The sequence below is a fragment of the Camponotus vicinus genome, unplaced genomic scaffold (assembly GCF_025532165.1).
Source record: "Camponotus vicinus isolate PSW18456_S1 unplaced genomic scaffold, iyCamVici1.0 SCAF_3, whole genome shotgun sequence".
NCBI lineage: Eukaryota > Metazoa > Arthropoda > Insecta > Hymenoptera > Formicidae > Camponotus > Camponotus vicinus.
The window spans coordinates 8,295,479-8,367,567 of NW_028141967.1; the positions used below are offsets into that span (position 1 = coordinate 8,295,479).

General features: G+C 40.6%; 2 protein-coding genes and 2 pseudogenes across 3 annotated transcripts; 2 read left to right on the top strand and 2 right to left on the bottom strand.

Moving 5' to 3' along the window:
* Positions 1 to 11,023: 11,023 nt before the first annotated feature.
* Positions 11,024 to 12,956, top strand: LOC145968433 (uncharacterized; annotated as a pseudogene).
* Positions 12,957 to 14,313: 1,357 nt separating this feature from the next.
* LOC145968597 (uncharacterized) lies at positions 14,314 to 16,510 on the bottom strand (annotated as a pseudogene). The gene is made up of 3 exons (XR_014437793.1): positions 16,440 to 16,510; positions 16,238 to 16,321; positions 14,314 to 15,395 (listed from the first exon to the last, which is right to left on the bottom strand). The product of XR_014437793.1 is annotated as an uncharacterized LOC145968597 (transcript).
* Positions 16,511 to 27,639: 11,129 nt separating this feature from the next.
* Positions 27,640 to 39,792, bottom strand: LOC145968436 (uncharacterized). Its single transcript, XM_083093880.1, has 13 exons — positions 39,728 to 39,792; positions 36,470 to 36,753; positions 35,908 to 36,086; positions 32,888 to 33,061; positions 32,647 to 32,819; positions 30,526 to 30,651; positions 30,175 to 30,445; positions 29,883 to 30,006; positions 29,403 to 29,705; positions 28,900 to 29,295; positions 28,359 to 28,753; positions 27,913 to 28,105; positions 27,640 to 27,797 (listed from the first exon to the last, which is right to left on the bottom strand). Exons 1-13 carry the CDS (start codon positions 39,790 to 39,792, stop codon positions 27,640 to 27,642), a joined length of 2,841 nt encoding a protein of 946 aa, XP_082950006.1.
* Positions 39,793 to 56,459: 16,667 nt separating this feature from the next.
* LOC145968448 (uncharacterized) lies at positions 56,460 to 57,203 on the top strand. The gene has a single exon (XM_083093903.1). The coding sequence runs from the start codon at positions 56,460 to 56,462 to the stop codon at positions 57,201 to 57,203; it is 744 nt and encodes a 247-aa protein (XP_082950029.1).
* The last annotated feature ends 14,886 nt before the right edge of the window (positions 57,204 to 72,089 follow it).

A 72,089-nucleotide genomic window follows, 5' to 3' on the forward strand; every position in this document is an offset into this window, starting at 1 on the left:
TGCTAGAAAATACCTTTTAACTTACCGAAAGGATTCCGGAGTAGCCAGTATCCACAAAATTGCTAGGATCTGTTTGCGCACTGGTGTTCTCGGTCTACCACACTCTTTCCGGGACAAAGCAGGTACCAGTCTCTCTTCAAGGCGGCTGAACGTGCCTCGTGTCACCCGAAAATGCTCACGAAATTGCTTGTTAGAATACCTTGGAACTGTTACTTCAAGGAAGTTCATGTTGCGTATGATAAGATCAGGAGATCCTTTTAGTCTGTTGCGAAATTGCTCAAATATTATAGTTTGATAAATTTCCTCCTCACTTTCACAACTTGAATCATCTGCATCCAGAATGTTCAAAAGTGACTGACAGGCTATAGCACAGGCAATTGCTAAATCTTTACGAGCTATCATTCTGAAAGACCCGTACAAAGCTTATCTGCGACATACAAGATGACACTAATCAACTCCGACGAAAATCTTCACACAAGAATGAGTAAACAAACAATTAACATAACCTTATACACTTTACCTTCCAAATACGTCCGCTCCGCTCATCCGCTCTGTCCCCTTACACTGTTCGGAAACGATCCTCCCCCAAGCTTCACCTTACCCCCACCACTACTCCACCCCAAGCCCCTCGCGGGTGGCGTTTCCGAACGTATCCCCTGATGCGCTCAGCGAGCGCATCAGTCTTTTGGTGGTGTTCGGGTCCTCCTATCTCAAAGATTTGCGCCCCAGTAGCGGCTCGTCTCGCCGTCATACCTTCAATGCCCAAGCTGGCCGGGTCGATATGTTCCATGGCCAGCTTGAGCGTGTCCCTGTACTAGCCAGCTGGACAGGTGATCAACACCGCGGCCGTACGTGGGACTCTCCTCCTTTTCCTTCTGTTTTCTCCCTTCTTCGGGGAGGAGGCGGGAGGTTGGGCCTGCGACGGGGTCTGGGAAGGGCCGGACCGTTTCTCAGCCTCCCTGGGTTTTGCCGGGACAAACGCGCTCGTGAGGCGCACCTCCCCGGCTTGGCCCTTGTTGCGGGCTTTTCTCGCAACCACCGTCGATCAAGTTACTTGGCCTCCGTTATCAGGGGCTGTGGAGCGGGCTTGGTGGTGGCTGGGTCTCCTTTTTTTGAGGGGACTCTTCTTGTCCCCCGGCTGGGTCCGGGTTGACCCTTAGAGGGTTGAAGGAGTTGAGGCTCCCTCTTATCCTTCTGGGTCCTCTGCGAACCGGTTTGGGAGGCGGGAGTCCTCTCTTCACTCCTTTTTTTCCCTTCTTCTTCCCCTTGCCCCCCCTCCTCGCCCATGCGCTCGCGGCAGAGGGCAGAGGAGGATAGGCTTCTCTCTAGAGCTGCACGCCCCCCCTCTGAGAGTTGGAGGCTCTTGCTTGCTTCTCGATGACTGAGGGGGAGACGTACCGCGCGAGGGCCAATGGAGCGGTGGTCGGGGGAAGAAGGGGCACAAATGCCTCCTCACCCCTCAGGGAGCTCAGTTGACTCTTAATGACGTTCAACTGCTCCCACATTGCCCTAAACTCTGGGCTTCCTTCCTTGTCCTTATGGGTTCTCATCCGTTCGAGGATGGGAGTCATTTCCTTCAACAGGACCTCGTGTTCCGCCATATCCTCTTTTCTCAGGCCAGGCGGACACGCCAACTCACATAAACCTGGCCGAAATCGGCATTGGTAAAATGAAGATGAGTAGGGCGATTAACGGAGGATACAAACTAGAAGTATCCGGAGAAGGCAAAGTCGAGAAGGCAGACAAACTAGCAACTAAGCTTAGGTAGTTGCTAGAAAAAGAGGAGGCTGTGAAAGTAACCCGACCGTTCAAGATAGCTGAACTAAGGGTGAAGGATCTCGATGACATGATTATACCAGGAGAGATCAGGGAGATTATGGCCAATGTAGCGCCGATGATATCAAAATAGGTGCTATAAAGCGAATACCTAATGGTTTGGGCATAGTTTGGGCCAAGTGCCCATTAAATTCGGCAAACAAGATTGCAGCGGTAGAAAGAATCCGAATAGAATGGAGCAAATCCAGAATGGAATTACTCAAAGAAGGTCCCCTCCAGGATTACAAATGCCTGGAGAGGAGGCGCGTGGCCGAGAGATGCCCAAATAACGACTTTAGAGGTCGATGTTACGAGAAGCCTTTATTTGCGCACAGTACAATTGGATACGTTGCAATTGCATACCGTGCTATTAGACACATAAGATTGCGCACCGTTTGATTGGACACGTTACATTTGCACACCGTTCATGTAGACATATCTTTTGCGCACCGTTCAATTGGACACTGTTGCTTTTGGACACCATACACAATTTTGCATAATTTGAAATATACACACATGTATGTAGAAGACATTTTTTATCAATATATTAACTTTTTATTTAAAAAAAAATGATTTTATAAACGATTTTATAAACGAATGACAAATACAGTGAATTTGCGCACAGTTCTTTTGCCCACAGTTCTTTTGCGCATAGTTCTTTTACCTACAGTTGTTTTGCGCACAGTTCTTTTGCGTACTGCACATGGCTTTGCAACTTTCCACGCGAAGCGAGGTTCAACTCGAACTTATGTGTCTAGTTTTCGATAATTGCAGTGAAAATCGCGTCTACAGATACGATTTTTGCTTGTGTGCTTACATCCCCCCCACTACGTTGCCGGTTGCAAGCGTAAGCGTTCTGGCTAGTTGTGTCCCCCGCAGTGGAGTGGAACCCAACGTGTCCACGCATATACTTTTTCATGCAAAACGAGGTTCCACATGGGTTTGCAACTTTCCACGCGAAGCGAGGTTCAACTCGAACCTATGTGTCTAGTTTTTGATAGTGGAGCCCCCCGCAGGGGGGCCGAACCCATCGTGTCCACGCATACACTTTTGAAAGTGCGCAATTGAACTGTGCGCAAAAGAAATGTGCGCAATCGAGCTGTGCGCAAATTTTTTGTATTTGTCATTCGTTTACAAAATAAAAAGTTAATAAATTGATAAAAATGTCAAGCCTTCTACATATATGTGTGTATATTTCAAATTATGCAAAAATGTGTATGGTGTCCAAAAGCAACAGTATCCAATTGAACGGTACGCAAAAGATATATATCCAATCGAACGATGCGCAATCTTATGTGTCTAATAGTACGGTGTTCAATTGCAACGTGTCCAATTGTATTGTGCGCAAATGAAGGCTTCTCTCCACAAGAGGGGGACGCATCTGCGCACCCGCATCGCCTGGTTGAATGCCTCCGGAATTATAAGGGGAAGGCATCACCTCTCACAAAACTCATTGTCTGAAATTTATTTATCATTGGCTGAAAATTACCTATCCGCGTTCGTATTGGACTCAATATCGTCCAACGCGATCCTCTCTCTTTTTAAGGGGAGAATAGAGAAAGAGACCCTCGATGCAACGGACGTCCCGCCGTCCCGCCGGTGTCAGGCCGACATACAGCCGAGGGTCCGTGCAACTGTGCAACCACCGTTAGGCGGAAGCGCCTGAGCCTTCGGGTTCGAGAATAGAGAAATATCCGTCATGATCTTCTCCCCTCTCAGTCAGGTCATCCTGAGGCACCTGCGGGACTCCTCGATACTCGCCCAGACATGCCACAGTTTTAGGACATTCCTACCCTAGCCCCAACTCGTGCAGGCGTTCACCTGACTTTAAAGACGTGACCACAACGTCCGTAACTTATGCCGATTTGTCCCTTCAGCAGAATCTAACAACACCTATTGCGGTGTTTCACAAAACGTCCAAATACTCGATTGCCCGGTCGCTACCAAAGATTTTCTCTTACACAGGAAAGGATGTGCTCTTGGTTACTCCCTCCGCCCAATGAGTAACCTTAGCATGTCCGAAGACTACCAGCAAACACACGTTGGGCTTAGGGAGCGTAAGCCCCTTCGCCCCGTCAAGGCGGCACACCACGAAGAGGAGGGAACCGTACCCCTAGCTCTACAAATCTACATGTGCTGCTTCCATCTGTAGTCTCAATCGAATGCGATATTTTCCGAGTCGTCAACATAGAAGATAGTGTGACCGTACACTGTAATGTAACAGCTAACCTGCCATCGTCAGTGATCGAGTGGTAGCGGTACGGCCAGCTAAAAAAATAAAAACAATCAAATTCCAATCTTCAATTGACTGGGGTCAACCTGGAGCATGCCGGCATTTTCATATGTCATGCAGAAAACGTGATCTATTGGACTAATAATACAAACAGCAATCATTCGGCAGATGCTAGAATTACTATTCAGGTGCGATACAAGCCTGGTGGGCTGTCAAGAGCATCTCGGTCCCGGTAGCCACAATTGAGAATACACCAATAACGTTAAGATGTATAATCAATTCATCTAGGTACCCAGAACTGTACTACAAGTGATGGAAAGAAAACAAATACAGAACAACTGTGATGTCGATATTATCCGATTCTAAATACGAGATTAATTCTGTGCATCTCGACGACAATGGGCTTTATAAATGTCTCCCAATTAATAAAATTGGTTCTGGAACAGAACAGAAACATCAATAAATTTAACTGTTTATCAACCTCCAATATTTCTTATTAAACTACAACCGTACGTAACGAAAAAGTAAGTAGCAGAGAAGTTTCTATCTATAAATAGTAATTATACATTGTATTAATAATAAATAGTAATTACTCTATAAGTATAATTATACATAGCAGTAATAATACATTGCGCGCGAATGTAAAAAGATCATGTTATATTAAACTTGTATAAACTTTTCTTGATTTTCTTCTTGAAGAAGAGTTGAATTTTCATTTATAATAAAGGACGTAGCTATTTCTAAATCATCTCTTATTTTTATCGGAAAATTGTTTTATTAATATTTTTGAAGACATAATCATAACACATTTTATACGCTATAGATAATAATATTATGGATAATAGCAATTACGTATCTGCAAATATATAATTGACTTTTGTGTAAAGATGCATTATATTTTTCAATTGTTTGAGTCTTTAATTCTCCAGTTGTTTTAAAATACATTATCGTAATTATAGAAGTCTAGCGTAATTATAGAATTCTATCTTTGTTTTCTTCTGTACTTTTCTTTCAGTATGTATCATTTGGAGAATGAAATAATCTTTTGTAGATAGAATAAGATATATGTTCCGTCTAATAATGTAACCTCTTCTTATTTATCCCAGAGTCGGCGATTCGTTGTTTAAAGTATCCTGTGTAGGAAAAGGTACGTCACGTCCTAACGTGCGTTGGCTAAAGGACAAGAATTAACGGTCGACGAAAGATACAAAATAATTACAACAGAATCGAAGAACAATGGCAGTGTAATCGTAAATTTCACATTGAGCTTTTTAAGGCATGGACGCTCGCAAAATGAAATCACGAAAATTATACTAGCGTTTTTACCAACAAAATAAAAAGTTGAATCTGCAATGATCTTACAAGTAAAATATAAGCCAATAATGCTGAATATACAGGGTGTCCCATTTTAATGTCCCACCCCAAATAACTTTCTTATTTTTAATTTTAGAAAAAGATGTTTCAGACAAAAGTTGAATGGTTTCAAGGGGGACATAAGGTGGTGTCATTAGTTTGACCTTGAATAGTTACTTGAAGGTCACGTAAAGGTCACCTTCAATTTTTTAAACAGAACTGCCTACTTTTTATTGCATATTCTTGCAGCTCATCTCGAGAGCTTTCCAAAACACTATAATTAAGTTAGTTTTCATTAAGTACTTTCCGAGTTATGAGACTTGAAGTAATTTCTCAATTTTACATAAATCATAAAATATCTAGTAAAATATTCATTTTTCGATTATCTTATCTTAATACTTTTATTTACAAAATAATGAGAGTAATCAATTGGTGTTTCTTCGAAATAATTATGTGTTTTCTTTACACCAATTGATTACTCTCATTATTTTGTAAATAAAAGTATTAAGATAAGATAATCGAAAAATGAATATTTTACTAGATATTTTATGATTTATGTAAAATTGAGAAATTACTTCAAGTCTCATAACTCGGAAAGTACTTAATGAAAACTAACTTAATTATAGTGTTTTGGAAAGCTCTCGAGATGAGCTGCAAGAATATGCAATAAAAAGTAGGCAGTTCTGTTTAAAAAATTGAAGGTGACCTTTACGTGACCTTCAAGTAACTATTCAAGGTCAAACTAATGACACTACCTTATGTCCCCCTTGAAACCATACAACTTTTGTCTGAAACATCTTTTTCTAAAATTAAAAATAAGAAAGTTATTTGGGATGGGACATTAAAATGGGACACCCTGTATATATATATATATATATATATATCAATATGGAAAAGTAGCCTATAATGTTCAAGAAACTGCTTAAATGATTTGCAAAGTGCAAAACTGGCCAAAGCCACAATTTCAATGAAGTTTAGTTCCAACGTAACGATTCTTCATTCCCTGAACGATAGTCATTACGAGATCGCCACCACAAGCTGTTGTTACTCTGACACATATATCCATTTTAAAAATAATTATTTGGGAATCTGATTGTAGGAATTATATTTGTCAACTTGTCAATTCTCATAGCAATGCTATATTTGTTATCAAGATAGATACTAAAAGGGGTTCCAGAAAAACCAACTAACATCACTGCCATAGAAAGTGGCCTTACATCTTATTTTTATGGCAAATGGGTTTTGATGACGACCTACTAATCACGAGATATTTTGTTTCGTACGGAAAAGTGGGCATTGTTAACTGCACACTCAAAACTCTGCCATTCAATACTCGTAAATCTGTTAATTAATGACTCTATTTTAATTGTACATCTAATCCATGTAATGTGGCTAATTTGGAACGCATTCAGATTTATACCTTCAAGATGAAAGTCTATAATATCAAATATTATTCGGATTACTCCGACGAGATAATTGTCTCCACTCTAATAAAAATATCCACTTTAGAGCGAATTAATTTTAAGCCAAAGGACAAAACATTATTATTAGTTATCTCTGATACATGTCGCACATTAATGACATATGTTGAAAAATCCGATGGAAATCAACAATTCGAGTGTCGTGAAGATTCTCAAAGTTTTCTTTATGAACGGAAATATATTCGTCCAAGTGGGATGGTTCCGGCGATGAGGGCAGATCCCACCAGGAAGTGCCCCGGTATAAAAGCGGCCAGGTCTTCCGGATCGTCACTTAGGGCCTGAAGAGGTCGCGAATTAAGGCAGGCTTCGACCTATGCAAGAAGCGTTGCTATCTCCTCGTACGTGAGAGTCGCGTCGCCCAGTGCTCGTCGCATGCTTAAGCGATTTTACCGCTGCCTCCCAGATTCCTCCGAAATATAGGGCTGATGACAGGTTGAATCGCCAGCGAATGTGCTCGGCGAGTCCTTCGGCGATACGCTGTCGATCCGTGCTACTGGCCGCAAAGAGGTTACGGAGCTGGGAGTCGGCCCCCACAAGATTGTCCCACAGTCGCTCCACAGGGTGCTGCAAAGTTCGCGGCGTGAGGCAAATCTCCTCAATGCAGCGAGGAATGCCTCGGTGCTATAATCGGAGATGACCTCGAGATGGACGGCCCGTGCTCAGGCACACGAAGACAGCCACGCCTTGTAGGCCTTGTGTTCTCTCCCTCGAGTAGTCCGCAATTGCACGGGACCGGCGTAATCGACTCCGGTGTTGAAGAAGGCCCTTGCTGATGTCACTCGCTCATGGGGAAGGTCACCTATAAGCTGTTGGAGTGCTACCGCCCGCCATCGCACACATGTTACACAGCGATAGATAATTCGTTTGACCAAGGAGCGATTGTGGAATCTAATACCGTTGACGCACCAGGCCCAAGGTCGCTCTCCAGGGATCCCCGATGGCACGTCTTGATGACCAACCGCGAGAAATGGGAATCTCCTGGCAGGATAGCCGGATGCCGCTCCTCGTAGTCCAGAAGACTATATTTGAGGCGGCCGCCCACCCACAGGATACCTTGGGAATCTATAAAGGGACTTAGGCGAGTAAGTACATTGGAGTTGCTCAGGGAGTAGCTCTATCTTATAACCTGCTGTATAAAGCTGTAATTTGAACCCTTCGGATCCACAATAGGCGCGCCTCGTCCAACTCCGCAGCAGTCAAGAAGTCACCCGAGGTGTACGGATCCGGAGACAGTCTCTTGGCATGGCAGAGATTCCCAGCCACCTTCATCACCATGAAGTTACTCGCAACAAACGATGTAAGGACGAGAATTCCAGCAGTTCGTTCCTCGCAAGAAGGAGAGTCGAGTCCGGCGGCGTGGGTCACGGACAGTTCTTCCGGCAAGTTCTCGGCCTCCAGGAAAAGGGACGGAGCCGGCCATAGAGATGGCTCCGTTACGAGCCAACGGAGACCCCGCCATCAAAGGTCATGCCGGACGAGCTCTTTGGGCGAAAGTCCACGAAAGGCACAGTCCAGGTTCTCTGTCTTCATAACGTGGTGTTACACTCCCTCCGGAGCCGCTGTCTAGATTTCTGCGACACGATTGGCCACATAGGTCTTCCAGCGTGGGATGACTTTGAATCCACGCCAGAAGTGGAGTTCGACTAACAATGGAGAGAAACCTCAAGAATATTGAGCGTCGTCCGAAGATGCAAGGCGAGCCGAATCAAGAGATTAGCCGCACAGAGCTCCAGGCGAGGTAAAGTCATCGGCTTGATAGGAGCGACCTTCATCTTGACCGCTAAGAGAGTGGTCTGTCATTAGTTTCCGCGCTTTGCTCGCAGGTACACGACGGCAGCGAAGGCGGATTCAGAAGCATCCGCGAAGTCATGGAGTTCCTCGTCGGTACGCTGTGTGGAACCGATTCAGCGCAGAATTCGAATGTTCTCCAGCAGTGGAAGCTCCTCCCGGAAGATCCGCCAAAATCAAACTGCTGCGTCATTCAAGAGGGTATCTCAGTCAAGGCCCTGTGTTCAAGAAACTGAAAAGTCATTTCGCATTTCACAATCACTCAACCCCATCAAAAACTCACATTGATTGAAAATTAATATTAATACTGATATTCTCTAAAATTCGAGAATTTAAAAATAACAAGTCTGGAACTTTCTTGACTTTTCAGTTTGCCAGAAAAACTCAATCTTGCTCACGCTAACTTTCTCTTTTGCCAAAACAAATCTTCGATGGAATGAACGCAACGCACGGGCATGTGCGACCGCGCTACGCAATCAGCTGATCGTCAATCAGCTGATTACAAATCATATCGCGCATGGCAACTACGAGAATTCGACACGTCTGACCTCATTGGCAGCCTATCAGGCGCGGCGTACTAAGGTCACCGCCAAATTCAAAATTCATTGGTCCACGTGGAAAATAACTCCGACATCACGCTCAATAAAAGGGGGTGAAAATCCACGTAGACCGTCAGTCGAATTTCAGTTTTGCACTTGATCATAATTACACCGCGTGCATCTCGCACAACCGCTTGAGAATTTCGTCTCACCGAGTGCATCTCGCACAACCGTTTTGTGAAACCGCTTGTTAAACCGCATTAATTTTCGCTTAATTTTCTATTCTAATTTTTACATTTCATTTCTGTGACTCTTTTAATAAACTTATTTTACATTACGTTGCGTGACTTAAACTTTGCTCGCGTACACGTCTCTCTTAAATCTACACTGTCGCGACACACCGCTCTCGCGAACACTGCAACCACATCCCTTAGAACGTAATCTTAACGTTCACGGTAGGAGCCAACCAGCCCAGGGAGTCGAACGGGATCATCCCAATTGCGCACATTCCCAATCGGACACAACGACATTTCCCGATCGGATACAGATCCGATCGGACACGGTCTCGATCGAACACAGACCCGATCGGACACAGTTCCGATCGGACACAAACCCAATCGTGTCCGATCGGGAATGTGCGCAATCGGGACTCATTCGGTCGAACAATTTGGAGGTGAGGAACAGCACTGATCTCTTGGTGAAGGTGGCCACTGAGAGAGATCCCGTGAAAAAGACATCTGACCAAGAATGCCACCAGAGACTCAAAGCCGGGTGAGTCTCCTGAGGATGCCAGGCGCGAAACTCGCGCAGCATCCGATGGTCAGACGCCTGCGAGAATAGGATTGCATTCGCTGCCCACTTGCGGAGGGGGAACCCGCGCGCCAAACGGAGACCTATCCGCTGCCTCTAAAGCCTCCATTGCTGCGGCTCTCGTGAGGACGTCATCCATGTAGACGTCCCGCTGTAGGACTGACGCACCCGGGGAAAATGTTCTCGCTCATCATCCGCCAGCTGACGAAGTGTGCGCAGCGCCAGGAATAGTGCGTAGGCCTTACCATAAGTATTAAGTTGATACCCGAAGGCCTCGTGCTTGCCGTAACGCCAAATTATTCGTTGCAAATTTCTGTCTTCTGGGTGCACTAGGACCTGATGATACATCTTTTCTACGTCTACCGCGAGGACGTAGCGATGTCGCTGCATCGCACGAGGATAGAGACCCTTTAATAAGAGTCTGGCCATCATCACGTATTTCGATATTTCGATTTCAAGCATTATGATTGGTCCGCCATTTTTTCTCTAATGACGTGGTAATATCACGTGATATCATCTAACCTCAGTCTGCATCGTCCGTCCGCATCAACGATTGAATCAGTGTCATCAGTAATTGAAAAAAAAATTGAAAAAATAAGAACACATTCTCGAGAATCATATATACATTATCTATTAGAGGATTTTTATATTCAGATTATTAGGTAAGTATTTTTAATTTTACACTATTGTAAAATATCTGTATAAAATAATATAACCTTACTTTTAAGATATAAATTAAACTTACTGTCATCAGTAATCAAAACTTCAAAATTAATTTTAAATTCATCCAGTATGTATTACATGTAATAGTTTAATAATAAATGTTATTTTTTCTGATTTATCTATAAATCATTTATATAGTTATTGAATATTTCAGCAACATGACTGGTTGTGTAGCTCCTGACTGCACAAATTCTGACGAAAAGGGTTTCGTAATGAAAATTTTTCCCCGAGATCCAGTTCGGTGTGCTCAATGGGCAGCAAATGTTAATAGAAAAGAGTGGATACCTACTGAAAGATCATTTCTGTGTGAAGTATTATTTATACAATTGTGTATAAGAATCTATTTTTTGCTGATATATAAATGACATACCTAGACATTATTAAGAAACTATAGCAGATTATTTATAATAATCAATTATTTGTCTTTAACTCATGATTTCTATATCTTAAGTTTATCATTTTCTAATTTGTTTTGCACGTGACATGTTTTTAAGTTCACTGTTCTTTTTATTTTATACACTTTCTAATCGCGGTTGTCGCAATTGTTAGACACTTTGAACTGACAGGTCATGTTCCTAAACACAATCTACCTCATGAAGCATGTTCGATGTTTTCATCGTGACTTGTCTAAAATGAAATATTTAAGATTTTACTATTTATTATTTCAGGTACATTTCTCACACGATATGTGGGAAAATAACCGAGTTGACGGAAAAAGAAAGCTTAAGATAAATGCTGTGCCAACGATATTCGGAAGTGAAGCCAAAAAGATCGTAAGTTCTAAAAATCAAAAGCATATAAGAGGCAGATGCAAATTTATGGAAAAGCATTATATGTTTATTTAAAAATTGTAAATTAGTAATGATAAATCTTAAATATTTGATTTCAGAAAAGTTACCGTGAAAACATGAGACATGCTTCACTGAAGGATGAGGTAGGTTGTGTTTACGAACTAATGTATAATGTATCAGTACAAAGTATTCAAAATAAAGAAGAAAATAACGATTGCGAGAATGAAGTGCAACTAGAAAGTGCCAAAAGTAAAAAAGAAAATAGTGAACTTAAAAACATGTCGCGTACAATAAAAAAACAGAAACAAATTATATGTGAACAATCACGTATAATTAAACATCAGAATGTCAGACTAAGAAAATTAAAAAAATGCATGCTTACTGCACGACATGACTTAAAATTGAAAAAGAAACAAAAAAATCAATCTAATTATGCAGCTCTGTTAAGTAAACTACAAGAAATCTTCACTGACGATCAAATTGCAGTTTTAAGGAACAATAAAAGAGTACAGAAATGGAACAACAAATCGATTATGAAAGCACTTCAATTAAGGTTTTCTTGTGGCATCACCGGTTACGAAGAACTTCGTCGTCAGAAATTTCCTTTGCTAGGACTTCGAACGTTACGAAGAAAAATAGAAAATTTTAAATTTGAAAGCGGAATTTCGGACGATATTTTCAATTTTTTAAAATTGAAGGTGTCGAATTGGAACGAAATTGATAAAGAATGTTCTTTAGTATATGATGAAATCAGCATTTCATCAGGGAAATTTTTTAATAATTCTTCTCAAAGTTACATTGGTGATGTAACTTTACCAGAACATACAGGTATAGCGTCACACGCTATGGTATTTATGTTATGCGGTATTGCATGTCGTTAGAAACAAATTATTGGTTATTATTTTACAAGTGATGGGTTTAATGGCGCTATATTGAAACCAATAATAGTTGATATACTTCACAGAGCCAAATCAATAGGTCTTACCGTAAATTCCATTACTTCTGACATGGGATCCTGCAATCAGGGTTTATGGAAAGCGTTTGGGATTACGGCTGGAAAGTATAACAAATGTATTAATTATGTCACACATCCATTTGACTCTAATCGTAATTTGTATGTTATCGCGGATGTGCCCCACTTATTAAAAAATTTAAAAGCGTGTATTTTAAATAAGTTCCTCTTACTACCTAAAAATATTGTACGTAAATATAATTTGCCAACAGATATGGTACAAGCAAAACACTTCGAAGAAATAATTTTAGCACAAAAAGAACTTCAATTTTTATTAACGCCAAAAATAAGTATAAACGATGTCAATACGAAGAATAATTTCGATAAAATGCGCGTCAATAAAGCGAAAAATTTATTGGGTGCATTCAGAAGCACAACTGCTCACTGAGCGCTCAGTGAGCGCTCACAGGTAGCCGCTCAGCGCCGCTCAGTGAGCGCTTTTTGATTTACTGGACGGCTCCAAGAGTGAGCGCTTTTTGATTTACTGACGTGTATAAATAGATAGTATAGACGTTAAAAGAGAATATTTTTATAATTGTTTTCAATATTATAATTTATAATAATGGAAAGATATATAAGTATGATGATATTAGAAAATGAAAGTGAAGATGATAATATTATGCAAATTATTATGCATTGTGAAAACGATTTGTATGAAGATGATGATATCTTATTAAATCACAGAACTTTACATATTCGAAATGAAAATTATTTTGAAGTAACCGTTCCGCTATATTCCTTATGTGATTTCCACGCACATTTTCAAATGAGACGAATGACAATGGAGGTAAGTATAATAATATAGCACAAATAGATATTTTCATTAAAATATAACAACAAAAAATAATTGGCTTTCTTAAATATTTAAATTTTTTTTAAGTAGTTATATTAGTAATTATAAATTTTCTTTTCTTTTAATTATAAGTTTTATTTTTTTAATTTAAATTTAAAATTATAAATTTATATGATTATGCATGATAATTATTGTTATAATTATAAATACGTATAATACATGTATTATGCATCAATGCTTACAATATACAAGTCATATAAATAAATTTTATTTTAAAATATTGATTAAATTATAACTTGTACAGATTATTGGACAACATATGGAAAGAAGAGAATACTATGTAATTTCTTTAGAAAAGCAAGTAGTATTGACTGTATGGATTTTAGCCAAAGCAGAATCATTTCTAGCAGTTGGAGATAGATTCGGCATGGCTGCTAGTTCAGCACACTATTGTTTTAAAACAATAATAATAATATTAGTTTCATTAACAAGCACTTTTATCAAATGGCCAAATGCAGAAAATATAAAAAATTATTGCAAATGTAAGTAATAGTTATATATATTATATTACTTTGAAGAATTATTGAAATAAGTGTAGAAAAGAATAGTAAAATTATTATTTTTATTTCAACTTAAAATATATTTTCCAATCAAACATTTATAAAGTAAATACATGAAAGACATATTTAAAAACTGAAAACATAAGTGCACCATAATTTGATTTCACTTGCTACTACTCACTTAATTGGAGATAGTGCTTACCTATAAAGTACATTTTAAGTGCCATACAAAGACAATTATGGCCATTTTAACTAGGTCCAGTTCCACAATTTACTTTAACCGGAATTTAACGCGGTTTAAACATTGCTTTTCGAGGGTTTAAATTACATTAAACCATGTTTAACGAATTAAATTCTGATTAAAGTAAATAGTGGAACTGGGCCTTAACGATAGAACAAATATGATATAATCAAAGCTTTTTAAGTTTTATTCGATCTATAATAGAAAGAAGATTTGTAAATATTTTCATAAACAGACATTTTCATAAACAGACAATTCAGACATTTTAGAAACATAAAAACGTTTTTAGAAACACGAACTTCAATCCTACTAAATCTCACAAAACATCCAAATTACCAATCCTAATATCACATTCCTATTATGCAACCACATAATAATGCAGTATAATACTGAATATTAATGTCATAAAAGACATGGTACATATGTTTTAAATTACATGTGTAGGAATTTCCTTCAAAAATTAAAAAAAAACATTAAAGAATAAAACGAATAAAATTGAAAAGAAAATTATATGATAAAATCCACAAGTATTATATTGAAATTTTGACACAAAAAAATCTTATTTAATTTTATTGCGACTCTTTTAAATATTGTGATATATTTGCTAATATTTTATTGCGTTCTTTTTGTATGTTAACCATTTCTTCTAAAGATTCGCGTAATTTTTTTGATTCTTGTAGTCTTTCTTTTCCTACTTCCAACACATCTTTACGAAATCCGTAATTTCGTTTAATAGCTTTAGGCTTCTTGGTTTCATGAACTGTATTTTCAGATTCATTACTTGATGTAATTGGACTATTATCCATAGCCATTGATGTGTCAAAAGTTTCTGGACTTGAAAGTTGAGTAGATAAATCAAGAGATGGTAAATTTAATACTTGTGGATTTAGAGTGTTATCATTTTCTGTCATTACCGACATACTACTTAATGTATTTTCCATACAAATAGCTTTGTCGGTATCAAATATCTTAGAAAAATTCTCGTAATATTCCCATGTAACAGTACCTCTTCCAGTACTTGTCTTCTTATTATTATCATGTATTTTTAAATACGTTTTTTTTAGATTTCTAAATTTTTTATCTAATGCTTCAGTAGTTATTTTGTAATTATATTTCGTAAATTCACTTTGTATTTCAGCCCATAGTAACTTTTTTTTTATTATTTTTTATTATTGGACTTCTAAATTTTTCTTTTCTTTTTTCGTATTCGTTTAAAAGTAAACGAATTGTCTTCTGCGTCCATACGAATGTTTCATCTGAAACAAAAAATTAAATGTTACATTAATAAATTTTTATTTTTACAGGACTTTGAAAATCGTTCTCGTGGAATATCAGGGGTAATTGGTGCTATTGACGGGTGTCACATTCCTATAATGCAACCACATAAGAATGCAATAGATTATTACAATAGAAAAGGCTTTCACAGTGTCATTTTACAAGGTGTGTGCGATAATAAGAAAAAGTTCATAGACGTACACATAGGCGTGCCAGGAAGAGTTCATGATGCACGCGTTTTTCGAAACAGTCCTCTCTTTCAAAATATTATGCACCATAATTTGATTGCACCTAATACGCACTTAATTGGAAATTGTGCTTATCCATTAAGTACATTTTTAATAGTGCCATTCAAAGATAATGGCCATTTAACAATAGAACAAATACGATTTAATCAAAGATTAAGTTCTATTCGATCTATAATAGAAAGAGCATTCGGCTTATTAAAAGAAAAATTTAGAAAATTAAAATATCTTGAAATGTATAATTTATCTATGATTAATTATGCTATTGCATCTGCATGCATTTTGTATAATTTCATTTTAATGAAAGAAGGTGATGATTACGATGAATACTTCAGTGACGATGAAATACAAGATGAAGAAAATGACACTACTGAGCCTGAAGTAGATGGTAGTAATGGAAGCAATAATGGTCATAATAAAAGAAATGCTATTGTACAAGCATTATGATAGATAAACATCAAGTAAGCGTACACATTTATAGAATTTACATAAGTAAATAAATATATATATATATATATATGATCTATTTAACTCACATTATAATTATCTATTATCATAACATATATATGTCTATTTACCGTTTTCCTTTTCTGTTGCAGTTTGTACTTGAAATTCTAGTTGCAAAGAATTATTGCGCACATAGTTTAATGCAAAATCTGGATCTGTAAAAAAAACTTTTTTATATATGTATACTTTTTGGATCTTAAATTACATTATAATTATTTTTTATAAAGTGAAATTAAATTTATTTAACTAAATATTTAATTATATTAAACTTACCATTTGCTATTATGGACATCTTCTGGTTCAATGATGGTATATAATACACCATCAATTAAGTATTGTTTTTCTGATGACATAATTATTCTGTATTGCAAAGATTAAAGCTGCAATAAAAAATTAGATGTTAATATTTTTTAGGTTAGACGTTATGTTTAAAAAATTTATTTACAAAAAATATATATATTAACTTTTTAATACATTAATTTTGTAATTATTTAATAAATAATAATTTAACTTTCCAATTAAGAAATAAAAATTAATATAATTGCATAAGAATTATATTACTAACCTTTACGGACATTGAGATCGTAGGCAAAAGTAAACAGAGTTAGCGGAGTAAGCATGAAGTGAGCGATAGAAAACTACGCTCACGAAAATGGCGGCCGCTCACTGTGAGCAGATCAGGGAGCATTTGCATCCAGTACACACATCTAGGGAATTCACTGAGCGCTCAATAAGCGTTCACTGAGCGGTTGTGCTTCTGAATGCACCCATTGAGTCATGAAGTGAGCACTGCTTTGGAGTTTTTAGCCGATGAAAATTCAAAACCAGAATACATTACTACAGCATTTTTTGTTAAAATAATAGTAAAATGGTATACGATTATGACCTCAAGGCACTGCTGCATTTCTTTGGGTACAAAAGACTTGGAGAAATATAAAGATACTGTTTCATTTTTAAATGAAATTATAGAGATATTTAATAATCTTCATATTGGTAACAAAGGAGATTTTAAACCTGTTCAGAAGGGAGTGATTATTTCAACTAAATCTATTTTAGAATTGGCAGATTATCTGTTTCGTGAGAGGAAATTTCAATTCTTACTGACAGGTAGACTTACGCAAGACTGCGTAGAGAATCTTTTTTCTGTTCTTCGAAGTAAAAATGTTACATTAAATGCTTTACAATTGAAAAATAATCTTAAATTAATTGCTACTTCTTTATATATGCGTTCAATTTCTCGAGCTAATTACGAAGATGATGCGCGATATGTAACAGGTTTCGTAGATGTAATTGCTGAACACAAATGTGAGTTTCATAATGAATCAAATGCCAATCTATCGTACGAACCAACAGCTCAGGAAGTAGAAGAATTGAATACTGTAGAATGTAATATTTTATATAGTATCGCTGGATACATTGTAACAAGCATTAAAAAAATACAAAACTTTGTAAGCATTGTATTCGAAATTTAGGTTCCACTCATCGAAATTTGTCACAATATGCGAGATTAGTGCGATTGCGAAGTTATAAAAACAACACATTGTTTTATGTTAACAATAAAACATTTCAGTTATTTGTAACGATGCATCCCGGTGCATCGTTCCGATTCCCGGCAGAACACCAGCCGGAAGCTGCCGCCCGGCAGAACACCCGCCGGGCAGAGGCAGGGGCGCGGTGCGCCCACCTTTTTAATCCGTTAATCGTTTAATTACGGCCCAGAGCCGTTAAGGTCTCAAATCGGCCGAATACCGCCGATCATAGCCGACGTGGCCCGAACCGCCGACCGGCGAAAACCCGCGTTCGGCGCACAACCCGAACCCCTCCGAACGGGCCCGACCGCACCGTTTCCGAAAAACCGTTCGGAAGGGGTTATACCGCCGCGCGCCGACGCGGGCAATTAGCCGGTATAAAAAGGGCTCATTTCGGCATCTAATAACCATTCTCCTGATCCGCTCTTAGCAGTAAGCTACAGAGAACGATCCGAAAATCCTACCGAGCACCAACTACCACGGACGAAAGGTGGAGAGAACTCCGTCTTGGCCGAGTGATCTTGATTCCACGGTACAGGTGCATCCGCCTAATCCTGCAGCTAGGCTCTCACGGAAGGTGGAGCTCAGAGCCGCCCCGAATCGAGTGCTCTCGACCCAGCTGCAACGCGAATCCCATCCTTCGCGACGCGATCCTGTTCCGCGCATCAGAGTTACCGCAACGCAAAGCGCATTTCGTTGTCACGGCCTCCGCCGCCGTCGTTAGAGCGCATTCATTTATCGCGGCCTCCGCCGCCGCCGCCAAGCGCATTCGTTTGTCGCAGCCTCCGCCGCTGCCGTTAACGCATATTCAGTTATCGCGGCCTCCGCCGCCGTTGTTAAAGCGCACCGCCTGAAATAAAATCGAACGCCGGCTTTAAGCTAAGCCTCTGGGAATAAATATTCCCACGAAAGCGACCGTCGATCCCGAGAAACCGAGGATTCTTGGAAACGCGAGGATTCCCCGCGGAAAAAGCGTGGCAAAAACCCACGCTGTCTCGCGCGTCGTAAACACGACCAGGTGTTCGAAACCGAGACCGGATCTCGAACGGAATTGCATTCACGACGTTTGCCCATTACCGCGTTAATTATAATTCAGCGAGATTAACACACACACACCCACACACACACACACACCACACATACACCCACTCTGTACATTTATACATTACATTTATACATCGTTACAAATACATACATTCAGTCACACACATCGCGTATTTTCTTATTAAGAACCTTACACCGGCGATCTATCCGCAGCACGAAAACGACCGAAAATACGACCGTTACATATTTAAAAAATTGGAGTATATATTTAGGCAGTATCAAAAATCGTGTAATAACAATCGTGGTTATAAAAACTTTTTAGTTGCTACATTTTTAGATATTTTAACTAACAGTCATATTTTGTTGTGTTATAATTTACATTTAAAGATAGCAAATAGATATGCAATTTACAGAATGAGGATAGCGAATAACAAAACAATTGTTAAACGTAAATACTATGACAGTAAGTCAATGGCGATGCACAGTTCAATAAAATAAAACAAATTGTTACATTTTATTCTTTTAATTTTTTCCTTGATCATCGAATGGTAAAATTTTCACTTTGCACCTATCTTTCGTTAATATTTATACGTTATACATCATATATTACATGTTAAACAATTATTTTATTAATGAAAATATTAAACAATTTAGTTGCAGTTTAAAAAAAAACTAAAATCTGCACGAATAATATTCGAATATTCTTCGATGTTTCATCAGTATTTTTGAGGTTAGTGATAATATAGCGTACTCGATTTGCTGACTCGGAGTCGGGTCTAGTCAGTAAATTGAATATGTTTATAATTATACGCTTGCGCTGAAGTTACTCCCACTTAGATTAGAGAAAAAATGGCGGACCAATCAAAACACTCTAAAATCAGATTTCTGATGGCCAAACTCTTATTAAAGGGTCTCTACACGAGGACGTCGGCCAGAGAATGGAGCAGGTTGGGTCCAACCATTAGCGAAGAGTTCAGCGAGTGGTCCGACGGGGTAGTAACCGATCCATTGAAGACGACCAGGAGCTTGGTCGTCGTACTGACCTTTCGCAAGGTGCCGTGCTGGGAGAGATAGCTAATTCTCTTCCTCTCTTGAGAACCGTCCACCGGAATCATGTGGCCGAGGTCCTAATACTGCTGCATGAATTCCAGGTAGAGGTCTCGGAGACGGGTGTCTTGAGCGAACCTCCTCTCCATGTTGAGGACACGCAGTGAGGAAAGGCGCATAGGAGAGAAGTCCGGCAACGGCTTCTAATTCGGGAGTCTTACAACATACCGGCTGTCAGCGGTACGCGTATGAGTTCAGAAGAAGAAATCCTCGCATTCCTGGTCCTGGGGAATGAGCGGAGGGGCAGCGACGGGAGGCTCCTCCTGCTGCCAAAACTGGCGGACGAAATATGCGCACAGGGAGTTGCCATCTGTAAATCGACAGTGCCCGACAGAATCCAACCTAAAGTGGTTTTCTGGGTTATGGGTTTCTGAGGTCCGCCCCGCTTCAATAATGGCAGCGTATACGTCCGCTCCTAGCAGAAGATCCATCGGATCGGCAGCCAAGAAATCCGGGTTGGCTAGCTCCAGTCCGTTGAGATGTTTCCACGGTTCTGGATCCGCCTCGATAGAGCCTCCGTAGAAGGTGAGTCGGGGAAATATTAACGCTGAGACGGGTATCGGAGCTCCTTCCATCCGAGGCGAGAGCTGAAGATGGTCCAGACCCATGCGCGCGGCCCATTTGAACTCCTCCGACTCCCAATACCATAACCGAGGTGGGTGCACGCGGCAGCCGCAGGCGTTGAACCAGGCACTCGGACATCAGCAAGGACTCAGAATCCTGGTCAAGGAGCGCGCGTGCATCGTGAAAGGTGCCGAACCGGTCGGCCACGCGGACGCGAGCGGTGGCGAGGAGCATTGCGATCGGAATCTGAACCGAAGGCTGGCGTGCGAAGTGAGAGGACGTCGTGGACGCGTCGAGTGAATAGGCGTTATGTAACGTACTGTGATGACACGAAGACACGTTCGCGAGGACGCTGCCTCAATTTGTACAGGCCGAGGTAATTGAAGCACAAGTTGCTGGTTTCCATGTGCCGCTTCCTCTCCTCGGCGGCCTTGGATTTGTACGCGTCGCACAGCATTGGGTAATGATCCTTGTGACAGAGAGAGCAGCGGCCGCGCCTACTATCTTGTTTGCGTGCAGGGTGAGCTAAGGCAGCGCTCACCTTGGAGGAGCTGACCTCCACTTTCACCGGCTGCAGGGACTCAAGAGCATGCAACCGGTGTTCCAAAAACTGCTGCAGCTTCTCATATGCCGGCGGTTCAGTCATGTCGCTAATATGATTCTTCCATTTGCGGCACGATCGCGAATCTAGGAGCTCAGTGACCAGGTGGACGAACAAATCTTCACCCTTGCTAATCAGGCGCCCGATACTCTCTAGGGAGCTAACTGTGCTCCGAACGTAATGATATAAACTACATAAGTCTTGTACGGACTCACCTTTTAGGCGAGGTAGTGCCATGAACTGACCGATGTACGACCGCATAAGGAGCCGCTTGTTCTCGAAATAGTCGGTTAAGATGATCGGTTAACAGTCGGGTAGATTCCTCACGCTCGTTCGAAGTTCTCGTGCGTTGTCGATGCGTACTAATAGCTCCGCTTCACCCTTCAGGCCTTAAGATAGTGGAGCTTGTCAACCGGCTTAATGGAGACGTCTCACCCGATGATGGATTGAAAAAGATCTCGGAAGGAGGGCCACTCGTCATACTTGCCGGAGAACTACGGAAGGACTGAATCCGCGGCAGAGTTGTGCGCGTCGTCTCTCTTTGGCTTGGCGTGACGTCCGTGGGCGTGACTTTGGTGAGACGAGCAGCGTAGTCCAGCAGGACTCCTTTGTTTACCAGATAGGATTCCTTCGTGAGCCCGGCGTAATCTTTCTTCACGCATTCGTGCGCTTTCAGAGCTTCCCAGTGCTCCGAGCGAAGAAGTGCATGTTGCTCTTCAAAGCATTTCTCCAGATTGGCTAAGTGAGACCGAATGGCTCCGGCAGTTATGTTGGCCCGACCGAGCTTCTTGAGGTTTTCCATTGCGCGGGCAATTTGCCCGTGCAACTCACACTGTCTTTGTATCAACTCTTCCATTTTCATCTCTTCTTCCAGGTATTCACTCAAGAGAATCACCTGCACCGGGCACTGCGCTCACTGATGAAAAATCACAGGATATTGAACACGACGATAATCCGGCTCGGAGGACCAGCAAATGTTCGATAGCAAGTTAAGCGCGAGTGCGAGGGAGAGCTAATTACTTATAGCTACAAAAGATAATAAAGATAATCGATACGATTCGTAATCGGGCGAAAGAATTCCACGTGTTGTTCGAGCGACCGACTTGTCGAGAAGCCGCGTTCTCCTTAGTGTTTTTATATCTGCAACTCCTTCGAAAAAGATCTCGACTCTTCCTCAATTTCCAGTGACAGTTTTTGTGGGGATTGTTTGTCATACTGGTTATTGTTGATGCCTAAAAGATCTTTCTCGTAGGGCGTTAATTATTGTGCTTGCGGCTGACGAAAAACAACTCGTTTGTTTTGATTCGAGACGCGCGACCGTCTGAAATTGATAAGCCGGAACTCCAATCTCGGGCTCGGGATTTGTAGGTTTTCATAGAGCGTGACGTCACTGCGTAGCAACCTTAATCGCGCTGTTACATCTAATCTTGAACATCTTAATTGTGTTATAATAACATTATTATAACAATACGTTTGTGTTGTGTGTCCCGAATTTTTATTTAGTTTTTATTTATATAGTTATTTTTATACAAGGGTGGTTTGATAAGTAACTTGGTTCGCATACTAATAGGGCGATACCGACATTCGTATATGTGATCATAAAGTTTCCTTCTTAAGGATGAATATTCTATAGTTACAAGTCATTCTGATGCTAATTCGTTGTTTGGCAGTTACTTAAACACAACCGTTTTAAGTGCCAGTAAGAAATGGATAAAATAGGAATTCGTGGTGTAATTCAATTCTTTTTTCTGGAAGGGAAAACAGCGAAGGAAATTCATGAGAGGATTTTGCCTACATTGGGTGACTCATGCCCTTCTTATGAAACCGTTCGACTTTGGATAAATGAGTTCAAGCGTGGCAGAACAAGCATCAAAGACGCACCACGTTCCGGAGCCAAAAACAGCCGTGACGCCAGAAGTTATCGATAAAGTCCATGATATGGTTTTGACTGACAGACGAGTAAAGGTGCGCGAGTTAGCAGAGGCCATGGGCATCTCAATTGAGCGGACTTATTTTATTTTGCATAATGAATTAGACATGAAAAAACTTTGCGCAAGATGGGTGCCGCGTCTGCTCACTCCGGAGCAAAAACGAAATCGCATGCGAACATCGGCCGACTGTTTGGAAGTGTTTAAGAAGAATCCAACAGATTTTTTGCGGCGTTTTGTGACTATGGATGAAACATGGATTCACCACTATACGCCGGAAACGAAACAACAGTCTAAACAGTGGACCGCACGAGGGGAACCGGCTCCGAAAAAAGCGAAGTGCGTTCCATCCGCTGGAAAGGTGATGGCTTCAGTTTTTTGGGACGCGAAAAGAATTCTCCTGATTGATTACTTGGAGAAGGGGAAAATCATTACTGGAGAATACTACGCATCACTTTTGGAGAAACTAAAAGCAGCGATCGCGGAAAAACGTCCGGGAATGGCCAAAAAGAAGGTGCTGTTCCACCATGACAACGCACTCTCTCATTCAAGCCGTGTCTCTCAGCAAAAATTGACCGAACTACGATTTCAAATGCTTCCGCACCCACTTTATTCACCCGATCTGGCTCCCTCGGATTACCATCTGTTCCTAAAACTTAAAACTTTCCTGGCTGGACAAAAATTTGGGTCAAATGAAGAGGTCATACAAGAGGTAAACGCGTATTTTGAGGGCCTCGAAGAAACCCACTTCCGCGAAGGAATCACGAACCTGGAGAAACGTTGGAGCAAGTGCGTTGAACTTCGAGGGGACTATGTCGAAAAATAAAATACGTTTCAAAATTCAAATTGTTCTCTTTAATATCAAACTAAGTTATTTATCAAACCACCCTCGTATATGTCACGGACGACTTCCGCGCGACTTGCTGTCGGATAGTCGGAGTCGGGATCAGAGTTCGGTAGGCGGTCGGAAATAAACGAGAGCGTGTATGAATAAAGAAAAGAATGAAAGTTTATTGCGTGTTACAGTGTGTGGGTGTGTGTGAGTGTGTGTGTGTGTTGTGTGTGTGCGGGGAGCGTAACGAGTCGCAAGCGTGGGTGTACACGCGGCGCGTCGCAGGCAGGTTTGTATGCGTGTAAGCGCAGTGAGTTGTGTGTGTGTGTGTGTGTGTGCTTGTGTCGCGTGAATGTAATGAAGTTTATCGCGATAATATGCGGGTGCGAAATATTCGTCTGTTCGTTCGCCTGCAAACGGATTTTGTACGCGAGATGTTGCAGAATTAAGCCGCGCTTCGATGTATCTCGAAACGGGCTCGTACACTATAATGCTCGTATACCGCGTGTGTTTACAATTTAGCGCGGTCAATGACCGTTTGACGCAGTGCGTGTCTCGTTTTTGTCGCGCGTTTGGGCGATCGGTCTAGCCCCGTTTTTTACGCGGATTGTAAGCGTGTTGTTCTCGGAAATGTGCGGATAATTCCTAGTTCGAGATAGGATGTTTCCGGGAATGCCGTGCCGACGAGAACGTCTCGTCCGAGGTAGCGCACCTCTCTACCTCGTGGTTATTATGCAACGACGTTAGGCGGTTGGATATTCTGACCGAGATTTCGAGATCCCTCGATCGAACCGGAGTTTGCTCTGATTCGTACTTTCGGAGAGTGCTTAGATGGAATGAGCTGTATCAAGAATCGAGAGTGCTCGATGGAGGAAGAGTTCTCTCTACCTCCGGATCTTGAGTGTTGGCTATTTCATAGGAGCGGTCTATGTTTCGGAGTCGTTTCACTTGCGTGAGCAGAATCGGAAAAATGGGTGATTAGGTGCCGAAATGTGGCCTTTTTATACCGGCTAATTGCCCGCGTCGGCGCGCGGCGGTATTACCCCTTCTGAACGGGTTTTCGGAAACGATGCGGTCGGGCCCGTTCGGAGGGGTTCGGGAGGTGTGCCGAACGCGGACTTTCGCCGGCCGGCGGCTCGGGCCACATCGGTTACGCTCGGCGGTGTTCGGCTGATTTTAGCTTAACGGTTTAAAGCCGTTTGTGTCTTTGTCTTACAAAAAAGGTGGGCGCACCGCGCCCCTGCCTATGCCCGGCGGGTGTTCTGCCGGGCGGCAGCTTCCGGCGGATCGCATGCCGGGAAAACGATGCTTTTTAAGGAGGTGCAAGGGGTGCATCGTTACATATATATATATATATATATATATATATATATATATAGGGTGTCCCGTTTTAAAAAACGCACCTCCATAATTTTTCAACGAAGCATTTTCAGCAAAAATGTTTCAGACAAAAGTTGTATGGTTTCAAGGGGGACATAAGATGGTAAGATGGTCATTAATTTGACCTTGAATAGTTATTTGAAGGTCACGTGAAGGTCACCTTCAATTTTTTAAATGGAACTGCTTACTTTTTATTGCATATTCTTGCAGCTTATCTCGAGAGTTTTCCAAAACACTATAATTAAGTTAGTTTTCATTAAGTACTTTCCGAGTTATGAGGCTTGAAATCATTTCTTAATTTTACATAAACCGTAAAATATCTAATAAAATATTCATTTTTTGATTATCTTACCTTAATACTTTTATGTACAAAATAATGAGAGTAATCAATTGGTGTAAAGAAAACACAGTTGTTTCGAAGAAAAAATATGTAATTTGCAATTAATTACATATTTTTTCTTAAAACCATACAAATTCTTGAAACTATACAACTTTTGTCTAAAACATTTTTGCTGAAAATATTTCGTTGAAGAATTATCGAGGTTTTTAAAATGGGACATGTATGTATATATATATATATATACAGGGTGTAACTCAAAAATCGCCCACGGAACAAATAGCGTTATTCCTGATTAAAAATTGAGTCAACAAGTCCTGAACCATTTCTTTCTATAATGCTTAATAAAGCGGTAATTAACCTCCTTGTCGAAATTTTCTTTAAGGAAACGTTTTTGACGGAAGAAATATGATTTTTAATGCAAAATAAAGTTTTTCGCATTATTACAACGCATAAGAATATTGCACGATAGCGGCATGACATAGCGCCGTAGCGGCGGAGCGCTTACGCACACTATCAGGCGCGCGACTCACGTGCGCCCAGCTAAAAGTACTTATTGGCGCAACTTTACTCAATAATTACCGTTTTATTAAGCATTATAGAAAAAAATGATTCAGAATTTTGTCACGGACGACCTCCGCGCACGCCGGCGGATAATCGCAGCCGGGATCAGGATTCGGTTTCTTAGGCAAGCTTAAGAATTTCTCTCGGTGTTTATGTCAGAAATTAAAATTGATTTATTCAAGTGTTGAGTGTGTACAAAGAGAAATGTGAGTGTGTGTATGAAAATACAAACGTGTCTTGTGTATTGTATGAATGTACGCTGTGAGTGTGCAGTATAAATGCACGGTGTACGGTGTGATTGTGCAGTATAAATGTTTGGTGTGATTGTGCGGTGTAAACGTACGGTGTGATTGTGCGGTATAAATATACGGTGCGAATGTGCAGTATAAATGTATAACTGTTTGATAGAACGGTACGATGTAAATATACAATGTATAATGTATGGCATGATTGTGCGGTAAATATTCGATATTAAATATAGGCGTTACCGTTGTGCATAAAATGCTGAACATTAGTTTAATCGCCGCGGAAATCGGAATGTATTAAAGGGCTTCGCGCGATGCAGAAAAACCCTGTCAGCTGTTTCGCCGATCTATTATAGGCATGCGGTCGATGACCGCGTGACATTACGCGACGCGTGCCGGTGTTTTTGTGCCGTGTTTTGACGTGCGGTCTTAGCGTCGTTTTCGATATATCGAACGCGCTCCTTTTCTGGTTCGGTTATTAATTAATTCGCGCAGATGGAAAATCGCGGGGATGCGCCGTGCGACGAGAGCAGCTCGTCGGAGGTAGCTCTCCTCTTTACCTCGGTAATAGGGTTGTGCACACAAAACGCATAATCGATTAATCGACTTTTCGATTATGCGGAACTGGATAATCGATTATATCGATTAATCGGTCTGCTATAATCGATTATAATCGATTATAGTCGAATATTCCCCTAATTATGAAAGAAGTGAGAATACGCATATCAAGTCTTTGGAATAAAGAAAAAAATGAGTATTATTAGATAAGGCGAAGAGGATTGCTTGAATAAAAATCCTTAATATAATGAAACAAATATGTATGACTAGAAAATCATTTTATTTATATATATTGATATAACTTTCTTATCTAAAGTAACTTACAAATACATTTTATATTACTCAAATGTATCATATCACATTAATATAACATTATTTTCTAAGACTAGAAACTGTTTAAAATACTCACTTAAATCACATGTTACATCAGATAATTAAACAAAAAACAAATCTTTCGTTATGAATAAATAAAATAATTTAGTTTTTACTAAACTTTGAACCAACACTCTTCGTCAATTGACCTTAAAAAAACTAATTCATCCAAGCGCTTTCCTAGCAGCCTGCTACGGAATTGGCTCAAAATGATACCAGCGTGAGAGAACAGTCTCTCGCAAGGTGTTGATGTAGCAACAATGGGAAGAACATCACAAGCAACTTGATGGACAAGAGGATATGTTCCTTTAATGGACTCCAATTCAATTATAGGATTCGACACTTTTCTGCGATCACAGTTGGGTAAATCCAAATAGCGTGATAGTTCACTAGGCGTTCCAGCGGGTGGAGGTCAACTTTGACGTGCTTGTTGGTTGGCACGCACTTCAGTGTCTAAGCTGTTCCACAAGTCATCGTCATTCATTGAAGATTCAGGTGAAGGCAAAGCAGCAGCGTTCTCGCACATCTCGTTAGCAGCATTCGCTCCCATTTTCACCCTCATTAATTCGCCTGAAAATGCATGTGGAGTTGTAGTCGAAATTTTATTTGGAATGCATAAATATATAATTAAATAAAATAGAATGTTCACAAATAATTAGTTATAATTTTACAGTTTATCACTCACTTGTGTATGAAACAGCATCAGCAACAGCACGAATATGAGAGAACGGAAGTTTCTTGAATCTCGGATCTATCAAGGTTGCCACCGCATAAGTCTTTACGAACTCAATCTTGCCAAAGTGATGTCTTATATCTAGGAGAAGTTGCTCTTTTAAATTGAATCCAATAGGGCTTGCAGCGGAGAAATTTTGAATTTTCTATGGAAAGAGGAATTTTCTGGTTGAGACACAAAATAAATGAGTATAATTTGCTCACTCAGTGGTACCGATAATGTCAAGCTGATACATTATCAATAAATATGAATGAGCTAAATATGAATCAAGAAAATTAATTTTATAAGACCACCTAATCAAATACTCGAAATGATAATCTCGCGCACATATTCAGAATATGAGTTTACATCGGAATCTTTCAAACATAAATACAGGAAGCGAAAATTGATCTCAGTACCTTCTTCATCAGATTTACGAGTGGAATAACTTTGCTGATTGAAACGGTTTTTTCCGTACTAACTTCGGCAGTAGCTTGAGCTAGAGGTTTTAAGAGGTCCCGCACCTCTATTAACGTTTCGAGTTCCTCGATAGTTAGCATGTTGGGAGGTTTTTTTCTTGCTGATTTTTCTCTCTGTACCTTCATAATTGCTCGAGCGACGAAGTCATAAAGTTGAAGGAAACGTTCAACCATCTCATATGCAGAGTTCCAGCGCGTGCGACACTCTTGAATCAATTTCAGAGCTTTATTTTCTTTCTCATTGGCACCCTCCATTTGAATCTTCATTAATTCAGAAGTGGCTATTTCGCTATGTTTAAAGAAAGTGACAATTTTCTTAACTTTTCTCAAGAGGTCTGCGAGCAATACCCCTAATTAATAAGAGATCTTATATTATTTTATTTTATATTATTTAAATTATTCATTTTTAAAAATTATCAGTATAAAAAATATTGAAAAATCTTTATTTTATGGTAATGTGCTACGTGTACAGCGGAAATACCTGAGATATTATTGCAAGAACCAGATGTTTGCATTCCTCTCGCCTCCACTGTGATGTCTTCTTCATCATCAATGTCTGACTCCCGCTCGGGTACATCAGGATCCACTTCAGAATCTTCAATTTCTGATGGACGAGTTTTTTTATCATACAGACCAATAGCTTTAGTTCCTATTAAGTTCAGTATATGACCGAAACACGAGATGTGTTTGGTCTCCCCAAAAACGGCTTTGACAGCACCTTTTATGTTATGCCCTCCATCGGTTACAGCTGCTATAACTTTTTTAGAATTCATATTCCATTCGTTGCAGCAGCTTTCAATTACCTCTTTTAGATTTTCTATTGTCTTCCGTCCTGTCAAGAGCTTTGCCGTCAATTCAATGGAACGCATTTGGGATTCTGAAATACAAAAAATAAGAATAAAAATTGCGCGAGAAAAAAATTTAAACTGGTGGCAGCTAACCTTCTACAAAATAAAGCCAATACATTTGAGGAGAAGAACTAACCTTTCATAAAATGAGCTGTAATTCCCAAAAAACTTTGGACAGTATGCTTATTCGTCCAAATATCGAGAGTCAAGGTGACATTTTCAGTCTTTCCCAATTCTTCTTTGATAAGATCGCGAAGTTTCAGATACTTTTTATGTAGTGCTTTTGTTGTTGTATTTTCACAAGGCACGCGATAACGAGGATTCAGGCGCTTGCAGAACACACGGAAACCCGTTCTTTCAGGAGTTCGAAGCGGCATGTTATCGTGAGCAATCATAAATAACATAGCGTCTGTAACCTCTTTATATCTCGTTCCACCTTCTGAAATAAATAAGGAAAAATCTTACAACCATAAAATGGTGCCAGTATTCAGTACTTTGAACTCAACAATCATCACGAAACACACATGCGCGCGCAAACACATGCACTTACATACATATTTACACACACACGCACACGTGCGTGCAGACAAAAGTTTACTAGATGTTTGCAAATAACCTTGGAAAGAATTCATTTCATTCCAACTATCCTCGAGTGTCCCATGACGTGCCATGCATTTATCTGATTGAGGTTTACTAGTAGAAGCAGATTGCGTATCACTCTGATACATCCCGCCGGCATTCTATTAACAATGATAAGCAAGAGATGCATTTTAAATTCAAGAATGTGGCCGAGCAAAACTTCGACTCGTCATCAAATCGATCAAATTTCCTGACTATACAGCCCAAGATTTGAGACTCGATGTCAAATTATTATATTAAAAACGAGCATAGACATAGACGCAACTTACTTTGTTTACATCAACAAGAGGAGAATCATCAAGGTTACTTCCATCTTCTGATTGATCTCGCTTTCGCTTGACACTTTTAGATGTCAATTTCGGTATCGAAATCTTGTGCAATTTCTCTAAATGGGTAATGAGTGTTGATGTGCTACCCAAGAATGAGAAGCTTTTTTTGCAGATATTGCACGTTGCTTCTTGAGAACCCCTATTCTTCGTACAATATAGCCAAACGGCACTGCTTGGCGCCATTCCGATACTAACCACGATACTGAAATTGCTAAAACGAACGCTATCACAAATAGTACTCGATGAATGTTGATCTAGTATTCACAAGAAGCTTTCTCATTTCTCACTGACCAGCCAGCCGCCTGTTCATGTTCATGCATGCACCGCGCGAAACTTTCGTTGGCATTTGTTCGACACGTGACTAGCCGGTAGCGCAACAGTGCTGCCATATCCCGCGAGTTGCCGCACTGCGCCTGACTGATGTAAAAATAACCAGACATCAATAGATGTCTCTGCTACCGCGCAATAATATTAGCCATTTTTCCTACAATTCTGTTTTTAATCAACCTGGAATTTTATCAAAATAATCGAAAATCGACAAGCAATAATCGACTTTTCGATTATAGTTGAGATGCAATCGTCGATTACAAAATAATCGAAGTCGAAAGGTCATAATCGATTATAACCGGTTAATCGAAATCGACGTGCACAACCCTACTCGGTAACTAATTGCAACGGAGATCGCTCCAATATTCTCTTTGGCGGAATTCAAATGCAATCTGGATCTTAGCTGTAGGCCCGAAACCGAGAGTGCTCGGCTGAGGAGGAGTTCGCTCCACCTTCTGTTCGAGGCTTTAGACGTTTTCTAGGATCAGTTCTAGGTTCGGATCGTACTTGCTATCGCAAGCGGAATCGGAATCTGGGTGCCGTGATAACGCTGAGGGCCTTTTTATACCACGGGTAATTAATCCCGCGCCGGCATAAAAATGGGATGCCCCCGCCGAGCGGCGGAAAAACGGTGCGGAACGGATCCATTCGGTAGGGCGTACTTCAAGTACTTAAGTACTTAAGTACTTTAACGGCTTACTTAAAGTTGGTAAAATTAGTGCTTTGAAAAGGTCTCGAGAAGGGCTACAAGAATATGCAATAAAAAGTGGAGGTTCCATTTCAAAAATTCAAGGTGGCCTTGTCGTGACCTTGGCGACGTCATCCAAGGTCAAACACATGGCGCCAGTAAATAGACCTTTTTACACTCTACAACTTTTGTTTGAAACAATTTTTTGTAAAACCTATTTTTTGTGATATTTCGAGGTCCCGACTCTTTCGAACACTCCGTATGCCGTAGCGATGTAATGACACGGTTCCGACCCCAGGTTCATTTGCAAGAAATGATTCTTATGGTGCTCCCGACAATCTCTGAAAATTTGTCGTTGAATTTCCGAACACCCTGTATATACATATATACATACATACATATTATAAACGTATTATACGATAAAAAACTGTAAGAAAGAAACATTGCGCATATCGAGATATCGAGGAGTGAGCAACGTGTAGCGTCGCGCGTCGGCCATCGCTTTCGTTGATAGGAAAAAGACAGAAGATTGTATTCTGTCTTCTTCTACAATCCGAAGCTAGCTGAGCGCCGAGCTCACACGTACGCTTACGCTCACATCCTCGTTACCCCCTCCACGACATGTTGCATGTTGCTTGCGGCGGAGATCTGACTTTGACATGAATGCGACGCAATTATTTCCCAGTATCACATCACCTCCTTTAGCTGGTGGTTTGTTTTTCGTTAATTCTCCCTCGATGTATAGGAAACTCTCATACGGCAACGTATACAGATCCTGTTGTTGTATGGGTATTCTTATTTCGTCACTGTGTCAGAACGTTGTATTGGCAATCGGGTTGTACGTGTGAGTTTCGATCTTGATACGATCGTCAAAGATTGGTTCGTCGTCGATGTTGAGGATGTCGGTCATCGTTCAGCTGTTTCGCACCGCGAATCCCAAAGATTGTAAAAACGTAACGTTCGATGCACTGAGTTTCTTTTTCTTGGATGATTGGATATTAACGAATGTGGACGTTGTTGTCGCTGGCCTCGTAAAGATTGTGTTATCTCTTACGTCTTTCGATCCGTTCAACACGAGTATCTCATACGTCGCATATGTACGTTATCGCCGTAGCCGTCGTACGTGCAATCTTAAGGTGATCTCTTCTCCTCGAAAATCGAGCAATCGTCCGTTCTGGTCGACAACGCGTTACGTTAAATCCGTAATGCTCCGCGCAATGATCGGCAGGTAAATAATTTGCGCCGGCGTTTCCGATATCTTATATCCCGATGGTACCCTCGGTGAAAATTCATGTATCGTATGAACGAGTTTGTTATTGTACGCGCCCGCGGTCACGTTCCACTCTACGCGAATAATATTCACGTCGATAATGTTAATCGGCATGTTCGATTCATACCATTTTCGCGGCTCGAGAATACGATTCGAGAATCCTAGCAGCAATTCAATGTTGTTGGGCTTGCTAAAGTTTATTCTGTAGGCGCATTTGGTCTCGCTCCTCATCGTATTGTAATTAGCGCGGATCACTATCGGATATTCTCCATCTTCATAGTCACCGTCGTCAATGTGCTTCTTATCGAGATATTTCCATGAAATTGCATGTTAGTAGATATGGGCCACTTTGGTGCGTCAAAACAAACCTCCACCACTCGACCCTTGGCGCCGTGGGCGTGGCCAGGTGAAGTGGAGAGAGGTGTTCTGATTGGTGGACTAGGATATTGAGAAGTTAGTTTTGGTGTTAAATACCTAAAGAAACAATATTCCATCTCCCAGAAGTCTCGATTTTGATTGGCTTGCACCATAGTGGCCCAGAGCTGTGATTGGTCGACTCCGCCTATGTCGCCGATTTAGCAAATTTTTATTTCCCTACCTCCGCGGTACTAGACTCGAAGAAGCAATCCTCCCACTCCAGCTCTGGTCTGGTATAGGGCTCCAAATCAAATTCCCGTTACCTAACCCTTAGTCGCTATGTCTTGGCAGAATGAACCCCCACCTATCGACTTTCGGGGTAATCGCTATATGTCTCGACGAAACAATCCTTACCTCCCCACTCCGTCTCGGGCCCACTATGGAACATCGAAACAAGCCCCGCTCGAACGGTTCATGACGCGTTTTATCGGAAAAGACAAAGTCTCAGCACGAGACAATAATTATAATTAGACTACATCGCGCTACAGTGGATTCTGATAATGGAAAATTAAAGATGAACATGAAGATGATTGAACGCGAGGTGGGACGTTATAAAAGAAGAAGGGAAAAGATAAAAATATTAAACACGAATTAAGATAAAAAATTTTCACATTTATTAATATACCTGCATAGAATTCGTAGTACTTCACAAAAATATTTTTTATATCTTCTTACAATTGAACACACTATTAATTAACGTTATATTTTTCTTGTTTCTTTTCGTGAAGAAAAATTTTATGAAATAATTCTACGATTAAATGATCGTTATATTCGCAATTTTCGGAAAAAAGACTAAGAAATCGATCAAGAAGAAATTATCTAGAAGAACGGCAACCTCACCGATGACTTTGACCTTGACATATGTGGTCAAGGTCATGATCCTGAGTAACCTTGAGAAAGTTTTATTTGGCGGTCTTTGTTTGTTAAAAAGTTGTGAGCAATTGAAGTTCACGCAAAGCAAGGTCCATTTCCAAGCAAAATTTACTTTTAAATTAGAAATAGCTTTGGGTTAGGTTATATCTTCCGCAAGTGAAGGCCCCCGCAGGAGAGACCTACTCTGTTGCTTGTATTTTGCCATGTTTTTTTCATGCAATATACATCGTTCCCACTTTTCTTGCTTTCAGTGAAGCAAAATGTGCTATTGTATGTATTCTATTCCGAAAATATTTGAATTGCTATTATAACAATGTAAGTAAGACTTCTGCTGTGTAATTGTTTTGATTGTACTATTCCGGAATTTATAAGAAGGATGAAGGAGTAGATACTTAGTGTGATTTCGACCATTGAAGGAAATAGTCTTCAACATGAAATTATATCAATTTCTCTGAGTCATCGATAATTATGATGCTCTATTGCATTTTTTTAATTTTCCATCGTGTTATACGTGATACAATTATTTGTTCAAAATGTGGATCAGAATTAAAGTTAAATCGCGAAACATTATTTTTTCGATGTTCCAGTGTATCTTATAAGATTATAAATAAAAAGAAAAGACAAAAAGTTTATTGTGGCTATAAAATTAGTGCATTTAATGGAACGTGGTTTGAGCATATACGACGAGGGCTTGAAAAAAATTTGTCGTTTTATCGGTTATTTTGTTTATCATCCGCCACCACATCTAGAACGTTTAATGAGTGAACTTTCGATTAGCATACAAACAGCGATTGATTGGTCTTCCTTTTGTCGAGAGGTAAATTATCTACGTTATTATTGTTCAATTCTTTATTTTTTAATTATTTTTTATAGGTTTTTGAGTTTTGGGTGTCGCGACAAAATTTGCAAATTGATGGTTCAGATCACATAGTTGAAATTGACGAAGCAAAAATTGGAAAAAGAAAATATCAGAAAGGTCGAGCAGTTACGGGTCAATGGGTATTCGGTGGCATCGATAGACAAACAAAAAAAATATTCATCGAACCAGTTGCAGTAAGAAATTCGAAAACTTTATTGGCAGTCATAAAACGACGAATCGCGCCACATTGCATCATCTATTCTGATTGTTGGAAATCTTACAATTGTTTAAGAGAAGCAGGATTTGTTCATTGCACTGTAAACCACAACATGAATTTTGTAGATCCGGAATCAGGTACTCATACGCAAAATATTGAACGCGAGATTTACGTGCTGCAATTCCGAAATATGGAATTAGACAAAAACATTACAGTGCTTACATCGCTGAATTTTTATTTAAACGAGAATATGAATACAGGAATAGAATCGAATCATTTTCTCAAACAATAGCAACGATGTATCCTATAACAGCCACAGATTATTTAAACTTATAATAAATCAGTACATATAATTGTAGCTTCTAATTCTTTTTTTTTTCTAAATTTACGAAAGTCGATGACACATGTTACAAAGTTATGTAGAACCATACAAAATGGTATACATTATATCTGCAACATCGAATGTTACCTAATTCGTAGGTATGTACTGAATACATTGCGCATTTAATGCATGTTTTTATGTTTTTACTACAGAACTAAATTGTTAATAACTTCTTAATAAACAATGACCGCCAACTAAAACTTTTTGGAGGTTACTCAGGATCATGACCTTGACCACATATGTCAAGGTCAAAGTCATCGGTGAGGTTGCCGTTCTTCTAGATTACCTAAGATCGGAAAATGCGCGACTTTTATTTAAAAAAGAAAAAGACGCACAAGAAATAAGAATATTGTTATACCGTCACATATCCGTATAATAGCGAATATCTGTTATTGATAAATCTACTGATACCGTTTTACTAATACCGGCACACATATTTTTGTTTCACTTCGCGTAACAATTTCATGAAACGCCAACTAAAACTTTTTGGAGGTACGTCGAATCGCATTAAAGCGTAGATTTATCGAAGTTTTGTTATTTTCTTCTTCGTTTTCTTGTGTTTCTTTTTCTGTCCCTAATAGTAGCTTTTTTATAGTATTAAAATTAATACGCCGCGAGTTCTCGTAATTGAGAGTAATACCCTTAACTTTACAAGTTTCGTGAGTATTACCGGTGTTCGCACGATGTAGGCATAAAATTTCGGGCCCCTGGACACGAACGCCTCGATATAGTTACCATGGCCGTAGCTTTCGAGTTCGTCCGTCATGTCGCCTAGAAAATTTCCCGTAGGCGGCTCGTATTCGTTCGGATCACCGGATGCTTATGTAAATAAACAAATCCGTATCGTAATATAATACACGACTATCTAAACGTTCTAGGTACTTAATCGCGCTAGTGCAGTCGTATACGCGGCTATCACGACATTTGTTATCGACGAGGGAACGAGAGCCTCTTGTCGTAGTCGCCACGAAACATACATTACCTCGTCACTCACATATATCGGTAATATATCGGGTAATATATCGGTTACCTCGTATTCGACGCTTGTTAATAATATCGCGAAACGTTGTTGTGTTTTCACGATTTCGGTAGTCGGCAAATTGGATCGTTGGCCGAATTTTCCCCAGAATGAATTTAAGCACAGTTTCGCAACCGAACGTAAGTCGGGATTCCGCACGATGTTTCGCTATCAAGAGCGATACCCTCAGTTTTTTTATATTCCCTCAAGTATCGCTCTTTTGCCTCATTGTCCTTTTCCCCGCATTCGCTCGGCCAACCACTGGCTTCCTGTTTAAGCTGTAAAAACGTATTAATATATTCGGCGAACAATCCACCCTGCCGCGACGTACGATCGTATTGGCTAACTTTATATTGCCAAATTTCGCTTACTGACGTTACGAGATAACCTTTCTCGACGGCCTTGCGTAATTCACAGGTTACCCAGGTATCCTCGAATTCACGCTCGCTATCATTGTGGGTACACGGTCTGAGAAAATGTTTCGCAGCAACTACGACATAACGCGAAGAGTAATTTTCCGCGCACGCGATGCGGAAGTACGGAGTGAAATAAATCACGAAGAGGGAGTACTCTACAGCGTATGAGGCCTTCGACCAAGTCGAAATTATAATTCGGCGACCTTCCGACTAACGCGCTACATTCATCGCCGACGTAAATTTCCGGATGGCCGATCGGAAAAGCGCCCGTCTTCAATACAAACGGTTATAAAGAACATACGTCGACGTAACGTATTTTCTCAGTACGGTACCCGTGACTTCATATTGAGTTGCGATATTTCCTGTACGCCCATCGAAAAACGCGTCGCGAGGATCGAGCGGTGTTTCTAGCATCGGATAGTTCACGAGAAAATCATACATTTCGCGATTGTCGTGCATTTCTTGGTCGAAGACGCACTCCCACTTTTCCGACACTATGTATCCCCGCTGACGAAGTCGCCATGAAACTGCGAGAGTTCATTCATATCACAAATTTAATGTATCTCCGCGATCCTCCCCCGACGAAAGCGCTTTATCGCGATTTACAGGGAAGCAAGACGGACATCCGTGCTAAAAGCAACCGTGAAATTGCAACACGTGACGCTGCGTCCTTCCCGCAATAGACGTTTCGAAGTAACCGTCGATGAGCGTACCCTCGATCGTGCGATATTCCCGCACACGCCCCGCATAATTTATACGACGGTCGAGTTCGCACTCCATCCATATCAGCCATTGTGAGGCTTTATACGAATGATTGCTCGCGCATCTGTATCCCCCCGTAGGAATGATGCCTATCGTATCGGCTTGCAAAAAGATTTCCGGAAAACCGTCATGCAAATCGATGCAATAGTTGTACATTCCTCGAACGGATATACATTTCCGCGATCTAGGAAAATTTTTCTAAATGCTACGCACGCTCGTCGAAGAATACCAACATCGTTACGACAATAACGCACTATCTCGCGTTGGAAATCGAACACGGTATTTTCTTCCCTCATTTCGATATGCCATGTAAGAAAGCGTTCATGCTCTTGTGATTTCATGCTATCCGGAGAATAATATTGTACATCTGAACGGTCCGACGTACGTTTCGATAGTATTAAATGAATGCGGAAAAATGCCTTTATCCTCAGTGTCCTTTAGCCCGAAAGCCTTAGGTAATTCGGATAAGCGCATCGGCATATAATTAACGCTATCGATGAATTTTGTATGTCCCGCGGTTAATAGAATAATTTTTGTGCCGTTTAAAATTACTTTCGGTTCAATATCTGTGCAATTTTCCACGATATATTTCAAAATAAATTGCGCGTCGAACGCTTTCGCATTATGCGCTATACAAATTATTTATTTAAAATATTTTATTGGACGCGTAACGAAATCTACAAACTGTTTAACTGGATCGCGTTGAAATACGAACTCTCGCACTCCGCACCAACGACACCACACGGACATGTTATTTTCCTCCGCGCATGCTTCGCAAATCTGTTGCGCGATGCATAGTGTCGGAATATGTTTTTTTATATTTCCCGTTCCTTCGACCGTCTCGTCCTGTCGCGTTTCGAAATCGTAAAATACGAAAGCCACATGTCCCTTTCCGCGTTCATATGCACGTTCGTTCTTTTCTGCGTTATCACATATGTTCCGTGCTTCTTCTTCTCTCGTATTAGATATATCTACCTCATCCGATACCATTGTTGACGAAGATGGCCCGGCAAAGGAAATATCGCCACGTTGACGAAGAGGTTGCATATAACACATATGATTGCGCGGTTGTTGTGAACGGCATAATTTGCAATAAGAAACGCCGCATTCGTGTTTTAAATTCGATTTAACGATACGACCGCAACTATCGCAAAATCGCACGATGCTACAAACATTAGCGCGTGTTCTACCGTCGTACGATTTCTCGCTACGATGACGCTCGAAACACCCTGCATCGTAAAATAACCGATTGCACGCGTCGCATTTTATTTCAGCGTAAGTGGAATCGCACGGCACTATACAATACAATACGGCGGTACGGCTAAACATCGCGGGCATTTATTTAAACACCGGTGATTATTAGGCCTATCATTTCGAAAGCCTACATTACATACTACACAATAATCGCGAGTACTAGCGGCGGCTTTTAAATTTAAAATAGGGTTATAATGATGCGAATCGTAATACAAGATATTTAATCGCCGTGAGGACTCGCGTCCGAGAAAAGCGAGTATTTCGGTTCCATCATACAACGGCTTTTCGCCGCGATCGAAAGTATTAAAATTATATATAACAATCGCGATATTGTCGGCGGCGAAATAACGTTAAAAACGTTCGATTTCGCGAACCCCGCAACCCTCTTCCGGTATTACGACACCGGCATTTCTCGTTAATTGCAACGCACATTCGCGTTGTAACGAAGAGTGCGGATATCTTATCGCGTTCCATTTCTCATACAGCTCATCTATACGGATATTACCGCGTTCGCTATAAGCTTGAGCTACTACGAGGGCGCAGGGGAAGTACAGGTTATTCGAATTATTAATTTCGACTACATCGAACATTTCGCGACATCCCCACGTGTTAACGCGACGCGACCGCGACCTGATGGCATTGAGACATTATAAACCCGTATGGTAAATTGGTCAGCGATATCGAGACCACCGGCGCTCTGTGCTAACGAACTCACGAGTTTCCAAATATCCTCATAACTCAAGTCACATGCCGGACGAAAAGATATACCCGCGGGGCCATGCGTTAAATTCGGCGAATCGAACGATAATCCTACGTAATCGCCCGACTCGCATGAATTTAACGCATACGCGTGAATTTCGTGAAACGCGTTTTCTAACGTGATATATATCGACGCCTTCAGTCAACGGTCGTATCGCGAAACTCGCTTCTCTACCGATTACCCGGAATCTTCTAAATTGCCGCGCATTTTCTGATATTAAATTTACAAAATTAAAATTATTATGTCCGACCTGTCGCTGAAGTTGCTGCTGCTGTTGTTGTTGCTGCTATTGTTGTTGTTGCTGCTGGTACTCATGCTCCTCCTTCTCCACGTCTCTTCATCCTCCTCAGTCTCGGATGAAATATTTTCCGAGCGGAGTAACAGCTACCTCCCCCTCAGTTTCCTCCTCCTCCGCTTCTTCTTCCTCATTGCTGCGGGAGAGCACCGAATTTTGTTCGCCGTCAGCACCACCTCCGTATTACACTGTTAAAAATAAAAAACCGTATAAATTATAAAATGCTATTTTTTTTATTAGGTGCGCAACTAAGTTCTCGCTGTTTTTTTTATGAAAATGCAACTTTATTGTGAAAAAATGGTTACAAATGAATCATTCAAAGTATTGCCCATCGCTAGCTACAACTTTTTCCCATCTTTCTGGCAGAGCTCGAATACCGTTACGGTAAAAGTGTTCATCTTTTGAGGCTATCCACGAATCAAGCCATTTTTTGATGTCTTCATATGAGCGGAACTGCTAATCAGCCAGACCATGTGCCATCGAACGGAACAAGTAATAATCGGACGGCGCAATATCTGGGGAATATGGCGGGTGGGGTAGGACTTCCCATTTGAGCGTTTCCAGGTAGGTTTTAACGGGTTTGGCAACGTGAGGCCGAGCGTTGTCATGCTGTAGAATCACTTTTTCGTGCCTCTGCTCGTATTGTGGCCGTTTTTCGCGCAGTGTTCGGCTCAATCGCATCAATTGAAGTCGATACCGTTCCCCAGTGATGGTTTCGTTCGGTTTCAACAGCTCATAATAAATAACACCGACCTGGTCCTACCAAATACACAGCATAACTTTCGCAGCGTGAATATTCGGCCGAGCCGACGACGTAGAAGCATGACCGGGCAGTCCCCATGACTTTCTTTTCTTTGGGTTGCTGTAATGAATCCATTTTTCATCACTCGTCACGATGCGATGAAGAAAACCCTTCCTTTTTTGCCGCTGGAGCAGTTGTTCACAGGCGAAAAAACGACGCTCAACGTCCCTTGGCTTCAAATCATAAGGAACCCAAGTTCCTTGCTTTTGAATCATTCCCAACGCATGCAATCGCTTGGAAATGGCTTGGCGGGTAACTCCTAATGCTGATGAAAGCTCTTGTTGCGTTTGGCATGGATCCTCATCGAGCAATGCCTCCAATTCAGCGTCTTCGAAGGTTTTTGGTCTTCCTTCACGCGGACGGTCGTCAACATCGAAATCACCGTCTTTGAAGCGACGGAACCAATCACGGCACGTTGTTTCACTTAGAGCAGCATCTCTGTAAACTTTATGGAGCTCTCGATGCGCTTCAGCCGCCGTTTTCTTCGAATGAAAGAAGAAAATCAACACTTCCCGCAAATGACAATTATTTAGCACAAAATCAGACATTTTCACACAACCAAAAGTATATGACGCCAAAACAAAATCACTACTGTGTCAAAACGGTTTGTTTACCATATGTCTAAGCTTGGTTCATGACGTTTTGGATATGTCGAAATCGACCAACACTTATTGGTGGCGCAATCTATTGACAAACAGCGGGAACTTAGTTGCGCACCTAATATTATTTTTATTATTTTTATATTTTTATACTCGAATGTAATCCGTACTATTAATGTTCTAATACAACGAAATAACTCACCCTTTTAGCAATATTCGTTGTTTTTTATTTCGTTACTAATATTCTGAGGAATAGCTAATCCCCTAGCGACGAGTTTCTAAAGAAAAATTAAGAATTTGTTGGATTAAATTCGAGCATAAAAATATACCGAGAAATAAATTAATAAAGTTACCTTCTCTGGAGGGAGCGTATACATTTTCCTCTTCTTCTTCATTATTCCCCTCCTCTTCCTCCCGCTCTGTCTCTTCTTCTTCTTCCACCTCTATCACTTCTTCCTCTTCCTGCACTTCTTCTCCTTCTTCTTCCCCGCTCTCCTCTAGCTCTTCTTCATTAATCTCCACTCTCTCGCGTTCCTCCATCTCTTGCAGAAATTCTAATAATATTTTAAGATTTGAATATTTAATATTATAGAAACAAAATTTAAAAAGTTTTAAAAATACTTTTATATTCGGATTTTCGTTTTAGTCTAAATTTTACATTATCGTCTTACCTGGCGAGGACACTTCGCTATCAGGAATGCTGACTGCGTATGTGATGTCGACAGCGTCGTCGTCGTCCATGTTTTCTTCGTCGTTGTCGTCAAGAACGACAACGGGAATCGCCGGATTTTCCTCGAGTAATCGCGTAAAACTAATAATCAATACTATTATAATAAAAATATAGAATATTTTTATTATAATAGTATTGATTATTAGTTTTATTACTACCGAAAAATCTATCTGAGAAAAATTAGCACGTTTTTTTATTACATGCAAATTTACGTGAAGGACCTGCCACGGGTTCTTCCTCAGCGCGGCGTCTACGCGAAGATCGCACTGTCGCTGTTCTCGCGGGATTATTGTTTCCTGCGATTAATTAGTAATTAAATATTTAACTTTATAATCGCGATTTTTCGTATTGTTGTGCCGGGAGCGACACGGATTGTGGGGTAGCCGGAGATAATGCAGATAGGCCTCGGGACCGTCAATTTAGTTTTTACGTTTCTTATTGTTTCTTCATATCACTCATACAAATATATTCAATTACACTCGTAATCGTCTCGATTTCAGTTAAACCTTCTCAGGAGTTTCGAGTTTCTTTCCGTCGCCTTTTCCTTCGTTCCGTTAGATTTTAAGTGTTATAGTAACTAGCCCAGATTCGTACTCTTTATCAATTGACTTTTTATTAACGACTGTCCGCCGCGGACCCGCGGTGGACGGTTTTTAACACCTCATTTTAGGGGTGTTTTGGAGGGGATCGCCTAGCGACATGACCATATATGGTCATGGAAGATTTTCGTGGCGGTCAAGTCCAAGTGCAAACGAAGGATGTTCAAAGTCGAATCCCTTCGTTGGCATTTTCACGTTTCCGGCGAACTCGCGCGTGGTTCGCTGAGGTAGCGGTTTTTACGCGGTTCGCGAACATTCTATCGCATCTAAAGCGTATAAAATTTATTAATGGTTAGGTAAAATAAAATAATTAGTTATAGTCTTTCGGACTATAACAGTATTCTTTCATCAAAAGTAAAAATAAATAAAATAAGTAAAATAATTATCCGTCGACTGAATCCTGCTATAGTTTTGGAGTAGGTAGGTTACATGTCCACCTACATCTTCCTCTTCTTCGTATTTCTCGTCTTCTCTCAAGGCTCTTCGTGCGCTAATTATTTCGCCGACGAGATTTAACAATTTCGCGTCGGCGCCGAAATGCCCCAATTTATACAAAACACCAAGCATTGTATCGGAGCAGGCACACGCGAAACTTGAAAATACACTATAATTATGTTCACTCGTTTCCGTTAATTTGGAAATGTAACTCACGGAATTTATCTTTGGAGATAAATTCGCTGCCAATTTTACACATCTCGATATCAAGTTTTTATTACACGCCATTTTTCCTCAAAGGAATAACACGCAACCGAAATCGTACAAGTTTCCTCGAGCGAAGAAAATCTCGAAAATGCTTATATTCGGATAAACGTTGTCCATTTTATATATTTTCCTCCCCACTCAAAAAAGGAAAACCAGACAAACCTTTATTGCCGCTCGGAGAAGTCCGAAAAATGTAGAAGTTTGAAATTTCTTGTAGTCATACCGTATTGTAATTATATTTTTCATCGTATCACGAATAATCTATTTGATTTTTTATTTTGTTTTTCGAGAAAGCAACTGACACCAAGCATTTTTCTAATTACCTTAATTAACTATTGGTATACGCATATGATTTCTCAAAAACTAAGCGTAATAAAAAAATTTGTAATTATTTCATTTTCAAAGATTTTTATTTTGCGTCAACCATAGCTATTACACGAGTAGAATAAATTTTTAAAATTATTAGTTTCTTTATAAGAAAAAATACTCATTTAATGCTAATAATAATACAAGACGTGTTGCATGTTCGCAGTAAAGGACAGAAGGAGATATTGAGAAATATATTGAAAACGTAGTAAAAAGTACTCTGTAAATTTCTTTAAGAAAAACTTGATATTTATTATTACATTTTATCGATGTACATTTATTTATTGGTTTTCATAAAATTTTCGTTTCTGTAAAATCGTACGAGAAATTCATTAAATTTAAGCGAAAGTATCTCTACAAATACAATGCTGAAATATACATCTAAAATGTTAAATTATTATTAATTTCTGTTCGGACACTTTGTTCGATTTCTTCATAATTTCCTTTAATTGTGAGTTTTATAATTTCAAAATCTATATACGATGAGAGAAGTTTTAATTCTATTTCGTTTATTATACAGGGTGTCCTAGACCACCCGTACACCCCTTTTCTTTCAAAAACTAAGCATTTTAGAGAAAAATGTTTCAGACAAAAGTTGTTTGGTTTCGAGGAGGCCATAAGATGGTACCATTGGTTTGACCTTGAAGAGTCATTTGAAGGTCACGTGAAGGTAACTTCAATTTTTTTAAATGGAATACCCTATATATTTTTGCACATTCTTGTAGCTCATCTCGAGAGCTTTCCAAAACACTATAATTAAGTTAGTTTTCATTAAGTTCTTTCCGAGTTATGAGGCTTGAAATAATTTCTTAATTTTACGTAAATCATAAAATATCTTGTAAAATATTCATTTTTCGATTATCTTATCTTAATACTTTTATGTACAAAATAATGAGTGGAATCAATTGGTGTAAAGAAAACACACAGTTGTTTCGAAGAAAAAATATGTAATATGTAATTAACAATTACATATTTTTTCTTAAAAATAACTGTGTTTCTTTTACACCAATTGATTCCTCTTATTATTTTGTACATAAAAGTATTAAGGTAAGATAATCGAAAAATGAATATTTTACAAGATATTTTATGATTTACGTAAAATTAAGAAATTATTTCAAGCCTCATAACACGGAAAGAACTTAATGAAAACTAACTTAATTATAGTGTTTCGGAAAGCTCTCGAGATGAGCTACAAGAATGTGCAAAAATATATAGGGTATTCCATTTAAAAAAATTGAAGTGACCTTCACGTGACCTTCAAATGACTCTTCAAGGTCAAACCAATGGTACCATCTTATGGCCCCCTCGAAACCAAACAACTTTTGTCTGAAACATTTTTCTCTAAAATGCTTAGTTTTTGAAAGAAAAGGGGTGTACGGGTGGTCTAGGACACCCTGTATATTTAGCACATGTATCGACAGTATCAACGATATTAACTAATTGCGACAAATGCGTATCCACGCATTTTATAATATTTTCCAAGCCGAGGAAAGTAACTTTCTGCATCACGATAGCGGTGTTATAAGTTTTTCGTTTCTTCAACGGAAGTTGTTCTTCCTTCTCGCCATTAGTCGCAGAATATTCAGTGGTTTCCTTGTATGCCACTAGAATAGCCCTCGCGCCATAAGCGCTAGTAAAGTTGATGGTAATATTGTTAATAATAATCGGATTTAATCCGGTTCTTTTTTTATCCTCGTTCAAATACTGCCTCATATGATCCATGCAAGCTTGAAATTGCTGTCACGTGTCGGAGTTGAGACAAATCCCATCGGCATTATTGCTCGTTAATTTAACAATTGGAACGAAGCAGTCTTCCTTCGTCGATTGCAATCCCACTTGTATCTTCTTAGTGAAGGATGAATTAAGTCCATATGTTGTTGATAGCAACAAATATCGATTTCTTCCACCGTTGCCGATTTTATTGTCTCCATTTCCCGGCTCCTTAATATCGCAAACGTGCGCGGATTTCACAAAACTGGCTATTTCCGTCGTTCCAGCCATTGCTATTAACTTTCGAGTGTACTATGTAAAGAATAGACACAACAACAATATGATATAGCGTATTTGTGTAGAATTTTTCTTCTTCGCTCGAGGCTTAACTTCTGTTAACGACAGAATTCGAATGAATACGCGGTTTGTCCTTGCGCTTATACAGGGTGATTCAAAATAACCCTATTGTCCGTGAAATGACAATGTTCTTGAGTCAATTCTAAGACGACTTTTCCTTTGGCAAAATTTCGTCCGACGCTTAGTTTTTGAATTATTAAAGGAAGTAATTAACGGGTCGGATACAAGAGGCAGGCAAGGGTGGCGCGATTCACCGTCAGACGCGGGTGCTTACGCGGGGCGCCTGCTGCGATCATCTGATCGCTACATACACACATGCGAATACATACATTCTCATTCTCTCTCTCTCTCTCTGCCTCTTTCTCTCTCTCCCTCACTCTCTCTCTCTCTCATTTGCTTACTCACTTGAAGTTATTATTACTCTTACTTAAATTATTATTTACTTTTTATTATTATACATTTTCACTTTAATTATTATTATTATTTTATATTGTAGTTTTTTTTTTTACGAGAGAGGGGAAAATGCATTTTATGCATACTCACAGGCCGGTCCGGTGAGTTATGTGAGACTCGAGTACCAAGTCGAATTACCAACGATATCCTCGATACTCCCTACCCACTTAAAACCTCTCTCTTTCGCGAATTTTCTCTAACACTGTTTATTTGACATCCCGAAATCTGTTTTCACACAACACCAAAGAATAGTTATTATTACTTTGTTCGATGCATTGCTGTAATTTCTTGAGAAGTGAATTTTCCGACAAATTGTACTTTCACTCAAATTGAACGTAGATATCACGTTCTAAGGGACAGAGATCCACTCTAAATAATTAATCGAAAGTTCTTTTTTCTTTTATAAACTGTATTCTTTTATAAACTTCAACATAATCACATTCATTCACTCACTCGATAAGATGAGAAATTTACCAATGACTCTATCACTAATCACTATCAATCACTGTCGAATAATCACTGTTGGCAATTAAAAACCACTCGATTAAAGAAACACACGCGCACATACATTATTACGCGACGACGTGACAACGCGACGATATTTACCCGGCGACAGCAAATAGTTTTTGGTTATGGTAAGTTACGGTAGGTTCTTCAATCAAACACATGTTGACGTTCGACAGCGCTGTTAGTACCTTAACCTACCGTAACCAAAAACTATTTGCTGTCGCCGGGTAAATATCGTCGCGTTGTCGCGTCATCGCGTCGTGTAATAACGTATGTGCGCGTGTGTTTCTTTAATCGAGTGGTTTTTAATTGCCAACAGTGATTATTCGACAGTGATTGATAGTGATTAGTGATAGTCATTGGTAAATTTCTCATCTTATCGAGTGAGTGAATGAATGTGATTATGTTGAAGTTTATAAAAGAATACAGTTTATAAAAGAAAAAAGAACTTTCGATTAATTATTTAGAGTGGATCTCTGTCCCTTAGAACGTGATATCTACGTTCAATTTGAGTGAAAGTATGATTTGTCGGAAAATTCATTTCTCAAGAAATTACAGCAATGCATCGAACAAGGTAATAATAACTATTCTTTGGTGTTGTGTGAAAACAGATTTCGGGATGTCAAATAAACAGTGTTAGAGAAAATTCGCGAAAGAGAGGGGTTTTTAGTGGGTAGGGAGTATCGAGGATATCGTTGATAATTCGACTTGGTACTCGAGTCCCACATAACTTACCGGACCGGCCTGTGAGTATGCATAAAATGCATTTTCCCCTCTCTCGTAAAAAAAAACAGTACAAAGTAAATAATAATTTAAGTAAGAGTAATAATAACTTCAAGTGAGTAAGCAAATGAGAGAGAGAGAGAGAGAGAGTGAGGGAGAGAGAGAAAGAGGCAGAGAGAGAGAGAGAGAATGAGAATGTATGTATTCGCATGTGTGTGTATGTAGCGATCAGATGATCGCAGCAGGCGCCCTGCGTAAGCACCCGCGTCTGACGGTGAATCGCGCCACCCTTGCCTCTTGTATCCGTCCCGTTATAAGTTAATTACTTCCTTTAATAATTCAAAAACCAAGCGTCGGACGAAATTTTGCCAAAGGAAAAATCGTCTTAGAATTGACTCAAGAATGTGTCATTTCACGGACAATAGGGTTATTTTGAATCACCATGTATTACTGCTTCTCCCCTCAAAAAAATCTAAAAAGAGTGGGGTAAAATAATATGCGCAGAAGTGAGCATAAACGCGTGTTCAAATAAAATATTTTACAATAATCAAAGAAAAAATACCGAGAAACTTCTATAAACGTTTCTAGTTTCTAAAAATTTTCTCTAAGCTATATCTCGGTGATTCACCACGGGAAAAATATTTAAGGATGTTTCGTTGTGACCGGACGACAAGATGAGATGATAAATTTTCCGAAGATAATTTCTCTTACCTTAAGAATTTAAACGGTCGCCAGCTTGTTTGACTCTATAACAAGCAAGGAATTTGGTCTCGAAAACCAGGAAACAGCGTTGAGGTCCTTGGAATTTTCCTCTCGCCTCGTGCTGCTGCGTCACACCACACAAGATGGCCGCCGAACACGTCTCGACGTGTCGAACAATGGATGCGGAATTTTCCACCAATCCTTTTCTTTTCAGGTCGCCGCTGGACAGGTTGCTGTCCTGGACTTCCACCGCTGATGAAGAAACCACCACTGGATCACACCACAGGATTTCCCACAGGTAAGTTATTCAAATAATCTTTGAGATTATTCACAATCCTTTTTCCTGTTTCAGATCTGCCCGGATTTATTTTACCAGATGCAGAATCCAGGAATATCCACGTTTCACGCGGAATTAAACAACACTGATTTTTTTAAAACTATATAACAAATATATTTAAATACTAAATACAGCGTGAATAATTAGATTTTATACAACACACTTTCGCGGTGTTCGCGGAACAAAGTTCGCGATTTGTTAATTTTCTCGTAATATTATAAACTGTCTTCAGTTCTTTATCTCACGAGAAGTCGCGCACAAAAGCTCTCGACTCCTGCGCAGTGGCGCGCCGCAGGGACTTAGTCTCTGTTCGCAGATTACATTTTATGTTATAATGCTTATTTAATATGCTTAGCATTACTTAAACGAATAATAATAATTTTGTACATTTATATACACGCAATACATATAGTTATGCTGATTGACATTTATAATAATTTGTTTAATCAATTGTGCATTCTTGCACTTGCACCTTTCATATATTACCTTAACAGTAATTTATAGGCTTATTACGTATTCTTATTCTCGAATCCTTTATATTCGCTTATTTTTACGAATGCACTTTTTATTTGTACTTTATACACTTCGTGCACCTTTTCTTTAATATTACTCTAATCGATTCGCGCTTTCGCCTATGTACTTTATATAGTCTCGTACGTGTATTTCTATAATAAAAATATCTACACTTTTATATTTACTCTTTTGTGCACTTTCTGCACTTCTTCGATTTTTAATTAAATTACATTTATTTCGGGTTATTCTATTTAAGTGCTCCCCGTTCGCACTCCTTCGGTTAGGATAGTACATATAATATACTCTATTCGTGGTTAGGATAACATACTCGCTGTTTACATTAGTTATTATTATATAATCTATATTTATTGTATTATACATATATGATAATCTTATATATTTATGTTTTAGGCTCTTCTTCGTCATCAGCCTGGTCTTTGATTTTCATCAATGTCACGAAAGGTACGGTTTTCCCGTCTGGGCCCACCTTCGTTGTCCTCTCCGCCGACTTGTATTTAGTGATAGATCCTTCTCTGGGCAATCTCCTTGAACTTAGTCCGGATGGTCCCGGTTCCGGGTTCCGGTCGAGTATGGCGGTCTGCAACACCGGTTGCATCGTTAGGGTAGATTTTTTATCATGAAAATATTTTTCTTAACCTTCTAAAATAATTAGTAAGAGACTTGTAAATCTAAATGATATAAATATTACGTGCGGGGGTATATCCGAATGTTTAATTTCAAAAATGTGAAATCTTATCAGATTTCTTAGTCGCTACGGTATATATGCTGTTTCAACATGAGAAAAAATAGGTCGATTTAGGATGAGGGTTTCGCTAGGGTGGATTCAAGATGAGAATATTTTCCATATCTTCCTAAATTATTTAGAAAGAGAATTGTAAAACTCGAAAATAATAATCTAAAGAATAAATATACAGATGACCGGCCATATAACCGAATGTTTTAGAAAATATGAAGACGTTTTCTTAATCGCTATTGCGAATATAACGGATCTATTTTAAAATGAAAACCATTCACGGTTATCTTAAGATGAGATTATTTTATTGGATGTCTCTAGTTTTTTTAACGTGTATTTAAGCTTTTAAGAATCTCTAGACATTATTATTATATCACGAGGGATAGTATTTGTCTGAGAGAGCTATCGACTGACTCATAAAATACGTGTATATACAGGCATTTTGTAATTTAGACGATACAACGATTTAAAATATATTTTCTAGAATTTAAGCATTTTATTTTTACTATAAGCGTATATGGAGAACCAATTGAACTCATTAGCGTTGGTGCTCGCGAAAGTCGCTGATGCGAGCCGAGAAGCCTTCATTTGCGCACAGTACAATTGGACACGTTGCAATTGCACACCGTGCTATTAGACACATAAAATTGCGCACCGTTCAATTGGACACGTTACATTTGCACACCGTTCATTTGGACACATCTTTTGCGCACCGTTCAATTGGACACTGTTGCTTTTGGACACCATACACAATTTTGCATAATTTGAAATATACACACATGTATGTAGAAGACGACATTTTTTATCAATTTATTAATTTTTTATTTTATAAACGAATGACAAATACAGTTCTATTGCGCACAGTTCTTTTGCGCACAGTTCTATTGCGCACAATTCGATTGCGCACAGTTCTTTTGCCCACAGTTCTTTTGCCCACAGTTCTTTTGCTCACAGTTTTTTTACGCACAGTTCGTTTACGTACAGTTTGTGGATAACTTCCGAAAATCCCATACCTCCGATTGTTTTGAAATTTCGTATAATATTGTATTTTGACGTACTGATTACAAATATGACAATGAAAATTGGCGACAAGGTCATCTTCAAGGTCAAAATGAAGGAAAAATGGTTTATAAAAAAAGCTCTATTACCAAAAAACTAGACACACAGGTTTGGGTTGAACCTTGTTTTGAGTGGAAAATTATAAACCCATGTGAAACCACTTCATATTAAAAAGAGTATGCGTGGAGGCAGTGGGTTTCGCCCCCCCTCTACGGGGGGCTCCACTATCAAAAAACTAGACACATAGGTTCAGGTTGAACCTCGCTTAGCATGGAAATTTGCAAACCCATGTGGAGTGCGCAAAAAAAACTGTGGGCAAAAGAACTGTGCGCAACCGAACTGTGCGCAAAAGAATTGTGCGCAATAGAACTGTATTTGTCATTCGTTTATAAAATAAAAAGTTAATAAATTGATAAAAAATGTCAAGTCTTCTACATACATGTGTGTGTATTTCAAATTATGCAAAATTGTGTATGGTGTGCAAATGTAACGTGTCCAATCGGACGGTGCGAAATCTTATGTGTCTAATAGCACAGTGTGCAATTGCAATGTGTCAAATTGTACTGTGCGCCAATGAGCCACTCCCATGCGAGCCTACCCTCGCGCGAATACGCTTACTCGGGGTCGCGCACTGTGTATCGACTAATCAGCGGTGCTTTCCGCTCGCACGCGTAACAGAAAACGCTAGCGCGAGCATGCGGCCGGCGCGGATGGAGCCCCCCGTGAATAAGCTTATTTTCTTCTTACATTCCTGCAAATAATATTCGAGGAGCATGCGCATTTTTTACTTAGGTTATTGTTGATAAATATCATCGTTTACTTTTTCATTTATGAGATTGTTCCTAAATACGAAATCGATTATTTTGTATAATGGACGTGCGCTGGAAACATTCTTGGACGTCGATCGTCTGCGGTCCTACGGGATGCGGAAAAACAATTTTCGTGAAAACATTTCTTCGACATTTATCCCGCATGTCCGATGTCCGATTCGAGAGAATTTTATTTTATTACGCCGAGTGGCAAGATGCGTATCAGTGCTTACATTGCGACACTGGTGAGAGAGAAGAAGAGAAAAGCGAGAGCAAATATAGTGATAATGCTTTAGTAAAAACGAGGAAAAATATAATCGAATTTCACGAAGGGTTACCGCGTCCGGAAGATTATTCTAACGATGCGCTTTCTTCGAAATTGGTGATAATCGATGATCTTATAAGGGAATCATCTTCGTGCGACGCTATCGTGGGTCTATTTATCAAAGGAAATTATCATAAGAATCTCAGCGTTATACTCATTTCGCAAAATCTTTTCCATCAGGGCCGCAAGCAGCGCGACATATCTCTCAACGCGAATTATATAGTAGTTTTCAAAAATCCACGCGATCGCGCGCAAATTCGTCATTTAGCACGCCAGGTATATTCCGACGATCCAAAATTTATGGAAGAAGCGTACTACGACGCTACCTCGAAGCCGCATGGATATTTATTGCTCGATTTGAAACAATCGACTCCAGATGAATACCGATTTCGCACGTGTATCTTTCCGGAGGATACTCTGCATTACGTCTACATACCTCGTAAATCAGTCATTAGAGCCGGAAGCGTATAAAAGAACGGTATTCGCACCCGCGAGTTGTAGTTGTGCGATTACGGCGCAATGGTGAAAAAAGCAGAGCCTAAGAAAACATCATCGACGGCGACATCAAGGAATTTATCGAATAGCGCAATAAAGACCGCAAACCGCTGCATCGGAGAGAGGAATTTGTGTCTCTTAAAAACTCTATGCTATTTGAAAAAAAATCAAAGAGCGGCGTTCTTACACGATGCCGACAATAAATTTGTAGTGTATCCAGGAGTGTATTTTCAATACGCTCGAAGGTAACGTACCGCTCGAATCTAACGAAAAAAAGCACTAGTCCAAACATAAAACGACTCTACGACGCATCGTGGTAAAACAGTGTAATTTGAAGACTAAAAGAAAACTGTTGATACAACGCGGAGGATTTTTACCCTATATTATCGGTCCTATACTCGCTGCTTTATTATCACGAATTATCGGCGAGTGAAAAAATACAATTCTTTATATCCATTGTGAGGAAAAAATAATATTTGGAAAAGTATTAAGAATGGAAAAGGCTAAAAAAATGGTTTTAATTTCCACGGAAAATCTCGAAAAAATGCATCGAATCAAAAGCAGCAACAAAATCAACAGACGGAAAATGTTAATACGGAAAATGTTAGTAATAAGGAAAATGTTAATAATAAATCTGTACGAACACCGGGAACCCCTTTATCGCGACTCGATGCGGAGATGTGTCGTATTCTTAATCTCCCGACTCCCACCGATGAGGGTGAAAGATGGAAAATGTATAAAGAAGTACTTCAACGCTATCTTTACTTTGTTCGTGATGCAAAAAAACGTTTTCGCAAAGATTCGCGCAGGGCTTTAAACGACGACGACGATGATAAAGCTGAAGACGAGGACATGGACTGACTATGACGATACCGATGAATTTACGCATACTTTAATTAGTAGTGTTGGAGATGGAGGCGACGCTAATAGTTTCGGGAAAAAATGCGATCAATTGGCGGAAATGATTATAAATATAATCGAAAGTGTGCCGAAAACTTATCGCTACGAAGCTCACATGCTATTGAAATATTTGCTCGATGCCCCGCCGTCAAAGATCAGTTCGGATAGGCAAAAGCTCGTAACTATAAACGGTGCGGTTGTAACGGGTTCGAATATTAAGGATCTCATAAATGACGCGATACGCGAGAGAAAAACAGTAAAAGCAATCGGAAGAATTCAGTTTGCGCGATTACTGCACGATATAAATACACCTTCCAGTTTCATAGGAAATCGTAGTTTTTTACATGCGGGCAAACTAGCTCGTCGTATTAAAACCAGCGAATTAGCACCTGTTACTTCCACTCCGAAAACTCGTCGTTCACGAAGCAGGTTAAACGAAACGGTTATATCCGAAGGAGATTCGGTATTTATATCTGCCGATGAGGATAAGGCCGATAAAACATTAGCAAGTAAGGACGAGAATTCCCCGACAAAGAAAGCAAGAGGTTTATTCGGTTGGAGCAAATTCTAATAAGAACTCGAAAAATTATATTACGATCCTTCGCACTACGCGGGTTATTCTGCAACGGCCAATTTATCACGAGCGGCTAAGCTGAATTTCTCGCGTAACGAGGTTGTCGACTGGCTTAAATCGCAAAATGCGTACATGCTGCATCGTCCAGTACGTCGAAAATTTCTGCGTTCACATTATAATGTGACAAATATCGATGATTTATGGGAGGCGGATTTGATCGATCTTCGTAATCTTAAGAATTATAACGACGGATATTCCTATCTACTAGTGGTTATCGATGTGCTTAGCAAATTTGCTTGGGTAGAACCTTTACGCGATAAAACTTCGGCGTGCGTAATAAAAGACTTTCAGAGCATATTATCAAGAAACAAAAAACGATTATCTGTATACCTATAAACCAACAAAGGTAAAGAATTTATCGCGAGTGCTGTACAAAAATTCTTAAAAGAAAAAAACACTTGTTTTTGTGTAGCTCGTAATCCCGATATTAAAACAGCTATAATCGAGCATTTCAATAGAACACTTAAGGAGAGGATGTGACGTTATTTTACGCATAAAAATACACGTCATTATATCGATATTTTGCAGGATATTGTTCATGCTTACAATCATACTCGTCATTCTAGCATTAAAATGCAACCTGCGGCCGTTACGTTGAAAAATGCGCGTATCGCGCGAGAAAATATGAATCGACGTTGGAATGTCAATGATGATGATGCTGAAGGGAAAAAAAATCGCGGACGCAAACAAAAGTGTAAATGCAAAGCGGGTGAACTCGTACGCATCAGTAGAGCAAAAGCAGCGTTTGAGAAAGGATACGAGGCAGGTTGGAGCGAAGAAATATTTCGAATTCATCACGTTCTCGAATGGAGAAGACCTCCTGTATACGAACTAAGTGATTTACAGGGCGAGGTTATAGACGGGATTTTTTACGAGCAAGAATTAACACATGTTATTAAAGACTTGCGAGAGGGAGAATTTATCGTAGACCGCGTGATAAAAACCAAGGGACAGGGTAACAATAAACAATTACTAGTTAGTTGATGGGGATAGCCTTCTAAATTCGATTCTTGGACTTACCAGCCTCGAGTTTAATATCAAAATGAGAGGGGAAGAATTTTACATAATCCTCCCGAGCAACAGTAGCATGCGATACTTTCCGGAAAATAAAACAACGTGTTTCACCACCGAATTACCTCAACATATAGACTTAAGCGGTCATTGGGAAGTAGCGCTCATGGAGATCCTGTTTCCGTGTAGCTTTTTACATATACGTTCTGGAGAAGGTACAATAAAATTCCTCAATGTTAAAAGGAAGAACGAAGAAATAATTTCTGCAGAGGATGTCGAAGTACCGGCAGGCGTTTATTCAAGTATACACGATATTATAGAATCGATGAATTACGCGTCCAAATTCGTGAACTCGCATATCGTTTGGGAATTAAAAGTCGGAGGTAGAGTTGTTATGAAACTTTCTTGTGTAGAAGAAAAATGCGACATGGACCATTTCGTATATTTTTCCGACAAACTTTGTCGAATACTCGGTTTTGACGATTATAGACGGTAAAAAACGCTCACACTCTTCCCGTCATTTCTTTTTATACTTGAGGCTGATGACCATATAATAGCCGACAAACCAGCTAGTTTGACGTGAGGCATTTCCGACAAACTTTTCGTCTACTGCGACATTTGCGAGCCTTATATCATGGGTGATGTACAATCGCCCCTTCTTCGAATAGTCGCGCTCGATGCTCGAAATGATTATTCGTTTGCATCTGGTCTACCCAGATAAGCCATTTTTCGCTCGCACAATACATCGCTTTGCGTCAAACATGTTTCCGAACAATCGAAATACATATAAGAGATCAACAGGAGGAAGGTATACCATTCGAATTTGGAACGTTGACTTTGCACTTTAGACGTATCGATTAGATATTATAAAATACACGGAATCTGCGAAAGAGAAAAAGCGCGTTTAACCGTTCATTATTATTATTATTATTAATGGACTATTATTCGGTATATCACGACGAATTACAGAACGGAGGCGGTCGCGGCGGCAGAATTCCGCGAGTTTTCGTCGGATCGCCCTATCAACGCGGTCACGGAATCGGTAGTTTTCTCGGGGGATTATTCAGACGCGTACTACCATATTTAAGTAAAGCCGTACGAGCTGTGGAGAAAGAAGCTTTACGAGCCGGTGTTAATGTAATCGAAGACGTCGAAAATAATACGCCATTTAAGGAATCGGTCAAACACCGTTTTGAAGAATCGCGAGACAAACTCAAGAGATAAGTTAAAGAAAAAAATAAGTAGTCTAATGAAGGGCTCGGGATATAAGTCTGATGCGAAAATGCATGTAGTTCAGTTCCCTTTTGTCGAGCTTGATAATCATATCGCTCGATCCGCAATAACATCGTCTCGTAAGTGTCGACGGACAAGTAAGAAAATCAAAGCGGCTGGGAAAAAAAGAACGAGTACCAAAACACAGAGAAATAAAAAGAAGAAGAAAAGTCATACGGTTATGAACTTAAGACGTCTGCGAAACGACGTAAAATCGGTAAAAAGCGCACTGTATTCGATATATTTTCTTAAGCGGTTAAATTCGAAGCATTCTAATTTAACGTCGATGATGACACGGACGACAGTGAACAATTTGCGATAAAGAAATATGTCTTTTCTTCACACGCATTCGAGCAAGTGTTTAAAGAGCGAACTCGATCTCTTCTCTCTACCACCTACGCAAACTAACATCGAAAGTTCACAATGGATTCATTACAAACCCGTGACCTCTCTCTCGGACGACTCGCCGACAGAATTCGTCATCCCCGGACACGGAGAAGAATACTTAGATCTCACGCACACCATGCTGAGTCTTCGTCTACGCGTAGAAACAATCGCCGATTCCGCGAGACAGATTTCAGGAACAAGCGCCGAAAGAGTATCCGTAGGCCCCGTAAATCATTTGCTTCATTCTATCTTCAATCAAATCGACGTGTATTTCAACCAAAAGTTCGTGTCGCCTCCAAACAACGCTTACGCGTACCGAGCGTACATAGAGGCGTTGTTAAATTATTCTTCACCCGCAAAAACTTCCCATCTAACTTCCTGTCTATGGGACATGGATGCACCTGGACACATGAATGATCTGTTGGAATCAAATCCCGCCAATCCCGGCAATCCCGGCAATCTCGCTCTCGCAAGACGCGCTCGTTACATTTCCGGAGGGAAGGCGTTAGATCTCATAGGACATCTCCATTGCGACGTTTTCCATCAAGACAAATTTTTAATTAACGGTGTAGAAGTACGGTTGAGATTCGTTCGTTCAAAAGATTCGTTCTGTTTCATGAAAAGTAGCAGATCATCAAAAATTCATATTCTCGATGCTACTTGCTCGTTAGAAGAGCGAAAATAAGCTCGGGTTTGTTACTCGCGCATGCTAGAATGATGAGTAAAGTTACAGCCAAGTATCCGCTCACGAGAGTCGAGGTTAAAACATTCACGATTCATAGTGGTGTTATGGGTGAATCGTTAGATAATGTAATACTCAGTCAATTACCGAAGCGAATAATAGTCGGTTTCGTTAGTAATAAAGCGTTTAACGGTGACAGAAAATTAAATCCGTTTAATTTCAAAAACCACGGAATTTTCTTTTCGCTGTACGTCGATGGCACACAAATTCCCAGTAGATCTTTGCAACCAGCTTTCTCCGAGGAGGAACCGTTTTACATCGAAGCTTATCAAACGCTTTTCTCGGGAACCAGTATTCATTTTTTGAACGAAGGAAATTCTATAAGCAGAGACGATTATTTCAAAGGATATACTTTATTCGCTTTTGATCTTACTCTTGATCTGCTAATTGCGCTGGACATTGGAATCTCGTCAAACATGGTAGTTTACGATTAGAAGTGCGATTCGTAAAGGCACTTTCTGAGACGGTTAATTGTATTATTTATGCCGAATTCGATAATGTCATAGAAATCGACTCGTCTCGTCAGGTCATCGTCGATTTTTCGGGATAGATTTTTTATAGATGATAAAATTGTTCCCCCTCCACTTCGCTCAAATCGCCGACATCATTGCGTAACGTTTCGAAAAATATTCAGTTTAGTTGGAGACACGTTCGACGTCGTTTCGTATAGAGCTTGACGCCAAATCGCATAAGTTTTTCGTAAGATGGATATAGTCGTCGATATTGAGGGTTTCCGCAACGCGGAGAAAAAGTTTATCCCTAAGGAAGTTGCTGTTGTAGCGATTGATGCTCCAATCGTCAATCATTGGATTATGATACCGCCGCATTCGTTTGCTGAATTACCCGAAAAAATAAGACAAGAAGACAACTGGCTCGCGCGAAATCATCACGGCATTGAATGGTTCGATGGCAAAACTAATCCAAAATATTTTACATCGCAACTGCGGCAAATTACAAGATGCGTGCGTTACATTTATGTTATGAAGTAACGAAAAAGCGAGCTACTTGCAGAATCTACTTTCTAGAAATATATATAATTTGGAAGGCATCTCACCGGCATTCAAAAATCTGACGGTAGAAGAAGAGTGCGGACATCACGGATTTCGAACATTCGGAATCTTTCATTGCACATTACGCAACGCTTACAAATTAAAAAGCTGGCTAGTTGCGCAAAATAATTTCAATAACAGCGACGGAGACAGCACTATTCAAACGACTTGCAGTTCTCTCGAAAATTTGATAATAAGCGACGACGACGATGAAAATGAAAATATTAAAGCACAATCAAATAATAAAATACAGAAGAAAAATCTGCAAAAAATCGAAGAGCTCGAAAAAGGAGAAGAAGAAGAAGAAGATTTATGAAACTCATATCGTCTCCAATGATAGATAGAAACGGTACACCTATTAACCGCTCCACGCAAACAGACGTTGAAAATCCGATAGCTGTACAAGCCGAAAACAAGCCACCAAAAGAAATTATTCAAATAATACCGCTTGTTCGCTCGTCTTCGCTGCAAACAAATGGACTCTCGCGAAATTCTGCAAGCATTGCGTCAGCTAGATGTCAAACATGTGGGAGTCTATCTTGCCGACAGATTGCCGATGGTGTGGACGAGGTCGACAGCCATCGTCGCTAATACGGACAATCATAATCGCCCAGTAGAACACTGGATCGCTTTCTTTCTCGACGAACATGATACAGGGACATACTTCGATAGCTACGGAATACCGCCCTTGTATCCCGGATTTTTCCTTCGTCTCCGACGAAATTCCAACATTTATCGATGGAATACTGAACAACTACAAGGACTTTTCTTTCAAACCTGCGGACTACAGTTGTGTATTTTTATATTATATGTGCAGCGGTTACGATCTTGATCGATTTCTTAGTCTTTTTTCCGAAAATTGCGAATATAACGATCATTTAATCGTAGAATTATTTCATAAAATTTTTCTTCACGAAAAGAAACATAATGAAAAATATAATGTTAATTAATAGCGTGTTTAATTGTAAGAAGATGTCACGGACGACTTCCGCGAACCGCCGGCGGATAGTCGCAGCCGAGATCAGGATTTGGTTTGTTAGGCAAGCGTAGGAATCATTCGGTTCTTGCGTTAGAAGTTAAAACAGATTTATTTAATGTCGAATATGTACAAGAGAAATGTGAGTGTAAGTGTGTATGTAAACACAAACGTGTATGGTGTATGAATGTGCGATATAGATGTACGGTGTGCGGTGTGTGAATGTACGATATAAGTGTACGATAAATGCACGGTGTGCGGTGTGTGAATGTACGGTACAATTGTGCGTTATAAATATACGGTGTACGGCGTGTGAATGTACTATATAAATGTACGGTGTGTGGTGTGTAAAAGAATGCCGTGTATAATTGCTTCGCTAAATCGCGCGATTCGGAAATGAGAATGCCTTTAAAGGCTTCGTGTTCGAAAATCATAAAAATCATTCCGGATTAAATTTCTCGTAATATTTCAAATAATATTCTATAATTCGAGAATTCGAGTTTAACGGGCGTCAAGAATCTTCTCGAGCTTTCGATCAATCAGAAAAACTCGACCGTTCCCGTTATCTCGCATTTTTTCATCGATCGAGAAACGCTGATCATAAACATTCGCAATAACATTGTCAACCGTCGACAAAATCAGCGTACGGGCATGCGCGCCCATACGTCACGATCAGCTGATTGCCAATCAGCTGGTCGAAAAAGGCTGCGCGCATGACAATTAAAGAATCGATTACGTCAGACCTCATCGGCGGCCAATTGTACGTGGCGCCCTGAGGTCACCGCTAAAGTACAAAATTTATTGGGCCACGTCGCGACGGGCCCAAGATTCCGCTCGCTTTATAACGGGCATCGCACGCGAGCAAGTGGAAGTCTCGTACTTTTCGCTGAACCGCATCTTTTGTTAAACCGCTGATTAAAACCGTTATTTCGCTATACGACCGCTTACTCACTTGGACTTCCGCTATCCTTCTTGTTAATACGAAAATCGAACCGCTTATAACGACCGCTATTCCGCTTGACTACGATTAACCGCTTTTGTAAAACCGCTCTCACTGTTAAACTCCGCTGTCTTATTCTCGCAATCACTGCACTGAACACCTTTTTTATTCTTGACTTTAATAAACGTCTGTTTTGAGTGTGAACGCAGCGCGCACTTTTTCACTGAAAGACCTTCCGTTCCTATCGTCGCACTGTCAGATTCCGCTCGCGAACACTTCGCGTAATGCAAAAACGCATCAGCTGTTCCGATTGAATACGCGGTCGATGACCGCGTGACGTACGCGTCGCGTGCCGGTATTTTTGTGTGTTGACGCGCGGTCTTGGCTGCCGTTAATTTCGAGATATATCGAATGCACACTCGTTCGCTATTTAATTAGATAATTATTTATTTCGCGTTGGATGGATTGTCGCGGGAATACGCCGTGCCGATGAGAGCAGCTCGTCGGAGGTAGCTCTCCTCTCTACCCCGATGATAAAATGCAACGGCGGTAAGGCGGCGGTATCTTTTGCCGTGGTCGAGATCTCTCGACGATATCGAAGATCGCTCCAATATCTTCCTTGGCGGAAATATAAATTTATCGAATTTAGCCGTAGGCCTGAAACCGAGAGTGCTCGGCTGAGGAGGAGTACTCTCCACCTTCTGTTCGAGGCTCGAGACTTTCGCTAGGATCGGTAAGTTCGGATCGTGCTTGCTATCGCAGGCGGAATCGGAATCTGGGTCCCGTGATAACGCCGAGGGGCCTTTTTATACCCCGGGTAATTAATCCCGCGCTGGCGTAAAAACGGGATGTCCCCACCGAGCGGCGGAATAACGGTACGGTACGGATCCATTCGGTGGGGCGCGGCGGAGCCGGGCACGAGGGGATTTCACCCAGGGTGCTTCGGGCACCCTCGGCTGTCGTCGGCGCGGCTTGCCGACGGCTTCGGCCGTTAAGCGGTTCGAATAATCGGTTGTTCGGCGCGACGCGGCGCGTCCCAGCTCCTGCCCGGCAGTTGTTTTCCGGGCGGCAGCTTCCGGCTGGTGTTCGGCCGGGAAAAGTAACGTGCAACGGAGGTGCATCGTTACAAAGATATAAAAATATTTTTGTGAAGTACTACAAATTGTATGCAGATATATTAATAAATGTGAAAATTTGTTATCTTAATTCGTATTTAATACTTTTAGCTTTTCCCTTCTTCCTTTATAATACCCCACCTCGCGTTCAATCATCTGCATGTTCATATTTAATTTTCCATTATCAGAATCCACTGTAGCGCGATGTAGTCTAATTATAATTATTGTCTCGTGCTGAGACTTTATCTTTTCCGATAAAGCGCGTCATGAACCGTTCGAGCGGGGTTTGTTTCGATGTTCCATAGTGAGCTCGAGACGGAGTGGGGAGGTAAGAATTGTTTCGTCCAGACATATAGCCACTACCCCGAAAATCGGTAGGTGGGGGTTCATTCCGCCAAGACGTAGCGACTAAGGGCATGCCCATACGCTACGCTGATTTTATCGACGGTTGCTACTGTTATTGTGATGTTTATGACACGCGTTTCTTATGTATTGAAAAAATGAGAGATAACGGGAACGATCGAGTTTTTCTGAAAAATAGAAATCTCGAGAAGTTTCTCGACGCCGGTTAATTTTGAATTCTAAGATTTTTACAATGTCGAACAATGCGGATATTTGTTTATGCGAATTCTCAACTGAGATGATTTTTTACGATTTTCGAACATCCCGCCCGCCTCGTCAGTACATGACGAAATTTGCAAGTGTGTTCGTGTACGGGCAGGTGTCGCGAACGGTTCCATCGATGAGTTATTGATCGCGATCAATGAATGGAATGCGATAGTGACGTAATCAAAAGTACAAAGACACGTGTTGATCAGTTCATTCGTGCCTTTCGCGATAATAAGTAACGCGTAAGTGTAATGAGACTTATACAGTGGTGTAAATGTACAGAGAATGTGTGAATGAGAAAATGTACAGAGTGAATTTGTGAACGTCGAGAATCGCAATGTGAAGTGCTGTAACAAGTGATTCTAGAAATTAATCGCGTGCGGTGTAACGAGAATTCGATGATTAATTTTTTCATCACTTGAAGATGCGCGGTGAACAGTGAGTGAGTGATAGTGAAATCACGCGGCGAAAATGTGTTGCGGATAACGCGGCCACAGACACGATAAACGAAACGCGGAATGGATGTTACGGACAGATGCGATATATACAATATATACAATGTGTACGAGTGAACGGTGACACGAGACAAAGAACTTTATAAGTTGCGGCGGTCTCGCGTGTCCGGAGGTGACGGCTGCGTCGTATTGTACGCCCCAGGAAGCTGGCCAGTGGGACGTTGTGTCGCCGTCGGTGACACCCGGCAGTGGCTCGCAGAAGCCGATGCAGCGGAGAAGAGCGGAGAGTCATCTCGGGCTCGGTGAACGCTTGGCCGACGGCGTTGAGCGATCCGACGGATCGATGCTCGGGTAGCTCTCCGTCGGGCACGTCGCGGCTGTTGCGTGGCCAGAAGGCTTCGTCCCGGAGGAGCCAGGCTGGTCTCGTCCACAGCAGATGGCTGACCCGGTCGTTGGACACTGCAGATCGACCTAGAAAAGTGCGGATGTGAACAATGTGATTTGTCGTGAGTGTGACCGTGCACAGTTAGAGTTGCGGCAACGGTCGTGGTTTCGCCGGGGCAACCTTGCCCTTGGCAGCCAATCAGTGTGGCGCGGTTTGACCACTTTGCGAGTCGATGCTCCTGCGGGACTCCAGCCAGGATGCTGTCGTCGGTGGCGGCCCTCTTTCTGCAAGGGATCCCGCCCGCCGTGCACGGACTGCGAAGTGAGAGCGGTGTGAGAGCGTCAGGAGCGGACGGTTCCTTCCCCTGCTCTCGGGGTCGCTGAACTGGCTCGTTCGGCTCGAGGTTGGCGGAGCTGTTGCGGTAGCGGAGAGTGGTCCTGCTGCCTCCTGACAGGATCCAGCCCAGAGTCGTTTTCTGGGCGATTGGCTCGTCCGCACGGCCCTTGCGGAGTCCATCTTGAAGGATGGCCGAGTAGACGTCGGCGTCGAGCAGAAGATCGATTGGATCCTGGTCGAAATGTCGTGGATCTGCCAGCGGGAGTCCACGGATATGAGGCCAGGTGGACATGTTTCGCATCGTCGGCTCGGAATATGAGAAGAGGCGCGGCAGAACGTGCGCGACGACGGAGAGAGTAGCTCCGGTCGTCTCAGAAGAGAGGCTCACGGAAATCCTTCCGCGAGTGGCTCTTGATGGCGCTCCTCCGATCCCAGCGATCGCATTCGAGGAGCGGGCTCGCGGCAAGTGGAGGCGTTGTGCCAGGGCTTCCGAGACGATAGAGACTTCGGATCCCTGGTCGACCAAGACGCGGACAGCTTGAGGCCTTCCCCTGGAGTCGGCGACGGTCACGCGTGCGGTGGCGAGGAGGATCGCCTTGCGGTCTGATTTTGGCAGCACGGCGGAGAGTGAACTGACCTCGGTGGACGTTAATGACTGGTACACGCATCATGCAGCAGAGTGTGGTGTCGTGATTGGCACAAGACGCACGTCTTGACTGACTGGCATTGCGCCAGGAAGTGGTTGCCGAGGCAGTTGTAGCACAATCTGTTGGCTTCCACGGACTTCCTGTCGCTCGCGGACTTTGCCTTAAATTGTGAGCATTGCATGAGTGAGAGTTCTCCCTTGCACACGACGCACTTGGAGGCGTTGGAAGTGTGCTGTGTGAAGTGCGACTTCGCTGACCGTGCGGCATCTTCGGACCTTGCGGCGGACCTTGGCTTGGCGGCATTCAAGGTAAGTATCCTTTTGGATATGAAGTCCGTCAAGGTGTCATGGCTCGGCGGATCGATGGAGTCACACGTCGAGGACTCCCATTCGAGCCGAGTTTGCGGATCGAAGAACTCGACCACGAGGTAGTTGAGCAGGTCCATTCCGTGGGAGGCGATGGGCCTGGCGATGCTCTCCTGCGCGTTGACAGCGGTGGTGACGGCGTTGTAGACGCGGTTCAACTCCTCGGCGGTCTCGGACTTCATCCTCGGCACGGCGGTGAACGCGGCGAAGTTGGAGCGGATGAGCTCACGCTTATTTTCGTAATGTTTGCTTAGAAGTGTCCAAGCTCGCGCATAATTATCTCCCGTGATTGATAACGGGCTAATTAACCTTTCCGCAGGTCCTTGGAGGCAGGAGCGGAGATAGTGGAGCTTTTCGACAGCTGATATGGACGAGTTGTCGCCGATTATCGACAAGAACAAGTCGCGGAACGCGGGCCAATCCTCGTACGCGCCCGAGAACGTCTGGAGTTTGATGCGCGGCAACGAGGTTCTTGGAGCTTGCTCTGGACCTGGCTCGCTTTTGGACGCGGTAGGCGCTTCGCCCTTGAGTTTTTCGGCATAACTGGCTAGCGTGCTGCGTTGCGTCACGTATGTATTCTCCGCGACATCAATAAAATCAGATTTGGCGTACTCACTCTCATGGTACCTTTCTTTCAGAGCCGCCCGAATGAGCTCGTGCTGAGCCTCGATTTTTCCCCACAGGTTGTCGAGGATGGTGAGACGAGCTTGGATGGCGCCGAGGGTGATGTTGTTGACCCCCATTTTGCGGAGATTGTCCACGGAGCGAGACATTCGTCCGTGGATATCGGTTTGAGCCTCCAACAAAGCCTTCAGATCGGCACTCATTGTAACTGATTTCTTGTCTTTACAGAAAACTCACTGCACAAAACTGATCGGCACTGTGGATGTCACCCACGAAACTGCGAATGAGGATGATATCCGGCTCGAAGGACCAAAAATGTTTGCGAGCGAATCTGACAGTGGACAGTAGGAGCGGAAAGTCTTTCAGTAAAAAAGTGCGCCACGTTTGACAAAACGAAAAGTGACATTTATTAGAGTCAAAAGTAAAAGACAAGTGTTTAGTGCAGCGATTGAGTGATTCGCGGAACAGCGGTGTAACGAAGTAAGAGTTCCGCGATCTTCGCGAGCGGAATCGCGAACGTTGCAGCGAGATAAGAGCGTTTTCCGTATTCGTAGGCGGTCGTATAAAGCGGTTCAATTGACGTATTATCAAAGCGAAGATAAAGCGGTTGTCCAGATGAATAAGCGGTCGTTATAAGCGGTTAATCAGTGGTTTTTCTAAAGCGAAGCGGTTTAACAAAGCGGTTTGGCGAAAAGTGCGAGACTTCGACTTGCTCGCGTGCGGTGCTCGTTATAAGGCGAGCGGAATTTTGGGCCCGTTGCGACGTGGCCCAATAATTTTAATTATTTAGCGGTGACCTCAGGGCGCCGCGCATAATTGGCCGCCGATGAGGTCTGAGGTAGACAATTCTTTAATTGTCATGCGCGCAACCTTTTTCTATCAGCTGATTGGCAATCAGCTGATCGTGACGTATGGGCGCGCATGCCCATACGCTACGCTGATTTTGTCGACGGTTGCTACTGTTATTGTGATGTTTATGACACGCGTTTCTTATGTATTGAAAAAATGAGAGATAACGGGAACGATCGAGTTTTTCTGAAAAATAGAAATCTCGAGAAGTTTCTCGACGCCCGTTAATTTTGAATTCTAAGATTTTTACAATGTCGAACAATGCGGATATTTGTTTATGCGAATTCTCAACTGAGATGATTTTTTACGATTTTCGAACATTATTTTAATATAATATTCTTAAATTTTTCTTATTTTACAATTTTAACATTTATTTTACAATTAAAAAAAAATAAATAAATGTTTGTACTTAATATAGTACTAATACATAATATATACAATTTTATTTTTCAGTAATATAATATTCTTAAATGTCTTCATTATTTCCATTATTCCATATACACCGATAATTGGAAAACCAATCTCGCATAATTTGCTTCTGTACACGCTGTGCTACTGCTCTAGATCCTCTACGAAATATTACATCTTGTTCTTCTTCTTCATCTATACCATTTGCTTGATCTGCATGTGCATCGTCAAAGATTATATATATATATTCTTCTATCTTCAATGGTAACTGATAGTGTATTCTTCTCTCTACTCTTCTTTTAAGCCTTCAGACTCTTTCTTGTAAAAGTAATATATTCCATGCTAAATATCCTTCAGCCATTTTACCTTTAACATTAGAAGAAATTTAACAAAATTTTTATGAAAACATATATGATTTACACTATACTATATAATTTATGAGTAGAATATAACCTAAATCTATTTATTTATTTTATTATTTTCAGATATAACATTTATATTATATTATTTTAATTACAATATTTTACTGTAATATTACTTTTTGCATGCTCTTTTTAATATATTTGATATATCTATGATATTTATTCAAATTACCTATATGTATGTGCTTGTACATACACTTCCGTACTACTCGGAGCCACTTCGGAGCATTACAATTGATCTTTATGTTTAGTTATATTGTCGCTATTGCTTATCGAGGGGTCTTGTACCCCTCGATATGTTAACGACAAAATTCGGTACTTTATCGATATTTTTAACGACGTTTATCGTTACGGTGAATTACAGAATATCATTTTTCGTTATGGTGTCGTTTAATGCGTAACGATATCCCCAACTAGTGATATTGTCATTAAGAAGTTAGAGAATAGGCCTACAGTTAAGCGATTCTGTAATTCGTTAAAATAAATAACGACAACCATCGATAAATATTCGTAAACGAATTTCGTAGCTTGTTCTAACGACAGTCTAGGGAAAATAGTATTCTGTAAATCACGCTAACAATTGTTTATCGTTACATAAGACTATAACGTTGCAATAACGATAGATGGGTCTGTTCTCATGAAAATCTGATTCTCAACGAATGAGAATCAAAGGTTTAAAAATTCTCGTGTACATGTAGTGACATGAGTAAAGTGATGAGATAAGGTCGTGTTATGACAGGTGTTGTGTTATTTGAAAAATTGAGGACTAACTTATAAATTTATATATAAACATGTGAGTATATTATTATTACTTATTATTAAATAAATGTGTGAATATATTATTATTACTAATTAATGAATAATATGCTTATGAAACATAACCTAAAATTAGATAATTGATGTTTGCCTTTATAAATATAATATACATATATATGTTTTGTATGTAGGGAAATACCAGCAAAGAAAATAAAACAAGGAAGAGCAAGCAAGCAACAAACCGAAGCGATGGTTGATTATTTAATTGCACATCTCCATGTAGCGAGTGGGAAATTCATCTCACTACATGGGAAAGAAAACTTACAAGGAAGCTGGGAAGAGCTTGCTGCTCAACTTAATGCAATGTCAAAAAATGGAAAAATTAAAGCTGTGACTTCGTGGAAAACTGTAAGTGCTTTGTAATTTTGTAACAAAAATGTAATATAACAATATAATCTTGATAAACAGAATCTTGATTAAAATATATATTTTTTTCTGTTACAGACTTGGAGAGATAATAAAACTAAAACTACAGAGAAGATTGTGAAACTTCGTGCAGCTCGTGCAAAAACAGGAAATGAGGCAATCGATATCCAATTAACGGAATTAGATAAGAAAATTATTGGAATCTTGGGTTATGATTATGCCGAAGGACTCAGTGAGTGTCCGGATAGTTTTCCAGAAGAGCAGGTACTACTGTAATTTATTTTTCGGTTAATATGTTTTATATAATTTGTATATATTTTATGGATTGTGATGCAACTTTCTATGTAATTGAATTTGTTATTATAACAGACGAATGCAGTGGAATTATTAGCTGCTGGTGATAAGTCAATTTTAAACGCAGCACCAGTGCCTCTGTCTTGTCGATCACCGTCTAGAAATTTTGATGTAGATTTTTTGGAGGAGAATGTAAACAATATGCCTAACACATCAGCAGCAGATCTCAACACAAACATTATTGGTCAGTAATTGTTCTTAATATTTTTTAAATGATGCACTTGTTTATTAGTTTTTCTAAAAAATATCTGTTATAATTATTAATAAAATACAATATAATAATACAATCTGAAATAAAATAATGTTTTAAATACATAATATTGATATTAAATTTTTTATGTTATCTAGAGAATAATGACGCAGAACCGATCACACATGTAATAGAAGAAGCAAATATAATTACGGAACTTCCAATCTCCTTGCCATCATCATCGAGTGGAACAGAAACAAGGCAGGCAACAAATTGGAGGCAGCAAAAAAGTGAGCACAAATATTAAGCATAAATAAATAAAATAAATAAAATAGATAATATAGTTTTAAATGTACACTCGGCAACCAAAATGCCTTAACACCTGAATTTGCCCGTGTCAAGGCATATTCGGACGACGTACTTCCACTCTATTATAATTGTGCGTCATGACTATTTAATATCTGGCAACGATGTTTCAAAGCGATTTTATGCAAAATTCAAACTAATGTGTGACATATCTGAAAAAGTGGTTATTTGTCAAATATGTCAAAATGTATATGGTTAGAAAGTAAGTAATGCACATTAATTATATAAAATATTAAAATAAAATACATTAAATATATAAAAAATATAAAGCGTGATATGAATTACACATATTAATGCTAGTTTTTATTGTGTGTCACAGATTTGAGGACGAGCGACTGGTGTTCAAATATAAAAACTTGCCAGAAATAAAATACAAAAAAGAAAGGGGAAAAGGAAGAGAAAAAGTATAATGAAAATATGATAAATATATATATTTTTTTGAAATTATTATTTGTATTTGTATACAATAATAAATAAATATAAATTAACAAGTAAATGTTTTTATAATTAAAAATAAATATAATTAAACATATAATTAACAGACATAATATATACAGGTGTAACACTATGTAACAATATGCAATATTTGCGGATCCCGTATAATAAAATTAAAATTCGGTAATCTCGGGACCCCGTCGCGAAACAACAACGAAAACCCTGACACCCAATGTCGAGCGATAATCTCGCAACGTTTACGTACCAACCGATTCTTTGTTTGATATCTCAAAAACAAGCAAAAACAGTCGGATCCTCGCTCGAAAATAAAATCACGCGATTCTACGTAACGCGAGAGGATTGGTTCTCCCAAATCACCTGTTTTCGCAGAACAGCGAAAACGGGGAAGAAAGCCTCTCCCGTGCGACCAGACGACTAAAAGATCGCACTCGAGTCAGACATTCGGGACTAGTCAATTCGGTTCTCGTTTTTAAAACGGACTTAGTAAAATACGCGAGCATTTCTGTTTCAATACTTCGCATCACAACGCGATTTCTTGTCCTAGCATTGGCAAGTCTCCCGCTTATCGTGCAGCTTGCAAGTTTCGTGTGCATCCGCGAAAGCCCGAGACCCTCTCGCGAAATCCAGGCGCTTCGCCCTCCGCAACCAGTTCTCTCTCGCGCTCTCACGCATCAGCTGAGCGGCTCGGTGCGACTATCGCTCTTTCTCCACGATAGTGCGCTCTCGCTCGCACTCAGTGCTCACGTACGGAGCCGTCGGGCCGAGAGACTCTCTTCGCGCTTTTCTGCGCTGAATAATTCTTTAAGTAAATTCGGGTGTACAACAGTTCGGTGAGTGAAATAAACATTAAATTTTGTGTGTGCAAATCATTCAACGACCATTGACTTCTATTCCTCGATTGATCATTGCTCCTCTTTCCTCCTATATCCCTTGTTTCGACGTGTCTTTCGACGCATGTCCCGGCAATCTAAATTTCGAGCGTTATTTAACGTTCTCGAAACAAAGTTTGATCCTTCGAGCCGGAGTCGGTGCAAGGTGGTATTAAAGAACAATCTCTAGTGAATTTAAAATCGCAGTGACTTTCAATCCTAATGACTATCAATCTCAGCGTGATCCTCAATCTCACAGTGACTCTTAGCAGAGAATTTCTTGCGCTAATAATCTTACATCGTTCAAAATGAGCGAAGCATTAGCGAAGCAAGATGCTCTTCTGCGCATGGTGTCTCGAGCTCTCGAGAACTTTAAGAAGGTCGGACGCCTCAACTACACACCAGCTAAGATTCGATCAAGGATATCATCCCTGAAAGACCAGTGGAGCCAGTGCATCTAAGGCCACGCAGCTCTCCTGCAGATCTTCCCTGAGGCGAAACGAGCAAACCTCGAATACTTCCAGGAGGATCAACTGGACGAGCACGAGGAGATCTACCAAACAACGCTGGATTTCATGACAGAGTGGTTGGAGGAACTGGAACCCCCTGTGAGTCCGAACCGATCTATTCCGCCCGAACATTCATTTTCGCGATCAGAATCAGCTTTGTCATTAAGACATTTGCCGCCGATCAAATTGCCTCCGTTTTCAGGTAATTTCGCAGAATGGGAGAGTTTTCGAGATAGATTCACCGCGCTAATAATTGAAAATAAAGATCTTTCCGATTTCTCGCGAATGCATTTTCTCGCATCGAGCTTGACCGGATCCGCTCGTGAAGTCATTTCTAGTATCTTCATTACAGCGGATAATTTTTCCGTCGCATGGAAAGCGCTCAAAGCTCGGTTCGAGAATAAGAAAAAACTTATCGATCTTCATATCGCTGCATTATATAACTTGCCTCCCATGTCGCGGGAATCGGCCGTCGACTTACATTCGCTGCGCGATACGGCCGACAAATCCATTTCGGCGCTGAAATGTCTTGGGCGATCAACGGAAGAAATTCTTAGCGATATTCTCGTTTATTTCATCGTTCAAAAACTTGATCCACTCGCCGAGCCTAGAAGATAAAATGCTGTACGGAATCATCTCCTCTCTCATTTGACGATCTTAGCACTTTCATCTCGTCGCGCGCTATCGCACTTGATGAATTAGCTCCGCTTAATTCAAAACCGACTAGAAGCGTTAAGGTTAATAACGCGACAACCTCCGACAATTCAGCACCGAATTGTCCATTATGTAAGAAGCAACATTATTTTAGTAAATGCGCACAATTTTTGAATAAAAGTCCGAGTCAACGGCGCGAACTGGTAAAACAATCAAAAAGATGTTTTAATTGTCTAAGCCTTAAACATTCCGTTCAAGAATGCACTAGTCGATTCTCCTGCAGAACCTGCCAACAACGACATCATTCTTCGTTGCACCTTGACTCGAGCTCTTCTTCTGACGTTAACTATAATGTTTCTAGCGCAAACAACGTCTCTAGCGTTAATAACGCTACCGCAAACGAGACTGTCGATCCACCTGCGAATATCGCGACTCCGTCGCATGCCGTCACCCTGTCATCCGTCTCCGGAACAGCGGTTCCGTCGCCGGTTCTGCTCGCGATCGCAAAATTAATTATCGAATCGCCTGCCGGACGTAAACTAACCGTCAGAGCCCTGCTAGATCAAGGCTCCGAAGTCACTTTTATTACAGAAAATATCGCGCAAATTTTGCGATTGCGCCGAACGCGAACGCTCACGACAATTTCCGCAGTAGGATGTTCGAACGCCGGTACATGTCGTCACACGGCTTTCATCAAAATTTCTCCGCGAGATCAGTCCGGACCGATTTTCACGACGGTCGCCTTCATTCTGCCCTCGCTAACTAATTACAATCCTCGCCGAGCGCAGAGTGTTTACGAGTGGAGACACATAAGCGACCTCCGCCTCGCCAATGATGATCCGACCGGATCGGAACCAATCGAGCTCATTATTGGAGCGGACTTGTATAGCCGCATAATTTTGAACGGTATTCGCAAAGGGCCTGCCGGGCAACCAATTGCGCAAAATTCCCATTTGGGATGGCTTATTTCCGGACCCGTATCCGCAAAAAATTCGCCGCATCATGCGGTCAACGTGAGCATTGCTCATTAGAAACCGAGATTCGAAAATTCTGGGAAGTAGAAGAACTT

Bases quoted from the DNA above. Each gene is read 5' to 3' on its own strand.
- LOC145968436 (XM_083093880.1), bottom strand. From the start codon at position 39,792: ATGAGTACCAGCAGCAACAACAACAATAGCAGCAACAACAACAGCAGC. The intron at 36,754-39,727 runs GTCGGACATAAT...ACATTTTCTCAG, and splicing joins AGCAGCAACTTCAGCGACAG to ACCGTGTACCCACAATGATA. The intron at 33,062-35,907 runs GTATTACTCTCA...GACCAATCACAG, and splicing joins CGAAACTTGTAAAGTTAAGG to CTCTGGGCCACTATGGTGCA.
- LOC145968448 (XM_083093903.1), top strand. From the start codon at position 56,460: ATGTCTTTTCTTCACACGCATTCGAGCAAGTGTTTAAAGAGCGAACTC.